The following is a 71,199-nucleotide window of genomic DNA, read 5'->3' as shown; positions in this document are numbered from 1 at the left end:
CTCAGTTCTCACATAAGGATTGTTATGTTTAAGCGAGAGATATCTGGCATTCTAAGCAGATGAAGGCAAGTTTAGCTGGGATCTCAAAAATCACTGTGCTCTTTAGAGAGCTAGGCAACAGAGTCCAATAATATAACTCCGGATTTGCTGAGTGATGGATTAATTTAACCTGCTTAGAATCATGCTGTGTGGATTCCTATGCAGCAAGTACTAAACAATATCAACACACTTTTAGTCCTTATGCTGAATCCTGCTCTAGTTGAAGTTAGTGGAAGCTTGAGGGTGAAGGTGCATCAAGACTCACGTATGTTGGGATTGGGAAGGACAGCAGATGGGCGGTAATTCTCTTCTACCGTGAGCGTGTGACCAAGCTGCAGCTTCTAGCATTCCATTCATTCATAAGGCTGAATGAAGTGCTATACATAGTTCTTTACAAGGTTTGTTGCAGAAGTGACCTGTGACCCCCATGTTCAGCATTTTCTGCAAAAAAAAGAGGAGGGACAGCTGGACTTTCAGTTATGCAGGGCATCAGAGAAGGTTGGATAGGAATGCGTAGAAATGGAAGAGAGGAAATGGAGGAGTTAAGAAAGTCAGAAGTGAATACATGTGGGTAAAAGACGGCCTTAGTTACTTTCTCAATAACATCCTGCCCCTATTCTGCACCTCTCCTGGGTGTTCCTAAGGAACACATAGGTCCTTGGTTTCCCTACCTTCTTAGAATAATGTTCATAAAGCAGGTCTTGAGTTTTTCTTCAGGCACATTAAATTGTTGAAGAGCAAAAGGGGATGTATTACAGGAAATAAGCAGCTGAACATGTTTTCCAATGCCAGAGGGCCTTGGCAGCAGAATCTTAGGGCTATTCTGAGATGTCAGGAGGAGGCAAGTATCTTATTCTGCATTTCTAGCTACTCCAGGAATCCTGCATATAGTTTCCAGATAACCTTCCAGAGCAACTTTCTGCAGAGGGAAAGATGTTTTGGCTCAGTGGGACTCTCTACAGGGAAGACTGAAGGAAAAAGCGTAGTTCAGGCAATCTCAGTGTTCCCACCAAGCAGCAGGGTCTGTTGTGAAACTTGTTATGCCAGGCTCAACACAAGAGATTATGTTTTTAAGACCTGAGTGGAGAATAAGCTGTTGATGACCTTGTACGTCTTTGGCACATGAAGGTCACTGCAAGAAAATGCTTGTGGAGAAGAAAGAAATTGGATGTGGAGATGGAAGAACTAGACATGGAAAGGGATAGTGGAAGGATGTATGAGAATGAAACTTTACCTCAAATGAGTTGATTGCAGTGATTATCTACAGTATATGAACAACTGTGGTGAAACAGAGTTTGGACTGTGTGCTCTGTCCCCATGGGGAGAAGCTGAGAGGGAGAACAATGCAAAACAGATGTTTGTCATTTTGTTTGATGCATATCCTGAAAAGTGTTCAGACAACGCATCCACAGAGCAAAGTCTAGGAACAGGCACTGAACATGATGGGGAAGGGCAGAAGGGCCTTCCTCCCTGTAGGAGATGCAGGTTTCAGGTACAAAATGTGATTAAAACCACTGCAGTGAGGTTCCCTGGAAATCCTTACTGCTTCAGAACTTGCTTTTCTTTACTTCTTTTGTGTTCTTCTCTTTTCAACTGAAGATAAACAAGAGCCTATGAGGACTGCTTCTTCCTCCTCCCTCACAGATGGAAGACTCCAAGGAAAAAATCATCCTGATTATTGGAGGAGTCAGATATGAGACATACAGCAGCATTCTTCAGACCTTCCCAGGGACCAAGCTGTGCAGTCTAACAGAGCCTCATGCCCCAAGAATCTACGACTATGATCCCACCGCCAAAGAGTTCTTTTTTGACAGGAGCGCTGAGATATTCAGCTCTGTGTTGAACTGTTATAGGACCAAACATTTCCACTGCCCCATTGATACCTGTAGATCAGTCTTAGAAGAAGAGCTGATTTTCTGGGAAATAAATGAGACATAGCTAGCACCCTGCTGCTGGCTGAAGCTGAATAACAAAGAGGTGCAGCCAGAGGAATATAACATTTGGGATGAAGATGAACAAACTGATGACCAACGCCTCATAGTCCAGACAAAAAGAAGGGATTTCGGCTGGTGAACCAGGTGGCAGCCAAAGATTTGGTCTATATTTGAAAAAACTTTTTCTTCTTTCAGTGCTAAGGTAATACTATAAGTGCAGATGGACACAGCCTGTGTCCTTTGGGATTACTGGAATGGGTCCATGAAAAATGCTAATGGGTTCATATCTTTGGTAGGTATACTTTGAGTCCTGGATTAAAAAACCCAAAATTTTCTTCTCACTAATAGACACCTTATTTTTCTCTCATTCTCTTGTCCCTGTTCTCTACACAAAATGCATGCCCCATGCCTCTTTAAAATGTCAGGCATGCAGAACAATAAACACAAGTCAGAGTCTTGCAGAGGATGTTTTCTGTGCTGCTGGTATTTCTGGAGCCAACATTTAACACTGAAGAGGCCCTCAGTGTCAATCTGTCCACACTGCTCCAGCTGTTGGAGTATTTCCTTACAAATGGCAATATAAGAATTCAGATGTTTTTTTTATTTGACTCCAATCTTCTCTATTATTTTTCAAATCTGGAAGGAGAAAATGCACTCCCATGTGAGCTGAACAATGTTGATTTGAGAAAGATTAGTCTGGGATTGTATTGTGCCTGTGGAGGTGGTCCTGGGGTTGTGGTAGGGCAGTGAGGTTATATGATACTTGTTTGTTGATTTAATTATATATGTGCCTTTTCTTCCCTCCGAAGTGCTTGGCTTTTGTTTCTCTACTGTTCATCGTTGGAATTGTCATCATATTCTGCGAGGAGACTAAGGCACAATTTGGGTTCTTTACTCCTAGCTTGACCTCTGTTGGTGATTCTGAGGTCTTCCACAATGACCAGGAACCCTATTACCAGCAGACTGCCTGCTTGCTTCATCTGGAGCTAATTTATATCCTCTGGTTTACTTTTGAGTTTTCTGTGCAATTTTGTTTCTGTCCAGACAACAAGTCGTTCTTCCAAAATCCCCTGAACATGGTTGACTTCTTCTCCCTCTTCCCAGTATATATGAAACTCTTTATGGCTAGGCAGATTCACAGAACACCAAGCCTGGGGCTTTGGTTGAGTTTTGTTTGCATTGTCTGTCTCAAACTTCTGAAGATATCCAAGCTGATAGAAATGCCACTGATCCTCAGGGTCTGTGCTACATCCTCAGAGAGATTTGCATCCTGCTGATGATTTTGGCCTTTGAGACCCTCTTCTTTGCCTCTATCTTCTTCTATGGGGAGTTGCTAGGTAGCCATCCTTCCTACACAGGGGAGCTGCACTTCACTGACATTCATGTTTGCTTGTGATGGGCTTTAATCACACTCACTACTGTGGGCTATGGAGATATTATCCCTCTCACCACAGCTGGTCAAGTGACAGCAGCCTTAGCTGCAGTGTTCAGCATGTTAACCATTATCATCCCGATACCCATTTTCCTGGTAAAATGTAAAAGCTATTATGGTGTTGCTGTCTTCAAACAGAAGCTGAAGAGAAGAAAGAAACATTAACATTTCGGAGCCTCTGTTTCCATTTGCTTTTAGCAATAAACCTTCAGCACGGTTTATTTACTTTGGTGGAAGGGGAGTGCAAATAGTTCTTACTGCATTTACTTGCCTTAGCATATTTCAAATAATTGGTGAGCTTGCAGTACTTGATACACAACTGATCAGAACTGTTGAATCTCAAGGGTCTTTCCCATACTGTACCTCATCCCCTGCTTTTTTATGTGCCACGGTTTCTCTCTCCCCCCTAGCTATTCAGAGACAAACTGCATTGCAGCCTAGAATGTGCCCCACGGCACCCAGTTCTATGATCTGAGCTCACAGCATATTGCCTTAGCTGGCAAACAACTCATGATGTTATCTCTGCCCTCCATCGCCTGACAGACCATAATGTCATTTTGCATGCTGGGAAAGACGATCTGTGCACGGTCCTGCTCTGACAGCAGTGAGGAGGCATGGGTTCTGATTGGCTATTTTTAACAATGTTCTGTTTCCTTGTTTTATCTAAACAAGCCAGTACATCTGATTTGCCAGAATCGGATGTACATGTAAAGAAGGCAGCAGGCTGAACTGAATACCTGTGGGCCTAAAAGCCCACGCTTTTGGATAACCTGCCTTGAGGGCTCACAAGTATTGCTGTGGCATCTTGGTAGCAGCAAGGGGAGCCCTCTGACAGCAAAGCTCTTTTGTATCTGCCAAAGTCAATGGGAACCTCTCATTGACCTCAGTGAGATGAAAATTTCATCAGACACTTCCAGTGTATCAACACATTTCTACAGTTCTTGATTTTTATGTAACAGTCACTGAGCTATTAGCCAAAATATCTGTGTATTTTTGCTGTTCAAAAAGAATTACATCATCTACAGTACTCCATATAATTTTAATGTAATTTACTTTCTTAAGGCATAGATATAAACTAGGAATATTTATCTGTTAACTGTATAGGCTTGTTACGTATGTTTAATTTTGAAATAACAAAAGTTTTTAAGGTATAAGAAACCCCCACGTCCCATTGTTTATATGGCAGAGTGATGTGCTAAGATTATTTTTTTTAATAAGTAAAAAAATCTGTATGCAATAACAGTTATGTATTTAAATTTCATCAAGGTTGTTTAATTGCAATTTTGATTAAATTTTGTCCCTATGATTTTTCTGTTCAGGATATAATTTTAAGGCTACTTTATTTGTATTAAAACACGAGGTAACTTCCCTCTGTTCTAATGCAATTACAGTATGTTTTTGTCTAAAGTGAAATTTAAAAATGCTGCAAACACAACACAAAGCACATGAGAAGCTGGAGAGACAATGTCAGTTGATAATATGCTTTTATTTTGAATCAGAATAAAAAGTCAAAAGGTGGATATCTCTTAAGAATCAGGTTGTCAGGATGCAGTGAGGGCCAGCGTTTCCTGGAAGGTCAGTCAGCGACCCAGGATTCAAGCACAAAACCACAATGGCCAGAGCAGGACCCTCATCAGCCAGGCACCAGGTACACGGTGCCAGGTGAAGTGTGCTGAGAAGGGCAGGCCCAGAGATGGCAACCAGACTCAGCCAAGACTCCTCATCATGAGGCAAATTTGTGCTGATGAGGAGTGAATCTGCAGACCCCAGTCAGGATCACATCCACTGACAGTTACCAGGGTCACCCAGTCCAGTGATCACCAGTCAGGTCCAGAGTGAAACAATCACTTTGATAATACCACAATGAGACATTTTAATTGAGTAAACCCACTTGATTGAAATAAAGACAAAACAAGAAAAAACATCTACATGTTTAACGTGCAAATACAGTAATGTATTGATACAGATATAATGTCCAAAGTAAGAAAAATGTAATGAGACATTTTTAGCTTATGAAAATTCTTCCATCTTTATTGTTCAGAAAACTAAAAAATCCATAGAACCATGGAATATCTCAAGTTAGAAGGGACCCATAAAGATCATCGAGTCCAATTCCCTGCTCCTTGCAGGACTACCATATGACACTAAACCATATGACAAAGAGCACTCTTGACTTCTTTCATGGAAGTATCAGTAAAAAGAACACATTCCTGCAAACTAGTCTAGGATTTCCCAGCAAAAAATTCCTTTGTGCATGCTGACCAGTGCTGCCAATTTGAGCTGACCTCTGAAAAAGCATGGAATAAATACAGCTCCCGTCCTTTTTCATGTTCCCAGTGCTCCCCACTGTGGAAGTAGGAGGAGTTGCTTGTCACTTGGAAATGCCAACACAGCTTCACACAGCACAGAAGTGATGGGGAAATGGGGCCTCTGCTTGGCAATACGGCTTTGCCAACCAGGTCAGAGTCCTTCCCCTCTCTAGACCACAGTTCTCTCTCGTGGAGAGAGCTGCAGGTTTCCCAAGCAAGAGGAACACTACAAGGCATTTTGCTTTAGTGAGTGGTAAGGGGAAAGCATTTCTGCCTGCTGCTGTTACCCACTGTGAGAGTAGTTTGTGGAACAGTTCGCTCGTTACTCCAGTGCAGCCCAATGAAAGGAAGGGACTGAGGCTTATCCGTGCTTATGACCTGCTCCTGTGGCCCAGCTGGGGAGCTGGAGATTATAGAATCACAGAATCACAAAATATGCTGAGTTGGAAGGGAACCACAAGGATCATCATCTCCAACTCCTGGCCCTGCACAGGACACCTCAACAATCCCACCATGTGCCTGAGAGCGTTGTCCAAGTGCTCCTGGAGCTCTGGCAGCCTTGGGGCCGTGCCCACTGCCCTGGGGAGCCTGGTCAGTGCCCCACCACCCTCTGGGGGAAGAACCTTTTCCTGAGATCCAACCTAAACTTCCCCTGACTCAGCTCCAGCTGTTTCCTTTAGTCCTATCACTGGTCACGAGAGCGAAGAGATCAATATCTGCCTCTCTGCTGCCCCTCAGGAGGATGTTGAAGATCTGACCTCAGTCTCCTTTTTTCCAGGCTGAACAAACCAAGTGCCCTCAGCCACTCCTCATAATGCTTCCCTTCCAGATCCTTTACTGTCCTTGTGGCCCTCCTGTAGCCTCTGATCGACTTTGAAGCTCTTTTGCAGTGCTTGGGTGGGAGGAGGGAGTCAGGTCTCAGGCCACAGGTGATCTAGGGGTAGATGAGAGCAATATCATGGATATGGATTTTATTGGACCCCCAAACATGATTTTTATCTGTGTGGTTTCCTTAACTAGCCACATCAGGCACTTTGTGCTTAGAACTTACTGTCTTCCTTGATAGCTGCATTCACCCTCAATCCTTTTTTTTTTACCCTCTTCCAAAACTCTGTCATCTTTCATTTAAAAATTATATAATTTAGTACAAATTGTCTTACAGTGGGTTAAGGACCAAGCTGTTTTTGATGCCCAGTATGATAAATAAATTTGAGATCATAAGGTCTCTGTTAGACCCCTACACACCTTGTCACTTCCACATGGGCTTGGTTTCCTAACTAGGTTTCCAAAGAAGTCAGTTTTATGCCTTCCCATGGCAACCAAGCACTTCCAGATGAGTACTGTCCATTCATCAGGAGCAGCAGAGAGGAAGAAAAGCCTTCTGCAGCAAGACAAAATGATCCATCCTGGATATCAGCTTTCTTGCTCAAATGAGATTTTGAGGCATAACTGCACAAAGTGAGGAACTTTGCTGCTACTGCAAGTGGGAGCCTCATCAAGGTAGCCAACTGTGCTGTGTCCCAGACTCTTTTCTTCCGTTCATTTGCCGTTTCATATCCCCACCCCTTTTGCCACAGAGTGGCAGCAAATTAACTGATGCAGTTTGGTCTTGTGACTTCCAACACAGTGGCAGAGCTTGTGATGTGAGCAGGATTTAAACTGAGGTAAAGGACTTCTCACCTTGGCCACTCATCACTGTTGAATAATATTACCTACTCCTTGCTTGTCAGCTAGTGACATCATGAAAGCAGTTAGAAATTCAATACTCCTGTCCCTCTCTTCTGAGTCTGTTTTCTTAACATTGTCTACACTCGATGGGATGAATTTCCAGTTAATTTAACTCTGTAGCATCCCCAAATACTTCAAAGCACGTGCTTGCTGCTGTGCTTCTTGGGATTGTGACAAAACTCTGTGCTCCCTGTGCTTTGAACAAGGTGCAGTTATTTGACCCAACCTGTCCAAAGCTGGAACAAAAAAGACTTCAGGCCCTTGCAAGAAATCTCTTGGTCAAATGTTTCATTATGGGAAGGGCCAAACCTGATCCACTGCTTCTCTTTTCCCCTACAAAGGCTATAAAAGAGATGGATACTGTTCACAGAAGGGGTAGTATGTCAGAATTTTTGTACCCGTGAAATGGATGAGAGGGGCCACTGACACAGCTCAGGACACTTTCAGAGAAATAATCCATATTCTTACCTACCCTGAATACTACTAGCACCATGATTGGTGAAAACTTATTGTGCCAGGGTGGGCAGTGACTTCCCTGAGCCCTCAGGGTGTGAAAAATTTAGTCTGGTGCAGCACACTCACACAATCTTTTGGCCTGCATCTGCACAGCCTATCTGCACGGTCTTTCTGTGGGCAGAGTGACTCAGAAGCAAAGGGAAATTCAGTTTTGGATGGTGAAGTCAGAGCCTGGTGAAGCCCCAGGCTCTGACTCACAGAAGGCAAATGCATTTGACATGTGCAAGAAGTGAATGAAAGTTCACAAATCTGGACTGGAGGACTCAGGACTCAAGAACAAACACTCTCAAGAGATACACTGGCGCTCAGATGGTCATGCTTTTAATCTTTTGCTCATTGAAGTGCAAGTAGTGTCCCTTCCAGATATTTCTTCCTTTTTGTGTTTCTGTGCAATTGTAGCACTGATCTCCTGGATACGTTTAGATTTGAAGTCATTGTGCTTGTCCAGAAAGGTTTTCATTCTGAACCCACAACGTTGCAAAGAAGTGATGGAAGATCCTTGGTGACTGAATGATGGGAGACTGTGTGTGTGTGTGTGAGGGTCTGTCCACTTACTGTGGCTAAGCAGCTTGTAACTACTTTGTTGCTACCACATGTCGAACAAACCTGTTTTCAGCCTCAAGGTTGTGCCTGGAAAAACAGCTGCTTGTGGTGAGGCTAAATCTGTCCTACTTAACTTTCTGAGTATCCTTCTTTCAGCTTACCCCTGCCTGCAGAGGAGCATTGAAGGAAACTGGTGAGGAGTGACTCTCATAATCCTCACAAAGGGCCTTAATTGTAGCCACCCTCCCTCCTGGTTGCCAAATTGCAGAAGTCATTCTCCAGTGAGGCCACCTTTTGTCTCTGTCTAAGAAGGAGACATGGATGATGTAGTGAGGTTGACTCTAATCTACTGCTTGGTTGGGTCTCTTTGAAACAAATTTCTATCCCACCATTTATGTGGGAGCAAAATATGAAGTGAGTATCCTTCTCTCACCCCAGCCTTGCGTGAAGTTGATGCTCTGTGCCTTCTGTGTTAGCAGCGTTAACAATCATATCCATATCTATTCATGTGGTTCTTGGCAGCCACTGTGGTTTCATAGCATATATCAGGATAGTTTTAGGCTATTGCTTTTCGTATATTAAAAGGCTTGTGACAGAGTGAACAATTCTCTTCTTTCACATTGCTGCCTTGGAGTATATTTATTAATAATAATTAGAGTGCACAGGACTTCATCTTTAACTGCTTCCTAAACATGAACTAATTAGTCTGCACACTTTACCAGTGAGTGAACCTTTAGAATTTGTCTTTGGGATTAAAGGGAGGAAAGCCTCAACAGCTCATTCAGCAAAGCATTTGAGATTGTACTTAATTTCAAGCATGTCTGGTAGTGAAGTACATGTTTAAGCGGTCTTAAGATCCCAGCTACCTGCCTGAGGCAAAAGCTTCCTATTTATTCTGGACCAGGATAGACCCATGTTGGAAGATAATAAATGTGTGAGCACTGCTGGGATGGTCTTTTCCTCACTGATTAGCTGCCTCAGGTAATAATATCATTAGTAATAACATTGAAGACATAGCCCCAGTAACTTTAATGCAGTTTGTATCAGCTTGTCACTGACCACAGATAACTATTTGAGTAACTTAGAGTGGTGAAGTCACATCTTCATGGTTCCTGTTCCTTCTGCTAACTGCTGTAAATTGCCCTTTACACTTGCATCGTAGATGCGGGGCGTAAGTGTCTCTGACTGTGTTTTTTATAAAAGGCTTCCCGTCTGTCTGCTCTTGGCTTTATGAACTTGAGACCTGTGATTTCTAAATGTACTGAACAGAGCCATGGTGCTCTAAGGAAGACTTTCTGAATCCCACCAGTTTTGCTTTAGTGAGTGTCTCAGGCTTTATACTTTTCCATTTGGGAGATTTCTCAGCATGGTTTAAAGCTGTCAGTGTTGCTAGTGTTGCATGAATGGAGAGAAATAGATGGTAGAAATAAAATTATTTCATTTGCTACTCTGTCCCTTCCTACCCTGTTCATCTCTAGACTTACAGAACCATAGAATTATGGAATATGCTGGTTGGAAGGGAACCACAAGGATCATCGACTTCAACTCCCAGCCCTGCACAGGACACCCCAACAACCCCACTCTGTGCCTGAGAGTGTTGTCCAAATGCTTCTTGAACTCAGATAGGCCCAAGCCATGACCACTGCCCTGGGGAGCCTCTTCTGTGCCCCACTACCCCCGGGGGAAAGAATCTTTCTCTAATATCCAACCTGAACCTCCCCTGACACAGCTCCAGCCATTCCCTCGTGTCCTGTCACTGGTCACGAAAGTGATGAGATCAGTACCTGCCTCTCTGCTGCCCCTTGGGAGGATGCTGAAGAGCCCAATGAGGTCTCCCTTCAGTCTCCTCTTCTCAGCTGAACAGACCAAGGGCCCTCAGCTGCTCCTCACACGGCTTCCCCTCCAAAACCTTCCCCATCCTCAGGGCATCCTTTGGACACTAATAGCTTCATATCTTTCTTATACTGTGGTGCCCAAAACTACCCCAATGTTGCAGGTGAGGCCGCCCCAGGGCAGAGCAGAGCGGGACAATCCCCTCCCTGGCCCAGCTGGCCATGCTGGGCCTGATGCCCCCAGGACAGGCTTGGCCCTCCTGGCTGCCAGGGCACTGCTGACTCAGGGCCAACTGGCCACCCACCAGGACCCCCAGGGCCCTTTCCTGGCTCTGCTTTCCAGCCTCTCCTTCCCAGTCTGTCCGTACATCCGGGGTTGCCCCATCCCAGGGGCAGAATCTGGCCCTTGTTGAACTTCCCATGGTTGGTGATTCCCAGCCCTCTGATCTGTCCCGGTCTCTCTGCAGGGCCTCCCTGCCCTCAAGGGAGTCAACAGCTCCTCCCAGCTTTGTGTCATCTGCAAACTTGTATGGGTTCAGGGGGGTGCCTTTATCACTCTTGTGGTTGTATTCAGAGGAGCTCATGGCCAACACAGATACACAGCATACACAGAAAATAAGGATTTTAAAGCAGAAAGCCCACTCTTTGCAAATGTATCAACAGTTGCTGAAGGTGTCAGAAAAGACCTTTCTCCTTAAGGATGGCCCAGTGTAAGACACATACCAGGTTCTTTACATGGTTGCAAGACATGAAAATGCTGTTTCATGGAAAACCAGGGAACAGGAAAGCTCAAGGAATAGAAACAGGGCTTCTGTGCATCTCTACCATTTCCTTGCAGCAGAGTAAGTTCACATACAGTCTAGCAAGAGACAGGTTAGAAATTAGCCTGATTGTACACTCTGCTGCTCCAGTCTTTGTTTCTGTATGCTATGCAACATGGACCTTTTTACCCATAAAAAGTCCAATTCTTTCCTGAACAGAGAGAACTACTGTGGTCCCAGTGATATCCTAGATCAGGTATATATATATATATATATATATATATATATATATATATATGTATACAGCAAAGTGTATACTGTGTGAAAAAAAAATCATTAAAATTATTTGCCTTTTCAGTTTCATTGGATACCTTTGGCTTGTGACAGAGTGTAGAAAGGAGATCCCAGCTTATCCTGAGGTATGCTTCTTTTACACATTGTCATTTACAGAGAACTTCTTTAATATTTGCAGTCTTTCTCATCTCAGACTTCCTTCCACATTGGTGTAAATGACCTGTTTCCTCACACATTCTCCTTAAGCTCCAGCAATCCTGATTATCTGCTCTAGAGTTAGCCCCTGCCAGCTACTCCTTAGTGTCCCCCAACTCGGAGCTGCTTGTGTGCACTCTGCTAGTCCAGTGCCATACCAGTGAGCTGGAAGGATATAGTCATGCTGTACCCTTCAAGGAAACATAACCTGTCCTGAAGCCAATTAGTCTGTTTTACCTCATTGGAATCCCTTGTCTTCTGAATACCTCCTTACATCTTCCTCCTTCTTCCCTTTGTATTAGCAAGTTGGAAAGGACACAATATCTAATGTTCATACTGTGCATCCGTGGTCGAAGCAGTGCCTGAAGCCCCGCCCAACCCCAGCACCTTCACTCACCTTTGATTGAAAACTGATGTTTGCCACAGACTGTGGTACAATCTCTGGGCAAAGGTCTCTGGCATCCTTCCTGTGACCCAAACCCTGAAAGCATGACCTCCTCCTCCTTGGAGTCCGTAAGCCCATGACATATATTTTCAGATGTGCCTGTGTGGCAGGAAAGTTCAGAAGCAAAACTTTGCCAGGGAGATCTTTTCTGTGACTCATCTGTGCTAGGGAGGGGAGAGTTTCTTTTTCATGTCTCAGCTGGGAGCGGTTCATCCTCCAGCTCCTCAGCAGTCCAGTTTCTGACGTGTCTGGGCTGCTGCACTGACACAGTATGTGCGGGGCCAGAGAAGGAGGATTGTGCTCTCTATTAGTGCTTTGTGGGGAATAATCTTTTTTTAAAATATGCCTTTCTGTCTCCCCCACTTTCCTTCTTCCTCCTTCAGTGTTGTCACCTTGTAGTATTTTAATCAGAGGAAGCAGATATATCAAGGAAGTCAATGGCAGGGGCGAGGTGGGTGGGGGGGGCAGAGAGGAAGAGGAGGAAAATCACATCACAGCCCAGTCTTGCAGTGTAAACACTGATGATTTCCTGTTATTGTAGCCTAAAATGTACCATGACATCATTTGCGGGCCTCCCAGAATCACCCAGAAAGAGGAAAAGCCAGTATTCCTGGCCCGCCCCCAGCGTGAATCCATGGGATTCAGACCCTATAAGGCAGTGAAGGTCTGCAGGCAGCAAAGATAGTGTTTCGAAAGCTTTCTTGTTCTTGGCAATGTGGAAATTTCACAAACAGGAAAAACTGCTTTTACTTTTCCTAAAGGGGAACCGTTTATGCCTTATGAATATTGATGCCTTGAACCATGATTACTTTAGAGGCAGAGCTGAAATATAAAAAATGTTCTTAGTCGAGGAAAAACACAGGGAAGCCCCTCACCAAAATCACATCAGTTCGTCATTACCAGACATCTACTTTTTTATAATATCCAATTCATTGAAATCACTCTACAAACAAGGCAGTTAAGTCAAAAGCTGTGGATTATATAAACAGTTCAATAAATTAATTTGATAATTTTGAAAGGTGAAGCTAGCCCTCGGTATAGCAGAGTTGCCAGTGAAATGTTCTTCCTCCTTTTCTGAGCATTAAATCAATTCCCGGAAAGTGAAGACCCAAGCTCTTTGGAGCCTGGATACACAAACTATTCTGGAATTTGACCCAACAAGTCAGATTTGTTACAGTTAATCCTGAATCACTGCACTCAGTCTGCACCACTGTAAGGAAGAACTGAATCAGATTCTCAGAGATGAGCTCTCATAACTTTTCTGAGAAGGATAATAATTAGGCTGAATTTCACAGCATATCCTTTAGCTACAGTCTCTTTGGGCAGACTTTCAGATAGAAAGTCTTTGAGATATCTGCAAAATTTGTACTTTTTCCTAAACAAGGTAACAAACTTCATAAATACAGTGCTGTATATGTAATCATTTGGACTCATACCCTCCCTTGCACACCTTCCAACTGCCTGGCAAACATCAGTAATTACAGTGTAACTTTTTGTTATTGAAACATGAGAAATTAGTGTTTTCGTATTATAGGTGAGGAGAATGAGACACTGAGATTAAATGAACCACTACTTTACAGAATAGAATGTATTGTCTTAATCTGAGTTTAAACCAATCCTACACCTCCAAACAGTACCAGAAAATTAGATTCGTTTTACCATAAAATAGACTTGAAAAGTCAGAAGAGAGTCAGCCTAGAGAAGAATACAAACAAGTATAATAAATAAAGCACATTTGGGACTAACATTAAAAAGAAACAGAATGGTCTTGCAGTTTACTGAACAAAAAATAGCAATCATGTTTAAGTTTTGCTGGTTTTACTCTCACTTGGACTTACTGGAATACAAAAGTGGGCTGTTACCCGTGAGCTATTTTTGGATACGAGAACCAAGCCATTCAATTCTTCACCATGCTAAGCTCTTCTCAAAGCTATATATACCAGATGATTATCACTTATTAAGTAATTTGCTCTTCATTCCCAGTGCTGCGGGATGCCACACTGGGAACAGCAGTGAACTTGAATTTATGCACAGCTATGCCAGGGCATCGCATCCAATGAAGTCAACGGCCAGGTTCTACTGACAGCATCAGGACCCTGTGTATTCGTTCATGCCTAGCTGTACAGTGAGCAAGGAACCAGGAGAGCAAAGTGCTCTTGCACTGCTGTTGGGTGTCAAGGCCTTGCATTAACTTCCGTTATTCTGTGTGTCATTTGGGGGCTGAGGTTCTCGGGTGGGCTTGGCAAGGCAGGGCAGGAGAGGAGATCCTTTTTCTAAGCACTGAATTTTCCAGATCTAGAGTGCAGTTATTCTGTCTCAGATTTTTGCTAAATCCTATGAAAACTTGTGGCCTGCACAATGACAGGGGACCCTGCAGCAGGGTGAGACCTGTGGAGGGTGGGTGATCACAGCTCTGGGGTCGAGGGACGGGGAGCTGAGGAGCTCTGTTGGGTTGTGAATGTCATCTAGACGCTGGTTTGTGTGTTTCTAGGATATTGATCCATTGTGCAGAAGGAAGTTTGGGTCACGAGCTGAGTCCCTTTTCATTCCCACAGCACAGGGATGACCTCCCTACATGAGGCTGCTCTTCACTTGGTGCGGGCTGCTCCAGTGCTCTCCAGAATGGGATTTGTCAGGTGATTTTTGACATAGGTACTCTTTGCTGCTAAATATTTCCCATTTTGGATTATGGCACCAATGTGATACCATGTTTTCTGGGTATAACAGAGATAAAAATGGCACGGTACTGTGATGTAGTATGATTGGGATTTGTGAGAATACTTCATTCGTTATGAAAATATGAAGTGGTGCAGAGAGAAGATCGGGTAAAAATGTCAAAACAGAAATGATAGAAGTTTAGGTATGATGAGAAGTTTGGGAGAGGAGCAAAGTGTACTGGATTCCCTCTAGTTTGTACAGGATTATCTCTGCTTATAGCTGAGGTGAATCATCCTGGAAATTTGACTCAATTTATTGAGGAAAGCTAGGGAAAAACAAGTGGAAGAGAACATGGAAGAGCAATCATTCACCAGGGCAGTAAATTCAGATTTAAGACTCTTAAGTATCAGACCAGAAACACGTTGGCCCGGTGATACAAGGAGCCAGTCCAGAGGTGACTCTTTCTTCTGGTTCAAATTTATTAAAAAGACCTTGCTGAACTTGTTTGTTCCAGGAAGACAAATCAAACATCACCTGTCCATGTCCCTACAGATTTATGCCAGATCAAATCTCATTTCTGCTGAATTGTGCTAGCATTAAAGCATGAAGTCAGCAAAACTCAAAATGCCCTAGCTAATCACACACAAATGTCCTGCCTGCTTCAGATGAAAAGTTTACTGATGATAACCCAGAACTGTGTAGAACCAGTATTAATGTTCACAGAAACACAGCTTGTGTGAAAAGAAACCTTCTAAAAGGAAATAAATATTTTATTTGTATTTTGTTGGTCTACTTCCTCTAAATTCTTGAAAATGTAAATTGCCAGAAAATTCAGCTGAAGGGAAAGTGACACACTTCACATCTATGGTTTGGCATGCATTCGGGTAATTTGAACATATATTCTGTCCTCACACTTGGCCTTCTATGTTCCCTGAAGTCAATAGACAAAATTCACATGGCAGGCAGACAGATTTAAAAATAATGCCAGTGCCCAAGCAAATGGTCCATGTGAATTAACCTGAGAGGAACACAGGGACGGTGTTGACTTTTAAGCTTTGTTTTGTTTATTGGTGTTTTGTTTTGGTCTGCTGTGGACATGCAGAGACCCAAGGCAGGGACTGAACACTCACAGTAGGGTGTGGTTGTGGAACTCATAGAGTAGGTTAGTCTGTGTAGGTTTTGGGGCAAGGGAAGGGGATGTCTGCTACATTTTAATGCTAAAAAGCAGGGTATGTGATGTATCATGTGGTATAGGAATCCCTTCAAAATACACCATTTCAATTAATTCAAAATCATCTGCATCTTCATGGAAAGGAGGAAAAAGCCTGAAGAAAACAGAATTTTCTATGATCATTTGTGGTGGATAAAGCAGGTTCCTAATTTTAGTCTGTTTGTAGTAGGTGTCAGCAGCCTCCATGTCCTCAAGTCAGTGTTTTTTTCTGCATCCAAGAGAGAAATGGGCCAAGTCATCCAAGGCCAAGGAATATCTTGGGAGATCAACTGCTCAGCAACCCAGAAAAGTAGGTAGGCACTGGTTTTTTGACATGCTTTTATGTATCTAAGGAACAGGATCTTCTGGCTGGATTTAAAAGGACTAAAAGGTCAGGCTCAAGGCTTTCACACAGGGAATGGAGTTTGTGAGTGGTGAGCATTGCATTGTTTTGACATCTCCTTGTCCTGTTGCACAATATTGATACCAGACACCAGGCTTAGGTGGACTGAGCTTTAACTGTGCAGAAATGTGCAGTTAAAGTAATACCACTTGTATTCTGAAATATGAGGAGCTACTCAAAACTTGTGAGCCAACCCCTCAAAAATCAGTATCAATTTTCATCTGCTTGTCTTGTGCCTTTTATTTGTCTAGAGAAACAGGCCTTATATTGCCTGCTTATTTACTGATAGCAGCAGTGCTGGGGCAGAGGATTTAGCTTCCAGCATCCAAGAGATTGGGCAAAGATCTGGAGTGTGAAATCTCTTCTTGTGGTTCCTGTGAGTCTTTAGCAGTGCTTTTAACAGTATTTTTAATTCTTTCTCACTGTAAGATCCCCGCATGCTCAGTTCCCCAGGGACCAGTGGTTTGACCAATAAGATAAAAAATAAGGCAGATTCCCTATCAATCCCTCAGAATACTCATAATACCAAATGAATCCTGGGAAGCTGAGTAATGCCATAATCTTTTTTCGCCTTTGGCCCTTAGAGTACATTGCAACAGTTAATTAAGACTATCAGCATCCCAGTAATTAAGCATTAACTAGGGAAACTGAGGCAAGACAGAACAACTTGCAGTAATTCCTCTTTAGATTAATGAGCCATTCTTTCAAAGCAATCCATTTTCTCAGAGAGAAGGCATCAACCCAGGGGTGGATTAATGAAATATAGTATGGTGTGGTGATGTACTTCACAATTTTTGCATGTTGTAGTGATGCAATACTCTGTATTTTTTGCTCAGAGATGCCCTGTGTTTAGTAAAAAACTAAGAAAAATAAATGATGCCATCTGTCATGCCCGTGTCTAACTGGGCCAGGTGGTGTGTACTGTGTGCTGCATCATCGTGTTCTGCTGCAGGGAAAGGAAAAGCTGTGTGCAGAGTGTGTGTAGAGTTAGGCTTGTGCAGGGGTGCCCTCTCTCATGGTCATGCAGCCCTGACTGTAGATCACACCACGTAGTGTTAACAGGGTGGGAGGGAATTCCCTTCACTTGTGACTGTATCAGCTGGGTGGGAGAGGTAGCATCAACATTCCCAGAATAGACTCTTGCTCTAGGCAGCTCCTTCACAATGAAGTTCTGAGTTTGAGTCCACTTCACATTCTAGCCCAGAAACAGATGCAGTACTTACCTAGACAACACTGTCATAGGTCAGGGTTTGGTGTTCACCTGGAAAAAACCCTGCCATCTGAGCAAGAGCCAAGAGTAATGTCTTCAGTATAAAATGTTCCTGCATTGGAATAAGAATGGCTGGCAACTGCCTGTATATTTTTAAGGTTTCCAAAAATAGATCTAGGTCTCAGGCAACATGAATGGAGCCAAGGCTGAAATGGAAAGAACTAGTAAAGGGTCGTTTGTCTGAAACAGTTAGTGCTGAGATCATCTTCTACATTATATGCCACTACCTGGAAACATAGGCCAGTTTTCCTTTCCTCCTTTATGACTTTCTGAGCCCTGTTTTTCAGTACAATGGGGAGAACTGACTTAGTGTTGAGACTGAGTGCCACCTCCCTGCTCTGCTTCTGTGCCATAGGAGCTGGAATGCCTGGAGCACCAAGTCGGTCTTGCAGCCCTGGAGAAGCAGAGGAAAGTTAGATTATATTGCAGATGTTCTGTGTGTGTGAGAGAGAAGGTTTTCAGATCTCAATGGCAGGTGAGAGAGAAGGTCCCTATGAGTGGGAACAGGGGCTAACTGGAGGGTTAAACTTCTGGGGAGCTGCACTCTTCTGTTCCACGAGGAATTTGACATCAATCAGTGAAGCCTTAATGCATGGGTGAACCTATGACATTTTGCAGAGGGGAGAAGGAGAATTTTGAAGCCAACTTCGAACTGCAGTTTGTTGCTAAGTGTGCCTGTGTCTTCCAGGAATGGCCCGAGGCTGAAGGTGCTATTCTGGCTGCATTTGAGACAGTCTTCCTTTGAGGTTACTGTTCCCACAGAGGTGCCAGTAAATCTGCATGTGTCCTTGCTCCCTAACTTAGTTTGGCTACCCTGTTCCAGATTAAAATCTATTCTGCTAAAAATGTCCGAACAGGTTCAATAGTCACACAAGCAAGTATGGATCATTTTAACAGGTAAACATGTCTGCATTAACAAGTTGTGTGGTGTAATAAGAGCAGATGTGGAAAACAAAAGAGCTGCTCCTTGGTATTTAACATTCACACTAAATGTGATTCAGAGTGAGATTATTTTGGACTTGCTCTGTTCTGGCCCAATTAACTGAGTGCTTGCCAATAGCCGGAGCGCTATAGGTGCACTCCTGGAAGCACATCTTCTATTTTATCTTCATCCAAAAGGAATTCAGTTTACTAGGTATGAGACTGCACCACAATGGGAAAGTGAATAATCAGATGAATAGGAAATTAAATTAAGTGCAGTGAATAGGAAATTAATTAACTTAAAAACCAAACTCCTGATCTGAACTAAAAAGCTAGTGTAGCTGTGGCTTACTTATATAGTTTGGTGGCTGAGGAGTTGATAGTCTCCAGGAGAGCTAGAGTTAGTGATGATGGGGATGTGTGAATACTTTTCAATCCAGCCCAGTTACAGCCTGAACACCACATAAGTCTGCTGCTGAATACACTACAGCCCAAACTATCAGCCACATCAGAGGCAGGGCTGCCTGAGGGTCAACACACAGCCAGTCCCCTGGCTACTGCTGCCAGAGAGATTGCTGCTTATGATAGGCAATTCTTGAAGGAATAAATCTCTTTTCTCTCTCATATTGGCCCAGCTATGCTGATGTTGAATGCAAAGGAGAAATAGGCTTGGGCTAGGAATATTGAAGTGATGTTTGCTTAGGCCTCCCTGTGCATGTGAGAGGGCAGTAAGCTGCATTCTGCAGGCATGAAGTGGGGTCATGGAGCAGACTGTGCATGTGAGAGCCGTACGTGCTGCTGCCCCAGGGCACTAAATGCTCTGGACCTAAAGACGAAAGAGGGCAGGGAGAACTGTCTGGGAGTAGAAGGGCTGTTCTTTTAACTGAGTTTAGCATGGGCCTAGACTTTGAACTACATCTTTGTGCTAAAAGCTGGTGATGGTATGGCAGCAGCTTATTTGAGGGTTTGTAGAAACTCTTGCGCTGGCTGCAGAAAGCTCAACCACCACCAAATGCTTGCAGGCTCTTTCACCCAAGCACTCACACAGCACAGGGACTGTCCCCTGATGCCCTCGGGTCTGCCAACATGCTCAGGTAGGAGCAACACCAGGTTCTGTTACTCTCTCACTCTGATTTATCTTTGAATCTCAGGGAAGTGAGGAAGTTTTTAGGCCAACATGCTGTCCCATACACCTTCTGGGATGATCAAGATGCACAAGTGGATGTGCTGTAATCCACTGTGAATCCAGTTCACATTCAAACTGTGAACTGAGTTGTTCAAATCCTGCTGTGGAGTGGTACAGGTGTATTTCTACTTCTGTGGAGTGAATGGGTCAGATATGTGGTGACCTTGAGTTTCCAGCTGCTCTTGACACCTATGCAAGATGAGCACATGGACTTTCCAAGGAGAGGGGCATATTTTAGACTGTTACTGTGCCTGATGACACAAAGTACTAAGATGTGGAGAGTGAGACTCCGTAATCATCTGCATCTGCTCTGCAAATTTGCAGTTGGTGGGGTTTGGATCAGACTGTTGTGCAGTTTTTCTCTTTTTATGTATCACAGACCCTGGACAAGAAAAACAGTTGATGTCCTATCATCTGCCTCTCTGGTTCTTGCTGTTAGCAGTGCTCTGAAGTACTTGAGCTACGAAACCTGAAAAGACTTTAAAAATAAACTCTTTGCATTGACAGGTCCAAATAAATAACCAGGAAACAAGTCTCTTAAATTAAGAATTTAGGTAATTATAGAAATATTTATTTATAAACAGTTAACATAAAGTACAGAATTTCCACTGTTGGCTGAAGCCTTAAGATGACAATTTTGTCAGCCCCCTCTAAGATAGCCAATCTTATTTATATTACTTTTATAGCTAGTCAAAAGGAATATAAAATCATCTAGTCACCCACTGACACAGCTTGTAGGACCAAGCAGAGCTATCTTCTAGTCTCTGTTTCTAATCTACACGACAGTACTGCTTCCATCATCTCCTGTCATGATTGGACTTAGTTTGCAGCTGGAGATTCCTGCTGTGATAGCTCATTGCAGGTATTGATGATCCACGTGCCTTTGGGAGTGGTTTTATTTTAAATAGTGAAACTGTATTGACCCAAAAATCCCTCTCAGAACTGGTTTCTCCCTGGTTCTTGTTCAGTAACACTCAGTTTGATCCTTCTATGGCCTTTTTCACTATCTTGGACTGATTTTATATACAATTACTCCTGATTATTACATGTTGAAGCCTTCAGAAAATCCCAGTGTAAGTGAATGCATTCCGAATAGACTCCTATGCAGTGGTCATCTGTACTGGAGCCATCTGGAGCCTGGTACTCAGCCCTGGAGGTTGGACACTGAAATTCCCTGGCAGGCATGGAAGGAAATGCCTGGTGGCCTTCATTACAGTCTCCAAGTTCCCAATCTCTGAGTCAGAAAGGCAGTGGCCCTACATGGTCATCACATCAGTACTATCATCTTGGCTCCACACAAGCCATCTGAGAAGGAGGCAGAGCAGGAGAGATGGGGAAGAGAGGAGAAAACTCCATGAGAGCCTGTTTCCTTGGAGCATCAAAAGTATGAAGATCTTTCCTGAAGACTCCATGCCGTCTCCCTTTCTGCAGCAAAGCCTATTAGTGCTGCAGATAAAACTCTTCCTGGTCTGAGCCCTATTGAACAGAAAAATTGCTAGACTTTATATTACAAAGTTTGGATTGTTCTGTAAAGAAAGTGAGGTGAATGAAGAGCAGTGACAGGTTTTGTTAGAATTTGAAGATTTAATTGTTTTTTTGGTCATGGTTTGTTTATAGTGAAGCTTTGCTGGTCAAGACAGCTCTGGAGGGAGTCCCACAGGCTTTGTGGACTGCCTGTTGAGGAACACACTTAGTGCAGGTAGCTCAGTGTGCAGGCTGAGGATTAAGCTCTGGGGCAGGAGAACCTGGACTGGCACCGACATTTTGCACAACAAAGGGCACAGGGACCTGTGGCCCAGCCAGGTGAGAGAGACCTGCCACTCAGAGACACAGCAGGAGCTGAGGACTAAGCAGGAAGACCCCAGGCTATCTGAGAACAGACCGAGAAGGTATAAAAGCCCAGGGAGTCCTTTGGTCAGGGTCCCTCCTTGGGAGCACCCACACAGAGCTATTACTCTGTTGTTGCAGGATGATAAAATTACTTAAAGGAACCAGAGTCCTAAGACTCTGCTATGGGAAACCTGGGGTTGAGCTGGTAAGGAAAACTTGTCTTACTGAGAGTGAGGTGTGTAGGGAATCAAATGGAGCCCCTATCAAGTCACTGGAGCTGCGAAGAGGCTTTGGTCCCAACAGTTACAATCTCTGGTGGTGGGAGTGTGACTGCCAGAGTGGGTCCTGAACGGTCAGAAAGGAAAGTTTACTTAACATGCCTTGGGGGTAAAATGCAGTGGGTAATGTAGTAATTTACCTCTAGCTCCCAGCTTCCAGTATGTTTTTAGCTGACCCTGACTACTGTAAATGCTTAATGGCCTATGAGAAATACATATGAGTAAACATGTTTCCTTTTGGATACACATCACATGACCAAAGCTATCACAATAAATACCAGTGGAGCTAATTTTCAAATTAGAAACATTTTTCTAAAACTGAAAGGCCTATCTGAAGAAGAGACAATTCTAGCAAATGGCTTGTTCTTACATTTTTTTTGTATGGTCATTGCATACGTTGCACACCTTTTGTCTGGTTTGAAACTCTCTTCTTTAGTCTCTCCCTGCACAAGCACAGCATATCCGCAGACATACAGGGAGAGATGAGTGCTGTGGGCTGTACAGCGGGTCATTGTGTCTAATCCTCCCTTGCAGGGGCGTCATTGCCAGTGGTGGATTTATGTGATGGAGGGAATGAGGAACTAGGAACTAGAGCATCTGGCAGACTCAAATCCCTGGGTTTTCCAAGCAGTTCCAGCTATTTCTGCCAGGGTGAATGGACAAGCCAGAAGCCGGGATGTTACAATGTAATGAGATCCATTCTGTGAGGTGGAAAGGGGATCAGATAAATGGGGTCGCACATCCAGTGGCCCATCAGCTTCTGCCCTGTCACTGCAGCTACATGGGAATGGAATTATTTCCAGCCTTTTCAAACCCTGCCTTCCTGGATGTGGTATACTCTTCACTTCCTTTACCTCTCTCATCCTTCCAGCTTGACAATCACTGCAAAAAATTACCACGATGCTCAAGACAAAAAGGTGTTAAAGAGGCAAGGGTGAATGGAAAGAGTGATTTTGTTTGTTTGGGTAAGAAGATGCCTTTTACTTCTAAATACAATCAAACAGTAAAATGATCTAAGATTGTCATTGAAGGCATCTCACTGTGAACCTAAAGGCATTAAGTCTGAGCAGAAGGAAAGCAGTAAGAGCAGGAGGAAGAAGTTTAGCTGCTATTCAAACAGGAGCTCAGAACCTGACTAGTTAATTTTAAATAGACTCAATCCAGGACTACTGTGTGGTGAAGGTGTAGTTCTCGTACTATGGTAACAATTTCGTTTTGTGCCTCCCTTTACTTACGTGAATTAAACTAAATTTCAGCCCTCTGAAATATACCTCTAGTAAGAATTTGGCCTCTATCCTCTGTCAAAGCTATGCAAAGGGGAGCTCATGTTACTCAGCATCAGTCAAAAAAAACTATATGCTGACAAAATAGCCCCTTTTTTAAGTGCTCATGTTAAATAATTCTGATATGTCAGACCAAATAATTTACCTGCTTTTTCTGCTTAAAAGAAGGTACTACAGAAGGTTGGATGTAAATGAAACCAAGGCCAGAAATCCTCAGTGAAATACCAGACCTCCTCCCAGGAGAATGCTTAATGTCATCAGGTCTAATCTAATAATGAAACACTTTAATATTATTTGGGATCTGAGCAGTCTGGAAATAACAGCATTTTTGAGGCCCTGGGTAATGTTACTCATTTCTCCAGCCTCCTGCAAGAAGGATCTTTAGTCAGCTGATACTTTTACCCCTTGGAATCTCATTCTGAAGTCAGGAGGAGAGATAACCCCTGCCTGTGGCTCTCAAGGAATCCACTGAGGTGGTTGTTCTCACACATGGCCAGGCAGGGAGGGCTCAGCAAAGGGCTGCTGGATGACACCACCCCTCCTCAGCAGCTGGCAAAGCAGAGGTCTGGGGGAGGTGAGGTCTTGGTGCAGGACTTCCACAGCAGGAATTCCTCGTTGTACTGTGGCTGGAGCACCATGTGGTTCTTGTTTCAGATGTCTTGTCCTCCACCTCAGTCGTGAAGGGAAAGGGGAAGGGGAAAGGAAGAAGCAGAAGAAGAGAAGCACAGAGACTCATGTCTCTTACAGGGAACCCTTGTCTTTCGAAGTGGCATGAATGGTATTTTGTTTGGCTATTGCTATGAATGTTAGGGAAGACAGACAAGAGAAGTGTCGGGGGTGAGAAAGAAGTGTCTGTTATGCTGTAGCATTTGCTTTGCTTTGTCTTGCCCCTTGAGACTGTTCGAGACTCTTTGGCAGAGGGTTTATGACTTTCTGCACACATGGCCAATGCCTGGAACACTCTGAGTGAGAATACAGTTGCTTTGGATCTGATTGTTTCACTGGCACAAGGCTTCTTGTCAGTAGCACTATGAAGAAGACATTAGGTCCCTGGATACTAAATTGTGGCACTTTAAATTTGACAAGGAAATAGCTAGACTTCTATCATCTAAAGTCTTATCATCTTTATGAAAAAGAATAATGAAATTCTCCAAACAGTTACCTCAGTCTTATGAAGGAACATTGGAATAGAAGTCCCAACAGAAGCAGAATCAGGCTCTCCCCATCATATATGTTGTTAGCATGGAAGAAGTCTCCACAGAGTCACTTGAATTCAGTGAGAAAGCTCACACATAACATTCCTGGATCCAATCCTGGCAAAAAATCACAAGCAAGTGATTTTATTATTCTAGACGTCTTCTGTCAGTATCTGTTTCTGCAGGAAACAAAGGGAGCCCTTTCTCGGAGCAGTCTTGTTGGACCTAGTGTAAGAAAGTCTCAACACAAAAATGAGCCAGAAAAGGAAGAAAACTTTGTAACACAGGCTCTTGGGCACCTGTGACTTTCTGTGCAGGAAAGTTATATTGGTTTACATCAATCCAATTATACTGATTTTTTTTTCTATGTAGGCATAGCATAGAGATTCTAGTTTAAGTGAAACCTGTATATTCAGCTGAAGCAAAGAAAGCTCATGGACCCTGTTTCCTTCTCCTGCCAGGTGGGCATAGGAATAGTTTTATTACTCTCTATAGTATTACTCTTGATTTACTTCAGGTTGAGGCAAGGCCTTGTGTCTTGCAAATTTCATTTTTCTTTTTTATAGGCTGAGAACTGTTCTGGATTTTCTCTTTCTCATGCAATGCTGCACAGTGAGGAAACATTACAATGAAAAGCAAACCAACACATTTTATAAGCTTAAAATTTATTTGTGTTATATTACATAAACATTCACAACGGTATTAATCCTTGGGGAAAAAAGAGAATCTTCTTTTCTGAAGACCCTGAGGATTTAAATATGGGTATTTACAAGGCACTTTGAGATCTTTTGAATGAACAGCAATTTTTAAAGACGTACAAAGTGTTGTTATGAATCTGATGTCAATTCCCAACATATCTCAGTTTAATAATAATCCCAGCAGAATACTGTAATCAAAATAAAGAAAACAGTTTACTCAGCAGGAGTCTGTGCTGAGTTGCTTAGTAGAGCTTGGCTTGCTTTCTTCCTATTTTATATCTCAATTTATATCTTAAATTAACACAATCTCATTTATTCAGGATGCTGGGGGGAAAAAAAAAGTAGGTATGAAGCACAGCTAGCCTACATAGGCTTTCCATCAACCAAGATGGCTTATAGATTAAAAATGTTTAGCAGATTTGATGAGAAGACACAAAGTCAAGAAAAAAATAATAAGGTATGTTTCTACTTTCCTTTAAAATTAAGACATTTAATTTAATGCAAAGATTTCATTTCCTTCTTCCGGGCACAAGCTGATACCTTTAAAAAGAAAGACTTTTTCCTGAGAGAAAACAAGACTTGGTTCGCTGTTTGACAGTTGTGTTCAGAGTCCCAAATGAGATGAGATGGCATCTTTAAATCCTCGTGAAAATACTGGACCTTGATTTCCTCCATCAGTGGTTGCAAAACATGGATGGCAGGGGCAACTTTGGCGGGTGGCCTGCTGCTAGTCCTCCAACTATTCTCATCCCTGAATTTGATTCCTCATTCACACTGTGTGGTTATGGTGGTGGCCTTGAAGACCAGAGGTGGCTTGCTTGCCGAGCTTCAGGGAGCCAGAGTCCCTTGGGCTTTTGAAGCACCTGGAGCTGGAAGTGTGTTCTTTACTCAAAGGGACAGCTGTGAAAACCTCTACAGAACAGGAGCTGACCGGCTGCACCAAGGGCCGAGGAGCCCCGGTTCAGCAGCGCCCGAGCTGCATCCACACGAGGCACAGAAGTGTGCAGGTCAGCGCTGCAGTCTTTGAACAGCGCAATCACCGATAAAACAGCATTATTTTCTTAAATAGCGCTTTTATCAAGGACCAGAAGACCCAGTGACACTGATCCCCGCATAAACCTCAGCGGCCGGGGCTCTCTCGACACTGGCTCAGGGGCGCTGGAAGCCCTCGGCGCTCGCCCCGCCGGGCTCCGCCGCAGCCCCCGCGGCCGCGCCCCTCCCGGGCCGCCTGGCAGGGCCCGGCCGGGGCGGGGCGGGGGCGGCCGGGGCGGGGCCGGGCGGGCGGCGGAGAGGCGCGGCTCGGAGTCCCGTTAGAAGCAGCGCGGAGCCCGTGCGGATCCCCACCGGCGCAGGAGGAGCGACCGCCGTGTCCAGGCCGCCGGGAAGATGCCGAAAACGGTGGGTGCTGCGGGCGCGGGGCGGCGCGCAGGCCCCGCGGTGGGGCCCAGACGGGCGCGGCCCGGGAGCTCCTCCCGCCTGGGCTCGGCTGAGCCCAGGGCGGTGGCGGCCGCCCCGGAGGAAGGAGCGAGGAGCAGGAGGGAGTCCCGCGGAGCGCAGCCGCCCGCTCGCCCCTCCATCTTGTGCTCCCCTCGCCGGCCGCTCCCCGCCCGGGGGGCCGGGCCGGGGCCCCGCCTGTGCCGCGGGCTCTCGGCGCGGCGGGGCCGCCCCTCCGCCCCAAAATGTCCGTCGGAGCGCAGCGGGGCCGCCGCCCGCCCGCGTGTGCGCCCCGGCCGGGGGGGCGGCGGGGCGAGGCTTCCGAGAGCCCGGGGGGAGCTATGGCCGCCTGGCGTGCTCCGCGGGGAGAACTTGGGGTTTTCACAACTTGTAATTAGTCAGTTTGAGTTGCCAGGGAGCCGTGTCCCAGCTTGACTCGAGGTATTTCTTGGCTGGAGAGATTTTGATACTTCAGAAAGTCCAGTCAAGTCTGTACTTGACTCTCCTCGCAGCAGGAGTTCGGTGACTAATGAGGAGCATGGGGTTTTTCCACTTAATTTTTCCTGGTTGGAGTAAAAATTGGTCCCAACCCTTCATTGATAAAACAGGAAGGAGCAGGCTGGAAGTCTCTGGATGTTTCCTCACTGGAGTGATCTGAAGTGGCCTAAAAATATCAAATGTTTAAGCTAAGTCTGTGGCTTATGTAAAAGAGAGAAAATAAGATCCTAAACAAAACACCACCCCTATGCAAATGGCAGTTGAAATGGAATCCACCCTGATTTTCTTTCCTTTTTTTTTTATTAATAATTTTATTACTTTAAAATTGATATTAAATGCCTGTTTGACTGACTTTACTTTTCCCGACGTCTTAAGTGTCATCTCTCTGAGACAATAGCTGGATGATGATGGTTATTTAAACATCAACATCTTAAAGGATATCAAACTCAAGCTACTTCAAGGTTTAGACAGTATTTTCTGAAACTTTAGGAAGGCCTTTCTTCAAACATCAGCAATGATTTGTGAAGATTTACTTACTAAAAACCCTAAAATACAGGCAATAAGTTCAATAAGATTAACAGAAGGAGCACAGGTTAGGGGACTTCTATGTAAAATGCAGTTGAGACCTTTTAGTCAGAGAGTTTACAGCCACGAAGAGTGACTTCTTTCAGAGTGAATCGGCCAAGAAGTCCTGAACGAGTTGCTGAGAGGCGCGGGAGGTGGAGTTCCCAGCAGCAGGCTGACTGAACGCTGGCTGGGAGGTGCTCACTGTAGCCGCTGCTTCTGCAGACACACCCAAGGCCGGGTTCACCACCTCGGTCTGCTGCTTTCTGGTTTTGACAGAGTACTTCTGCTTTCGGAGCTTTTAAAAACTGGAGCAGATAGAGAAATGCAAGTGCTTTGCTGTAATGCTGTGTGTTGCACACCACGGATTCCTCAGAAGGCGGCTCTGGTGTTTCTGCCTGTTGAACTGCAGGCCTCCTGCTATGTCAGCCTTCGTTTCCTGCCCCATCTGTCCTGGTTGCAGACCCAACTGAAATAATATTTAAAAATTATTTTTTTATCTCTGATTTGCAGGAACAGGATATGCTGGCATAACTGTGTAATTTCTTCACGTGCAATAAACACGACTACTAGTGTGCTAGCTTAAGATTTGCTAATAGCTGCTTAATTAACAAAACAGTAAAAAATGCAAATTACTTTCTCAATCAAGGAAAAAAATCAAGGTCAAATGTGGATGAACCTGGGTAGTTAGATATAGTTATATGTAGGCTACATCACAAAAATAAATCCATTGTGAAGAAGACAGATGGAGGAAATGTTCCAGGGAACAGTTCTGGCTGGGCAGGAAAAACATTTGTGTCTGAACTGCTTGGTAGCTCTTATCATTCATCTCACCAGGCTTGCAGAAACATGCTGCTGCATGGCTTGAGCAGGAAAAGCTGTTGAGTTCTGAGTCCCAACTCCTCTTCAAGCTAGGCTAAATGTTAGCACATCTAGCTAGAGATTTCCATTTCATTATGAAAGGTTTGCTGTGATTGGCACTATGCTGTGTAGCACTCTTAATAAGAATCCAAGATTAACTCTGGTAACCCTTGAACTAGTGCACGTGATTTGCTGTTGTGACTTGTAATGTCTGCATGACGAGGGAGTTTGGTTACTGGAGGCCTGTGTAGAAAGTCCGTCATGGATCAATCTGCTGATCCTGCTATGCTCTTAACAGGAAAGCTTCACTTTTTTATCTAGAGGGATCTTAAGCAGCCAACTCTGGTCTAAATTTTTTGTGTTCTGAAAAGTTTGCAAGGTGTTAACAGTTAAAGCAGGCACCAAAGAGGACATATAATTGCTCCCCCATGCTTTATATTGCAAAGGGTGGAAGTAGTTGAATGCTAAAACATGTCTTTCAAGCCGTTTTCAAGCTCTGAAAAGTTTCTGCCCCAGTTGGGAGCTGTCTGTTTATTTGCCATGAGTAGGCTCTGATCTTACCCTGACTAGTGCTCTGGTCTCTCACTGAGTCACTTCAGGCTGGTCAGTGCTGGAAGTCACATTGTCCCAAATCCTGATAGAAGTGAATCAGCTCTCATGTTGGTGGCTAGTCTAAGCCCCATGGTTAATCGCTTGAACTTTAGTATTACAAAAAGCAACTTAGTTGTCAGAGTGGGAGGGAAAGTGACCTTTTTTTTTTTTTTTGTACCAGTCATGCCTATTTAGTGGGCTGATACTTTATTTTTAGCTATTAGAAAAAGCAGGGCTTCTGTATCAGGATTCATTGATTATTTTGCCTGTGCATGTACTTACTTTGTGGCTGTATGAATGGATAGGCCACTGAACTTGAAACGTGAGCATCCATCATGTGTAAGGTGCGCATTCAACTGTCCTGTCACTAGGACTTGAGCAGTTCTGTTTTAGGTAATATAACCTTTACTTATTGTAGAGAAATGGTTTTAATCAAAGCTAATCTTGTGAATACAGAAAACTTCAAACTAAGGTATGATGAAGTTTGGACTGTTGCCTTTTCCCTTAATGCTTTCTAAAACTCAGTAGCAGTAGTTATTAGGCCCTTCAGGGACCCTGTCTGTAATTCGAATTGTTGGTCTTAACCCCCAGTTGGACTCTAAAGGTCTCTGAAGCTCAACTCCCTTTGTTCCTTAGAACTGCAAAGTTCTGGTTAGAAGAAAGGTAACTCAGACTGAGGTAGATATCAAGAGAACCCTCTGGATAATTTGTTGTGTGTAGCTACTTGCTACCAAATGCCGCTATAAGACGGTAACTATGGGCAGACTGCTACGCTTGTTTGGGTGATCTTTTTTCTTGTGGAATTTACCAGAGGTCTTGAAGGCAAAAGGTGGATGGTGATGAAAACTGTGACTTTAATGGATGGGCACTTCTCTCATGGGGCCCTGGCTTTGGATCTTGTGTTACGAAGGAGCTCTAGAAGCATTCTAGATCCCTCCTGTCTTGTCTCAGGATTGATCCTTTGGTGTTATATTGCCTCCTTTCCCTCAGTATAACTTGAGAAGCTCGGCAACACTGTTTACAGTTAGACAGGCTTTGATTTGACATGTGTGCTAGCTTGTTAGGCAAACTCAATCCACTGTATGCTTCTTCTAACACTTATCAGATATATGACTTGCTGTAAAGAGATGTGTATGAGTGCTTTCAAAGACCTTGCTTTATACGGAAGTCTGTGTTTCCCCCCACTGGTGAATGTCAGATGCCTTTGTACTTCAGAAGCAACAATAGCTAAAAGATGCTGAGTGTACAGTGGAACCAGGTAAACTACTGAACTGGTGTGCAATGAATTGTCTGTAGCTTTACTCCTAACATGGAATTTTTCAAAATAGGAAAGGCCTTTACACCCTAGTTTGTAGTGTATCCATCAGCTTGGTTCCTAAATTTTGCAAGAATAGAAAGATTTTGCCTCATGTCAGATGAAGCAATTAAGCCTGACAGTGAGCAAAAGCTTCTGTTTGGTACTTTTAAACCTTCTATGTTAAAGTTATACAGGGATTTTAAGGTATACCGTTGATGATAAATTAGCATTCACTTTATTTTTACATACTGGTAAAATCTTCCTTCCCCTTTTTATGGCAAGCCCTGCACCCAACTGGCAATGTTGTGCCAAAAACATCAGTTAGAGTGGTTTTACACTGTAGTGAGCAAGAACTGCTCCAAGTGCCTGATCTGAATTGGTAGTCATGATCCAGTTCATAAAACTTCAGTGTGACAGTGTTAGGTCTAAGAGTGCTTTTCATATCGGAGTTCTTGAAGATTAAACATGTTAGCTGACTCCTTTATTTATTTTTTGACCTCTTAGTCTGTTGCTGGAGACAGTTGAATGAGAAGCTGGTTGGTGAGGTGCACCCAATAAAAGGGGCCCAAAAGAGAGCTTTAGGTCTGCTGCTTCTGTTGTAAGAATGCTATAGGGAACAGAGTGCCTCCTATCAGGGGTTCATCATCACTTGCTTCTTGCAAATATCCTGTCACCATAACTTTTACAGGCAATATCTCTTTTGAACCTTCAAGGAGTTGCAGCCCTTTCCTTGGGTGATTCTACCTTGTCTGATTAATCACCCCTGAAGGTTAATTACAATTCTTACTTTTCTCATGAGGATCGTTTATAAGGTGTCTTAATATGGACTCTTTTTTGACAGGAAATGGCATCACTGTCTCTAGAGGAAACTTGTTTCAGTTATTTTATGTATAATGTCCAGTCAGAAATGAAATCCTGCTGCAAAGAGCTCAGTGAGTCCCTAGGTGGCTGCTTGAAAGACAGCTGATGAACTGAAACTGAGGGATTCCAATCTCTTCTGTTTGTGATACTTGGTGTACCGGGGATGGGGGGTGCCGGGACCCTCCTGGCTGCTGGGTTGGGCATATCCTTGCTGATCAATGGCCACTCCCCAGAGAAGCCCCTCTGGAAGAGGTAGCTCTGGCTCTCTTCCAGGGTATGAAGGAAGCTGACTAAAAGCTTCCTCTAGCTACGTCATCTCCTGGACTCTTTCCTGGCTTCGTGCAGCTCAAACAACCTTATTTGGCTGGCTTCTTTTTTTTTTCTTCCTTCCCCCCCCCCCCCTTCTGTGCAGCAAGAGGGCCTCCCTGAATTTGCACAATAAAGCTGTTATCTGTGCTTAATCACTGTTCTAAGGAGTACGACGGGGTCTGCTTGAAAAGAGTTCCAAGATCTCAACTCCTCAGATTGCTGGTGTTCCCCTATCCCTGTGTCCTGTTTGTCTGTCTGCTAAATGGTTGTACGAAAAATCAACTCCGGTGAGGAGTCTTTGCTGCTGCAGACACACTGTTGGAAAAGAGAAAGTCTCTCTCTCTCTGCCCAGGAATAATCCAGGGCAATTTACTGATGTAAATTAGGAGCAATAGTAAGCTGCTAGTTAATTGCTTGCCTTTCCTTAGGGGTCTTTGAGAACAGCAGGAATTTGCATAGTGCACTGCATCAAAAGAGTTTATTTTTATCCCACATGAAACTTCCAAAGTAGGCTGAAGTCTCTGGATTGGTGGAACATTACTATTTTGGGCACATCTCTTTGTAACACTCCTGTGGTTGTTTCTAGATGGAGCATTCAAGTGTTTTGGAAGTTGTGGGCATAAACCCCACCTTTCTTACTCCAATAGCTAATATGGACTCTTGCAGTCATGTTTAAAGCAAGTATTTGGCAGGGAGCTAGGAAGAGACATTCACTGGCAGACTTGGTTGTTATAGGATCAGCTGCAACTGTTGGGAGGTTTAGAACCTGAAATTGCAGAGGTTTGGGGCTTTATGTTGACGAGAGACAATTGTGTCTGCAGCAGCTGTGACTATCAGTAGGTAAGTGATCTAGTACTGCTTCCTTCCTGTGCAGCCATGAAAGGATATCTTCACTTCTATGAATGTGTGATCCTCCAGTGCAGTACTGGGGCAGTCAAAAACTCCTTGCCTTTGTACAGCAGCTTGTTGAACTTGTATTCAATGGGGAGAAAACTCTCTTTGAAGATGTTTTTAAAGGCATGACTCCTATGAAATGCTTTTTCCTAGTTTTCTAACATCTCTGGAGTTGTATTAGTTGTTCTGAGAAACCTGTGCAAAAATACAAACTGTGGATGAAGGAATGATGATCAGTTCTCATACCATTGCCAGGCTAAGGAATAGGAGTGCTTGGCCATGCTACGCCTCTCTCCCTTTGGCTGTTTTGGTTGAATAGCTACAGACAAGGGCACAGGGGTGTCCCTAAAGGAGGAATGAATGAAAAAGCTCCAAATGTGGTCCACTCTGTAGAGAAACATACAGTTAGTCAAGAATGAGAAGATGGATTTGTGGGGAAGAGACAGACTCCTTTCTCTGCCAGCTGTGATTCTGTGTAGAGAAAAATGAAATCTCAGAAGAGTTCAGAAAGAATAACTGATGCAATGAATCCATTCCATGATGAATACTGATCATGGTATTCAGGGTCCAGACCGAGCTGTACTCTAGTTCTGTTTCTAGTTCTGTTGGTCAACTTGTTTGTTTCTTAGAGGAAGGCTACTCAGGAGACAGGACTTCACTGTACTGGAGTGTGAATACTGTAAAAACTTTCTTATTGTACTTGTGTTTTTTGGTTTTGATTTTTTTTTTTTTTTTTTTTTTGTGGTGTGGGATTGTTACATTGATGTCAGAGAATCTTGCATGCAGCATATTGGAGAACTGTTATTCTGCCCTTGTGTGCCTCCCTATGTTCTTGAGGTAGAATCATAGAATCACTTAGGTTGGAAAAGACCTTTAGGTTTGAGTCCAACTGTAAACTGATGACTTTCTGCAGCCACGAACCGTTCTTGTCTGTCTGTATATCGCTGATTTATACTCCTGCTTTGTAAGTCCTTGTCAGAGTCTTTTTTCTCTCTAGATTGGGAGACCCCATTATGGTGGGGAAGTGACAAAGTACAGGAAAAACCTGCCATGGCAATCTGATCAATCACTTAGTCACAGCATTTAATGAATGTACTTGCTTTTATTTAACATAGGTTAATAAAACATAGTCTGGGCTAAATCCTTGCCATATATTTTAAACTGTATTAAACTTGAGTCTCCGGTATTAATTCTGTGCTTAGTTACAGCGTAAAAACTGAACTACCGGAGAAATAATTAGCATGAAGTGTCAGGGTGCTTGACATCACATCTCTGATCCTGCAGAGGTGTGGTTTTTTGTTCATAATATCTCTAAGAATATAAATATGGCATAGATTTTATTTTTTTTTATTCGCTCTTCCAGGGTAGCATGCTCAGAGGGTGAGAACATTTATTTCATTAATACACTAAATGTCTTTTCAGGGAGTTTGCTGGATGGACAGGAGGGTTCTGGTTGTGTGGGTTTTTTCTCTGTTAAAATCCAGAACTTGATATCTTCCTGACAGTTACAATCCGCAGGACTTGCAGAATGGCAGCAAATGGTTCTGAAGGCACACTGTAAGAGGTAAGGCAGTTCCACTGCTGACAAATTCAAGCAGTACCAGGTTGCCCAATAAAAATTGGTGATACAAAACCCACACGATGCTTTGTGGTCCAATACATCCTCTTATATAAAACAGTCCTATTAGTCCTCTTATTAGTATGACAGCTCTCTGGCAACCTGGGCGTTCCAGTTAGAAGTGATAGAGAAGGAGAGATTTGTACATATGTATTAAAAGTAAGGGTTTACCTACAGATCATTAAGCAGACACTTTAATGAGTGTTTGACCTGTTCATATGCAAGTTAGCAAGAGGAATATGGCATAGTAATCTTTATATGGACGTTTATAGTAAATATGCTTAATATTTATTTCAATTTTGTGGAGATGTTCTAAATTTAACTTAAATGAGAATCAAACTTTCATCCTTCTCTTCCCCTCGTTTTAGAAAAGAATCTTCATCTCCCATGAGATGAGTGGATGTAGTTTCAGATATGCTTACTTACTTACTTTCTTGGTGAGTTTCTTCTTCCTTTTAAGAAGTAGATAGGTCTGTCTGTCATAGCCTCTACTTAGAATAGAATTGTTCAGTTGGAAGGGCCCTACAGTGATCATCTTGTCCAGCTGCCTGACCACTTCAGGGCTGACAAAAAGCTGAATCGTGTTAAGGGCACTGTCCAAATGCCTCTTAAACTGGCAAGCTTGAGACATAGACCCGCTCTCCAGGAAGCCTGTTCCAGGGTTTGACCACCTCATATCCTTTCTAAACCTGCCCTGATGCAGCTTTGAATTATTCCCATGCATCCTGTCCCTGGATCCAAGGGAGAAAGATCAGCCCTTCTGTCTCCATGTCCCATCCTCAAGAAGCTGCAGAGAGCAGTGAGGTTACCCCTCAGCCTTCTTTTCTTCAGACTAGAGAAACCCAGAGTCCTCAGCTGCTCCTCAAAGGACTTGCCTTCCATCCCTTCTCCAGCTTTGCAACTATCCTCTGGACATGTTCAGGCACCTCAGTATCATGGTGGACCCAGCACTGCACACAGTATTCCAGGTTAGGTTGCACCAGTGCTGAATACAGCGGGACAGTGCCCTCTTTTGACTGGCTGTGTTTGCTGGTTTTGATGCCCCTCAGGATGTGTTTTCCCCTCTTGTCCTCAAGGGCACACTGCTGGCTCCTGTTGAGCCTGCTGCTGACCAGCACTCCCATATCCCTTTCTGCAGGGCTGCTCTCCAGCCACTCCTCTCCCATTTTGGACATGTGCCTGGTATTACTCAGCTCCAAGTGCAGAATTTGGCATTTGTTCTTTTTAAATTTCATGCCACTGATCTATCACACTCTCATCTAGCTAGACCTCTCTGCTAGGCCTCTTGTCCCTTGAGAGTCAACAGCACTCCCAGTTTTGTATTGTCAGTACATTTGCTAATGGTGCATTGAACTCCTGCATCTAGATCATCCCTAAAAATGCTGAACAGCACTGACCCTGTTATGGAGCCCTGAGGGACACCACTGGTGACTGCTTGTTAGCCAACCCCAGCCCCATTCCCTGCAGCCCTTTGAGCCTGCTGCCACTGGTTCTTTATCCAGTTCTTTTACAAACGTGGGTAGAGCCCTTCCCAAATCTTCGTTCGCGAAGCCTGGCCATGAACACCTTGAACCTCCTATCTTGCAATTGGACAACTTGTCCAGAAGGATGCTGTGAGGGACAGTATCAAAAGCTTTACTAAAATACCAAAAAAACTACATCCACCACCTTTCCTTCATCCATTCAGTGGCTGACCTTATTGTAGAAGGATGTCAAATTAGGACTTTTCCTTCATGAGCCCATGTTGGCTATGCCTGATGATTGCATTGTCCTTTAAAGAAAGGCCTTTAATGTCCTTTAAATGCCTTTCAGTAGTGCCCAGTTACTTGCTTAATCTGCTTAGTATCTGACCACTAAAATAGACCTGCAAGAATCAAGAAAGCAAAATTGCCTGGAAAGCTGGATGGGTTGAAAGAAACTTGCTAGTATTGTAGCTGAGACAATAGAATACTCAGTGTCTAAGCAGTAACAATGTGCAAAATTGTGACATGTTTGTTTTGGTGTATGTGGTTTTGTGTGTGTTTTGTTTTTAAAACCACTAGAGTTGTCCTTTAGGGATGGCACTAGATTATATTACTCATTATATTCATATGTTCCTCTAAGTTTTGACAGCATTCATTAATGGAGACACTGTACAGTGTGAATAAGAAGGGTGTTGCCTTTCTAGATTATTGTTTGTAACTACCAAATGTTACATCCAAATGTTGAGAAACATCTGTGCTCTGTGAGATGAGATTGAAAGCTTAAGCATCAATAACTATTATGCCAACATATAGTTATTTCATTTGACCCTACATGTATCTATATGTTAAGGAAACTTAAAACCACTTTTGAAAAAGTGACTGAAGAACTTAATTTGTTTTATTGGATAGATAATGAAAACTTCAGCTGAGATATATTGAATCCAGTGTCTGGCTGTATTCAGTGTTCTGTGGCTACAGTTATCCTCAGGGAAAAATCAGGATCTGAGCTTACCTCAAGCTGAGAAATCTAGATTTTTCAATTTCTGAAAATGTGCCGTGTGAGTGAGCAACTGGATTTTTGTTGCAGTATCTGTATTTTTAATTGAGGGGGACTCAACATGTGAACTTGTTTGCCGTGGTGAAATATAGAAAGCAAAGACCAGTAAAATGGTTATGTTCTAGCAATATCCACAATCTCCTAGAGAAACAGAAGCTGCTGTATGAAGTGTTATACATGACTGCTCATTTTGTGAGCTGTCTCAAACTCATAAGGTTACTAGTAACTTGAATAATGGGGTCAGAAAAGGCTAGCATTACTTAAAATATCAGAAATCTCCAAGTCTGTGGTTGGGACTGTGGAAGGCTTGGAGAATGTTCTTTTTCAACATCATAGAATGCTTTATCGCTAAACCAAGAAAATATTTGGATAAGCAATGTGTCTTAGTCCTCCAGCCTGCAGCTCTGTTGTGCTGACTTTGTTACAGAAGCTGGACTGTAACTTGTTCTTTCCTGGAACATTGATGTGACATGCTTTCCTTGTTGCTATAATAATGTTAGTCCTTTGCTCCAAAAAGCAATCAAGGAGCCCGTTACCTGAAGTTGGTATTTAAAGAAGCCAAGTGTTGACATAATATTTTTTGTTTTGCTTAAAACAGTAAACCGAAGCTGGAACTGATGGTATTCTGACCCGGCCATGACAAACTGTGAAGCAGCAAGCTCCTGAACACTCAGAATTTTCTTACTCTTCTTTTCTTTTAATGACTTGCTGCTGTGAGTGTTTTGGGCTATGTGAAGTCTATAGCCACCAATGTTTTCTGTGCTGTATACCTGGGATGCTGAGTTCACAGCCGTACATGTGGAAGCTCGTTAAATCTCAAAAACCCCAAGTTAGGTTTTTTCTTTTATCTTGCTCTGTGGTTTGTTGCTAACATCTCAAGTTGAAGGGCAACTTCAAGCTGCAATACAATGTATTGTGCTCAGCCTGAATTCCCCTTTGCACATCCAGGAGTATAGGGTAGAGATGTCTTTTGAATGAGGATACATGTCAGCATCTTCAGCTGTAAGAATATATCACTGTAGTGTTGTCTTGGATCTGTTGAAAGACAGAGCAAATAGAAGGACTGAGTAAGTTCCAAATTGATAAAAGATCAGTCCCATCAACTGAAAATGAGGTGTCCTGGACAGTGCTTGCTTCGGTATCATACACAGGAAATACAACGCTATCTTAGTGTTTGTTCCCATAAATGCTAGATAATCAAGTAGAAATCTGACAGAAGGCTGCCCTGCTCCTTTGCTGCTTCAAGTTCTGACAAATTTAATACTTAAGCTTTGCTTGCTCTGTACCTTATTCACATCAGTGCAAAGTCTCTTCTGCCACTAAGTATCTTGGTCAGAGGCTAAACTTTGCATGTGTCTTTCATACTGCAAAAAAATGATAGTGTCTTTTTTTTCTCTACAGAACCTGTTGGACTGTGTGTTGCATTGCTCTGTCCTTTCAAGTTTTTCCTTGTCTCTTTACAAATTGCTATGTGCAAATTGCTTCGGACTCAGAAAAGTTTGGCATGGAGGACTTTACCGAGAAATGCTTTTACGATATTTAATGGCAGCTTTGATTTGGCAGTGTTTGGAGGTATTTGAAAGTAATCGGGATCTGAGAAGATTCAGACGGTCTTATAAACCAAGTGATTTCATTGGTCTACCATTCCCTTAGAGAAAGATGGGTTATCAGATGCATTAATGTGGGACTATCCTTTTCCACAGCAAGCCTGAGCAAGAGTTGTTAGCAACTTTTCCTGTTCCCAGTGTCCTGGAAACGTGCAGTTAGTGGTGAGGTATCTGCATGCAGGAACGTTGAAGGAGCCTCAGTCTTTGATCAAAGTTAAATTCATGCTTGCAAACCCTATGCTGCTGTACCTTAGCATGTGGAAAAAAATGAAAACCTAACAAAAAGCAACCCTACACAGCAGGTCCGGGTAAGAGCTAAGCTGTCAAGTTGAATTGTGAATGCTCTCGGCAGAAGGTTGCTTTTCAGACTCCCTGCCTCTGCTTAGTCTAGTGAGTTTGCTTTTGTAAGTTATATGTGTGTATGTTGACTTAGCCAGATGCTGAGTCTATCTCCTATTTCTCTTCCTGCTACCCAGTTGTGTTTCTCAGTTTTGACCTGCAGCCTTAGGAAGACCACTAGCAGTTTGGCTTATCTGCCTATTTGGCTACATAAAGATAGTCCCTAAGATCTCTGTAGAGGAAGATAAAGGATCTAAATACTGAAACTGCAAATCATGTAAGGAATTGCTCTTGCCCACTCGATATAAAGCATCAGTTTCTGCCACATGCATTTTGAATGTTGCAGGGCTGCTCCCCAACAACTTCTGCAGTCTTTTAGAATTATTTAAAAATTAAGCCTGGAGATAACCCTAGAAGTCATGTGGTCCAACCTCACACTCAGAACAACACCAGTTTCTAAGTGGGTCATTTTCTAAGTTAGATTGGATGTTAGATGTTCAGGGTCATGTTTTTGTTACAGTGGGACAATAGTTCTTAACAAAGATAACTTGGAAAGTATTGGAACTTAGGAAGTATTGTGTAGATGCCTGAAAGTTCTGAACTTCATCTTCTGGATTGCACGGAGAAAGTAAAAGAGCAAGTCAAGTATAATGATTAAAAATTATCAAAAGCAAACCTTTTTTTGAGGAACTCTTATTATATCCCAGTTACTTTTGGGAACAACTATCTTACTTGTTGTGTTTACTGGTACAGTTGATCTGTGCAGGACATCTAGTTATGTTCAGGTAGTATTCTAAAACACTTTCCCATGTGAAGCTAGAGTAGGCCAGAAGATAGTGTTAGACTCTGAAGTCCTGAGGCAGTATGTTACTAGAGCATTTGATAGTTGCTTCCTAGCTTATAGCACTGTTTCAGAACATGCAATCCCATAGCAAACTGGGAATAGCTTACCTCTGTAGTAGTCTCTGGAACTCTAAGGCTTTATTCTGTTTTTTAAAATGTGACTCTGTCTCTCTGTAAAATAGTAGAACTATTGTATCTCTCTGTAAAAAAGCTACAGCCTTTAAGTCCACCAGATACAAATTATGTTCAGGTAGCTGTAACTTTTTGAAATAGACTTTGTGAGAACACCTTGAGAGATTAAAAAATAATGGGTTTGGAGGGGATAAAGCAGGTATGTCTGGGAGTGAGGAGTAAAAAGTGGTTCAATAGCTTGGTCCGTCTTGTCCAGTTGTACCCAGAAAGCCATCTTGCCCTTCCCTCTTTCTGTAGCCAGTACCAGTGCCCCTGTGTAAATGTAGCAAACAGGACCAATGAAATGGTTCTGCTGGAGAAAATAATGGATGAGTTATTCCCACCCTGATTCGTTCTTTGTTTCTGCTTGTGGTGTGATTGTGGAGTATGAACATGAGAAGTGATTGGGAGGGTGCAGGCTGTTCAGGTGGTGGGTACACACCCTACCTGTGCTGGCACTGCTCTCTGCAGCTCCCCTGCAGCTCTGGGCCTTTCAGGAGCCTTTGGGGACACGGGGTGCTGTGTATCGTAGTGCTGTAGCTACTCTCATCTATATTGGGAAAGCCCAAATACTTGAACTAGATGGAATTGAAAATAACAAAGGGTACTTCAGTAATCACCAGCTGGTGTTTTATAAACTATGGACAGTCCCAACAGAACTATTTAAAACCTAAAATAAGTTGGTGGTGAAGGAAGCAAGTGTGGGTAGGGAAACTGAATATTAAAAAGAAGTGGAGGAAAAAAAAGAAAATAAATCCTGCATTTTAGGGAAATGTTAGCTAAATAGATAGGAAAATGCAGCCAGCCTAAATGAGACCCTGTACTGAAAGGAAGTTGTGGGATTTGTCTAGCATGCTGGAAATGATAAAACTGAAAATCACAGGATGATGAAACAGCTTTACTTCACCCTTGACTACGCCTGCAGTTAAATTTGGAGGGATGGCTCATAGTCTGAGCAGTCAGATCCCACAGTAAGACTGTGTTCTAGCTCCTAGAAGTCTGGCTATTGTTCAGACTTTCAGTGAGGGCTGTGAGCTGGCCAAGAACTTGATGTGCCACACCCAGGCCATGCTCGGGGTGTCTGGAACAGGCAGCTCTGTGTTCAGCTCTGTGTTCTTTACCAGAGCTAAACTGTTAGGAGTGTCTTGGTTGAAGGACAGAGAGAAGCATGTGAAACAGATAAGCATGCTCTGACTTTTTATCCAAACGTGAGTCCTTTAGAAGGAAGAGCTTGGTCACAGCAGCTATCATGCTTTCTTCCCTGGAGAAAATGTCTTTAATGATAAGAAGAGTGTCAAAGCATAGTTATCTTATTTGCCCTCAATTTCAAGTTACCTCTAAACCAGTTCTTAACTGCAGCTGAATTTAAGACCTGTATGTAGGGACTGAGTATTTCGTCTATTAGCTCAGGAATCTCAAGTACTTACTGTACATGTGATGCCTCTGTGCAGCTCACACTTGTCTTGTTAGCATCCTGTCTCAATCTTGTTTTGAGCCCCTTCCAGCAAAGTAGCTGCTTGTGATTTTGGCAGACATCCACTGGATGCTAGGTTTTGGAAGCTCCTTGGCTATATGGATATTTCCATATCCTTGGAAATATGTCCTGGCTACCTGTCTTGACTGCCCCTCTAACTGGGGCTTTGCAACTGTTAAACAGTACTGGGAAATCCCCTTGGGGTGAGAATGGGGAGGGAGGGAAGAACTTGACTAAGGCAAGGTTACAGATGGGGGAAAGTTGCCTTCTAAGAGTCTTCTCAGAAAATCTGAATTGCTTTTGGTGGTGATGGTGACTGCAGCGACTGTTTTGCTGGTCAAGTTACTTCAGCCCCCACCAGGATCATAACAGCGTTGTGTGGTGTACAGTGGAAGGGGGGGCAGCACAAAATATGTGTTTGTAAACTGTGAGTAGGATTGCCTAGGAGGGGCACGTAATAGCTGTGAGAAATGTTACCATACCACTGCCGGCAGTCGAACACATCCACTGCCCTTTGAACTGCTCTTAGGTTGAAGAGCTTTAGCACGGGATGTGGTTAAGCTGACATGTGAAGTACAGCTGCCAACCCTACTATTAGTGTGCAGAGGCCATAGGAGGTGTATACTGTTTTTTCAGAGAAAAGCACCTTCTAAGGGGCACAAAAAATGGTGTTTACAAAACAAACAACTCCCAAAACAAAACCTAGAGGTACACAGATTGTAGAAGTTGAATGATGGCACATGCATATGGCTAGATTTTTCTTCAGGTTATGCCTCCTCATCCAGATGTTGTGGAAAAGGGGTCCGTTTTTTTTTTCCCTGTGATATTTTAATTTCCTTCTGGATTTTGACTAGTAAAGGATGTTCTCTGTAAGTCACTCAAACAACAGGTACAAAAATAGTTATTCCAGGGGTTTCTTCAAAGTAGCTCTGAAGAAACAGAAAATGGCAATGTTAATGAGTTGGAGCAGCTACAGGAAAGCAAAGGGAGGTACGTGAAGAATCTATTTCTGAAAAAGGAAATGGCAAAAATAGAGGAATTGATCCATTGCACAAGGTTGGGAATAAGTTATGTAATAAGTCACATACAAGTATCTGAACTTGACTAAATGTGGGGATCCACCCTTGGCTGCTTCTCCTGACTTAGTACTCTCGCTTTGCAACTCCTTTTCTCAAACTGAAACTTGTTTACCCTCTGGAGAGGGTGGCAGGCTGCTAGCAGCCACGGAGTTCAAACACCATTGGTAGGATGTGACTGGTTGAGAAGAGAGGAAATACATTCTAATAGCTTTAACTTGGAAACATGTCATTAATGATTCTGGAAGCCATGCTGTGTAGGGGGTAGGGGAATTCCCTGCTTTTTTTTTTTTTTTTGATAATTGTTTTGAATTAATAAGTTTGTAGTAATCTTCTTATAAAGTAGAACTATTATTCCTGAAAAGGTGGCCTGCCCAGATCAGATCACTGATTAAACTGGTAAATGATACCTCCAGAGTTCTAAAAGGCAGAGTTCTCCAGCCCTGTGAAGCAGTATTGGCACAGCCCTGGCTTTGCCTGGCTCTGTGCTTGTGTGTTCTGAGTGCTTGCTGCTACTAACCAAATGAAGTGTCTCTGGAGCTTTGATACACTGATTATGAGGGAGCTGCAAAGCTGGGGCAGGGTGATTGAAGGCATCTAAAGTAAGGCAGCTGCAAAGGACAGACCCTTTGCATGAGGAATAAGCTTTTTTGAAGCTTTCTGAGCTCGGTGAATGTGGTTTGAAGGAGACCTCATTTTTTAGCGAGACTGACCTTGAGGGTAATAAATCTGATTCTCCACCACTTAAGAGAAAAAAAAGAAACCCTATATAAGAGTGTCTGAAGTAGGTTCCCTGATATGAGTAACTGATCTCTGGACTGATGGACGTGTCCTGCAAGGATCATCTCCTCAGACTCCATTTGGTGACCCTCTACTCAGGCCCTTCTGAATACCAGGATATTGATCACTTGCAAAGGAGGACTTGGACTTAAACACAAAGGTAGCAGTGGCTTCTCACACATGGTCTTGAGAACCAGAAAAGCAATAAAATACTGCTGTGGTGCTCTGCTGTGTAGGCATTACCTTTTCACTGGCAGCAAGTGCCTTCAAGGAAACTGATTTTTTATTTTTTTTTTTTTAATTTGGGAATATTCCTGATTACCACTTACTGTATGGAAGAATTTTATTTTCCTTATTGCTGCAGGATGAGCAGTACAAATGAACACAGCAGGCTATATTTGAGATTAACAACCAAACAAATGTGCTCTGGGGCTCTGATGATGCTACAGTATGACAGGGTTTATATTAGCATAAATCACTTGGTTTCCTTTTTTGAAACTGATTGCTTTAGCGTTATGTTTTGCATCAGATTTTTGATCACCTCAGCCAGTGTATTCTTATTAACCCTTTTCAAGAACAGGAGTTGGGTCTTTCAACCACTGGATGCAATGCAATGCCTGCTATAAACCCTGCCAGAAAACTCTTAAGAGAAAATGCAGTTGGAGTGAACACAGAATTGGCTTATTTTGAAACTGCTTTGTTAGGTAAAGCAGAAATTCTCTGCTCTTCCAAGCTCCACTTGGGGCATCATATCTTTTTAATGGCCAATATGCTGTAGCTAGGTTTCCTCCCTGCCCCATGTTAGTAAATTGGTGCTGTGAAAGTGAGCTTTGCTGGAAGCTGTGGGCAAAGTGCTCTGTGTGCTGGTGTCTCTGCTGCAGTGAGATGTTGAATGCTACCTATGTCACATGGTCCATCGGCCTGGGAGTTGCTGCCTCCACCCTTTCTCTGTCTAGTTTCTGCAAAGCAGACTCCTCAAAGCTGTGAACTTTCTAGGTCTTGCTGGCTGCTCTGACTTGCTTCCTCCGGCTGTCCTCAGCAGCGTGGTTCCTGAAACTGTGTGGGTATTGTGGTTTGCTGTCCACATGAGCCATCTTGCCTTATGGGGACTAAGAGCAGTTGCTGGTGGTGGGGACACAGGCCTAGTGTGACTTTGCTCAGGTGTGGCTCCAGAGCAGCTTTTGAATCCAAGCTGGCTTGCTGCCATGCTCCTTCACAGGGAAGGAATAAGACTGTGTGAGCATAAATCTAGTTAGATTTATCCTAAATCCTTCCCTGACCAGGCTTGCAGGTGCTCACACAAGAGCAGAGCTGTGAAGCTGAGCAGCAGCAACTGCCCCTTCCCTGCTGCAGACCAGCCTATGCTGCCACAGCAGTGCATGGCCAGCACCTTCCATGGCTTTGGGCTGCACCAGAGCCAGTGGAACTGCCTGTCCTGGGGTGGCAGCCAGTGGTGCCTTTTCCCATCTTTTCTTCAGGTTACCATTCAACCAACTTGCTGGTATATGATTATCATGCTGCAGTTCTAGTGATTCACTTTATTAAAATAATTTTTACTTCAAATGCTTCTCTCTTACAGCAATCTTGAGGGTATCTAGTAAAATGTTTTCAGATAATGATCTTTGCTTGTGTCCATTTTTAGTCTTAACATTAGATGATTAGGATATGTATGTGCAAAGTAGCTCAGTTTTTCAGTAACATCAACTGTTACGGAAAATAGAGGTCTTCAGGCTCTGCACTAAAATCATTAGAGATGCTTTAAAGGGTAAGGTCCCGCTACAGGCTTTACTTAGGTATACCAAAACAAAGCCACACACTATATAGGATGTAAGTCCTACTTCTGGCTCGCAGGTACTGAGTGTATTAAAGGTGGGCAAGCTTTCTCCTTTGGTGGTGGCTTAGTTCAAATTGTCATAGTGGGATGGGATGGGACACCTTCTGTGGATTTATTTCCTGCCCTGCTCTCCAGTCAAATGAGAAGTACCTTGTCCCCCATGGAGCAGGATGGGGACAGTGGAGAGAGCTGGGAAGCTCCCAGGAGCTGCTGGGACGGTTAACCTCTCTCTGGGGGCTGCAGTGTGGTGTCACTGCTGCTGTTCTGTTCCCTGATGAGCTTAGAGGTATGAAAAGGCCCTTTAAGACTGCTGGAAGGGGGCTTGGTTAATTAAGTGTAATCCCTTGAGAAATTGCAAGCACTTTCACATGACCTGATTCCAGCCTCCTCCTGACACAGAGGACCCAGGGTTGTTTCGGCAGGGTGCTTGCGCTCAGGAAGGAGCCAGATGTCTGTGAGTATGGTGTGCTGGAGGTGTGGGGCATCACCTCCACTGCCCCTCCGAGGCAGTGCAAAGCACAGTGCACTGGTGCACCCTGCTGTGCTCGCAGCGGGGCCTGTGTTGGCTGACCAGCATGGTGGGAAGGGAAGTACAGCGCTGGGGAGCAGGCCAGAATTTATTTGCTTGTTCTGAGGAACAGGAGGACAATTCCTGTTAAACTTACTATATTGTTGTTAATCTTGATGAAAGCCGCAACTGGGGATGTTTTTAGATTATTAAGGTGCCTTATGAGATCTTGAGTTCATGGAACTGCAGCTGGATTTAATGTGTTTCTCTGGCTATACGTCTTGGAACTGAAGCATGGTATTTGTCTAGTGTCTTTACATGCAGTATCTGCTGGGTATGCTGGTGCCCCATAGCACAGAGGCTATAAAGGTTGGTCTGGAATTTCTTTTTGATTGAACTTGCTTCTGTTCTGTAACAGTCAAATTTGCAATAAAATATGAGTTTTCCCTATGCCACTTTCTCCAGAAACAATTCACTTGGTGGTTTGAACCTGGGAAGCAGGAATATCTGAAGGTTGAAGCATATAGCCCAGCAGGGTATCACAGTTTCCTTGCATTCAGGAAATGCAGGGAGGAAATGAAACTTTAGCTCAGGGTCAGGGTTTTGGACAGGTTGATATTCTGCTGTGCTGACTCTACTTATTATTCTGACATGAATTTCCTAGTGGTCTATTCCTGTCTTAACTTATGACAAACAGAATTGTCTGTTCTATCGCTCACACTGCTCAGTGTGCTGCTGAATTAGTACAAGCAACACATCCGTTACCGAGCAGGATGGTGTCAGTCTTTCCTGTTTGTCCTGCCCTATGCAGCTACACATTTTCATCTTAGGAAGTTGTAGCACGTTATTAGTAGGGCTCACTCAGAAACCTGTCAGATACCTGACAATAACTGCTACTGGTAAAACTTATTTGGAATCTCAGTGTGGCAGAAAGTGAGACTTCAAGGTATATGGGCAATATTAAAATATCTGAAAAAATGCTACAAATAGGTGCTTGGTACCACTGTCTATTAAATCTCTCTCTTGTAGAGAGTGCTGAACATGATGGGAGGAGGGTGGTGGTGGTGGCCTATAGCTTCTGGAAGCTAAATTTTGGAGTAGGAGTATAGTATACTTGGGGATAAGTGCTGCCACCGTAGGCCTTGTGATCTAATCACTGGTGAGCAACGTCTTTTTCTCTCACAGGTCTCAGCGGTGTGCACTTTACCTGTCTGGAGTGACAGAACTTAATTTGTATATACTCAACAGTCCAAGTCAAATGTCTTAATTGAGGAGCATTTTGTTCTGTTTGCAACCCAAATTATAAGCATGCGGATGGTTATGCCAGCCCTCAAATGTAGGAAAACCTCATTAGATGGTTTAGAAATACAAAATACAGAAGCTTAATGCTAATGAATCTTGAGGCTTTTCTTAGAATAAGCAGTGGTGATAAACTAGATAGATGGTTTAAAAGTGCTTTGGCAGGATAACTCTCAAGGAACAAAGCAAAGAAGTCTGAATTCTGATGGGACTGGATCATGTTGGCTTTGTTTTGCTATAGCATTTTTATTGCTGTGGGTAACACTTGTGTTGGTCAGTACTTGGCTGTGAATGCGACGGTAAAGTGGTTTTACTTAAACTGAGACTTTAAACGAATGAGAAGGATGAAGGTAAACATGCAGTGCCTGCCACATACTTGTCTGGTAGAGATTATAGTGGTCTGTAGATCTCTTTTTGTAGCTTGTCTGCACCACAGGCAGAGCGCATTAAGATCAGTGCCTCCCACCACCTGAAATGGTAGAAACCTGACTTTAAGCTGGCGGTTGTGAACTGGAAAAGCAAAACCACCCCTTGCTTGGTAGCATATGGGGGAAAAAAATTCCTTGTGTGCTGTTTTCACACCAAGCCTTAACAAGGCTCAGTTTTATAGCAAACTAACTTCTTAGCCAAGAATTAAATTACTACACAGCTCGTGGTTAAAATGTCCCTGTGACAGCCCAGGATGTGCTCTCCCCAGCTCATTCTGCTGACAGCTCACAGCAGTGTGCTCTTGAACACGTTAAAACTCTGTTCATCTCGGGGAAGCAGCACTGCCGGGGTGTGGTCCTCCTAAGCACGAGCCTGTTTCCTGTGGTATGTCAGCTTCTGCTGTCTTAGATCAGACTGAAGTTGCAAGTACAGACCCGTTCAAAACTTGGCTGCTCCTAAACCTTAGGTTGGTACTCAGCTGGAGCACTGGGGGCTTCCATTGGGGATGTAGAAGTGTATCTCTTCCTATTGAATGTACTGATTGAAGGAGATACTGTGTCAGATAGCTCAAGAGCATTTAAGTTAGTAACAGTGAAGGAATTTTGTTGGTTCCAATGTGGGACCTTTTCAATGTGCTTAGAGAAATGGGAGTCTTATAAGTATGCTGCATGAATTATGGGGATAGTTACTGAAGTAGCTTTATTTTAAATTTTAAGGTGTGATTTGCTCTAAATAGCTCAAAGAGCTGTTTGGGCACAGGTTGCAAAGAGCTGCCACGAAAGTTTCAGTTCTGTTTTTTAGTGCTTCCTTTGTGCTCAGGTATTCGGCCCTTAATCACCTGTGCAGATGATACCAGAGGAGTGTAGCTACTGTGCTTTATCCATAAACAATGGAGCAAAAATACCAGCTACCACGAAAGTAAAATAGTATGTTACTGTTTTAGGTGAACAGGAAATACTTTAAATGAACAAAAAGCAATGTGTTACTTAATGGCTCATTTAATGTAAACCCTCTTACACTTGGATGTGGCTTATGGACAGCTTTGCTCTTACTGGTGGGTGCTGGGTGAATCAGGATTAGAGGCCAGCACTCTTTGTGGTGGAAGAGACTGCTTCTAAGTGTAAGTAGCAAAGCTATTTTGGGGAATGTTCAGCCCTTCTAAGAAGTGACTGGATTCTTGTTTCACCAAAGCGCTGTAAAATTAGCCCATTGTCAAAGTGTAGGATTTAAGGAGAATAATTTTGGGGAGGTGTATACCTAGAGAACTTATGGCAATTACGTGCTATTGAAAGTTGCTAATTTTAAATAAAGCTTCATTCTTATGAGCTTAGGTCATTTGTTCTTTAATTGCTACTTCTCTGGGATGCTTTTCCTTATTTTGACTTCATTGTGTCAGAAGGTTTAGAGGGCTTTAAAGCCAACTTATTCCTGATCTGCTTGTTCATGATATCTTTGTTTCCAGTAACATCCAAACAACATTGTTTGTGCATGCAACACCTAGAACTGCAATTTATGTTGACTTCAGCTTTGCTGTGCTAAGCCTATCTTATGGAATTTTTAGCTAGACTTCAAACAAGAAAACTTTTAGTTTAATCTTGAGAGGATATCAAGTACAAAATAGTGGTGTGCCTAGACTGAAAGAGCCTTTTTGGGAAACCTCAAATATATTCTGATGTGTAGTTAGTGGTCTCTTTCAGCTCCTACCTAGAGGTAACTAGCAGAACGCTTCCCAATAAGTTGGGGGAAAAAACCCTGGCTGTAGCTCTGTTGCAGTTTGCTGCTGCTTTCTTAGTAAAGAAGATGTGAAATCTGTCCCTATGCTTGGTAGAAATATAGGGATCAGAGTCAACTATGATCATGTTGGTATTGTGTGTTTCCTTGAATATTTTTCTTATTCTTGGTTTTTTGGTCTCTAGTGTCATGTGGTCAGCTTACAGACTAAATGTGACTTTGAGTTGTTCTTAAAACTGTTCACAGCATAATTCCCTCCACCGCTCACCAGTGGAAGGCCGGTGGAGCGTGCTAAGAGGATTGATCACAATGAAGAGCAAAGAAATTAGGATTTATTGATCTGAGGTAAACAGTTGTTGGCCTTGCATTAAGAGTTAAGAACTGTTAATGCAAGGCCTGTGTGCTGTGGTTTGGTGCACCATGAGTATCTCATCTGTACAGCTTCAAGCCTTGAAACTTTGGGAAAATATTTTAAATCAAACTGTTTTAATATCTACAGTTTGTGTTCATAAATTGTGAAATATCTTCACCTTTTTCAGTTGATGAGCAGGCACATAAAATTGTGTTCTCAGGCAGCTTGGTCTACTCGCAGACCTCAATTTGCCTGGCCTAAAGTTAAGGCATCTGCCGTCAGGCAGGAGTGTTCCTGTCTAGCCCAAAGAGTCTAAATCATGTTTTCCAGTAATTATCAGTTTTGAATGGATTTGGCAATGTTTTACACTAGCATTTCAGGTGAAATGCCTCTGCTGTTTAACTTGCTTCATGAGAAGTGAAAGATGTGTGTATGTCTTCCTGCTTCTGTGGGATGAAGCTGCAAACTCCCTTGCTGCAGTCCCTTGCCACACTTTCATTTCACATGTGAAAATGTGTTGGTGAAACATTCTGTCAAAATAGTGCATCGTATAATGTTTCTTCTGGAAGACCATTCATGATCTTGCATCAGAGGCTAATATTGTAATGAAATCTTGGCTGCAGTATTAAATGAGATATACTGTTAAATGACACCTAAACTGATCCTGCCATATACCTCCCTGAAAGAATTGGAAAGCAGTAGGCAGTTCTACTGCTATGTGAAGTATTTACACATACTAGTGCTTATGTTAGTTCAATATGCAGCCTTTTTGTCTTAGCATGTGAGGGCATCCTTGCATCCTGTCTGCTTTATACCCACTGCCCTTGGGGTACGCCAGGGATTGTGCCTTGTAATTTCTCCGAATACAGCACTCTTTCAGTCTCCATGGGTTAGTATTGACTAGTCTTCTGTAGCAGGCTGAGTTGTTAATGCTTCTGGGGACTTCCTTGACATTCATCCTTCAAATGGAAGGGTTGGATGTTTACTTGTGTGTACCAAGTTTTAGAATATCTCTGCTTTTGTGAAAAATCAGAAAGACTTCAGAAGCTCTAAATAGCTCTCGTGTGTGTCAGCACGTGTGGATATTTGTCGGGACAGAGAGGATAAACACACTGCAAAACAGGAAAGTTATATTCTATAGGAAAGCTGGCAGCACCATGCTGGTAGAAGAGAAGACTGTGATTGCTGGCAGTGAAGTTCCTAGAGGCTTGAGAGCTGGTTGCTGGCCTTAGGCAGATGTTGGGTTTCATTACTGGGTAGCATCACTTAGAGCATGTGTTGTAGTGATGCATTTCTCTGTCTTCCAGATCAGTGTGCGTGTTACCACCATGGATGCTGAGCTGGAGTTTGCCATCCAGCCCAACACTACAGGGAAGCAACTCTTCGATCAGGTAAGCAATGAGGCTGCAGAAGATATAAAGTTGATATAGACACAGTAATTCAATTGAAGCAACAGCAAACAGTTTCTAAAGGACTTCAAAGATTGTGTCACTATATAGAATAACTTCAAGAGAACTCAGCATAGTAAGAAATGACACTTTTTCCCCAAAACTGCTATATTTTTTTATCTCCAAGAACATGTTAGGAGCTATTCTTACTTCTAGTGAACTGAATTGGTGCCATGGTTCACAATAATAGTAGCTGGAAAGCAGCATATATCTGCAGTCTTAATTAGTAAGAAAAGTCTTATGGAGGACCTAGTAAGCTATTTTTATTTGACTTACTTGCAAGTGTTGTGTAACTGATTCCAGAAAATAGTTGGTCTCTAGAACAGGAGAGGGTTAGCTGGATTTCAAATGCTGCTGCAACTCTTAAGTGCAGGTAAAGTGATATTCTGTACTCCATCAGGCCCTGGGGAATCTTAAGCGTGGTGATGTACTTTATTGTGATGGGCTGTCTGCATAGGGTGCTTCAGCCTTCCCCTGCATTCCCTGCCTAGGCAAATTTCCTCCTGCTTTGGCCAAAAAGAAGCAGAGAGGCATGTGCAGCCCAAAACTGGAGCAGCAGAACAGAGACATTATCAGTTGCAGTGGGTGAAGCTTTGACAGGCTCCACTGTGTTTCTCTGCTGTACTTCTAAAGGTTGTGAATTTGCTCCTTGGAGAAAAATCTGAACAGTAAGTTCATAGCTTAAAGAAACGTAAAATGAATCTCGGACTACTGACAAGATGAGGGAACTGCCAGACCAGATATGTTAGATGTGGGTGTGGTTCAGTAGTGCTAAGTGTTCTGCAGCCTGCTCTACACAGAACCTATCATAAGGAAGAGAGAAGATTAAGGACTGATCCACCCGTAGAAGTCAGTTATTTCATTTAGGGCCAGCAAACATAATTTAAATTTACTTTTTTTTTTTTTTTTTTTTTTTAGATCTTTAACCACAAACTACTACTTTCTCTTGTACTCAGCTGGATGATTCAACACTATTGCTCTTTGTAGCCTAGCCCTGAAATGGAGGGAATGGAGTTAAGATCCTAGGCTTTACTAAAAGAGCATCCTTTCATAATGGGAAAAGTAGAAGGACTTTCAAGAAAGTTCTGAATTGCAGTGTGACTCTCAGCTATCTGTGTGTAGTATGTAGTAGCTCCTGCATATTTTAGCCCTGTGTGGTCTCAAATTGGATAAGTTTTGATTGCTAGAAGTGAGAGCTGAGTTCTGTCCAAAATTCGTGTGTGTGACATGGAATTCTGCCCCAGTTAGTTCATGAGCGTGTTTGCCAGTGAAGCTGAGGTGACATACCCCCCAAGTTCATAAAAAACCTTTTTTTTTAAGGGGGTGTTCTTCATGTGGATGCTTCCCATGATTATTTTTCAGTATCTGGCTTCTGATATATCCAAGCAAAGCACGAGGTGCTAAGAAACGATACTACTGAAGTCAGTAACATTTTTAATCTACACATGTTTTCAGTCAGTTCTATGTCATCTGTGGCTCCTGCTGCAAACTGACATTTTGGTGGCAGACTTGGGCTTCATCAGCTTCTCTCTGAGAAGCATCCAATCATGTTTCCAGTAGGGCAGCTCTTCATGTCTTAATAATTGATTTCACTCCTTTGTGTCATGCTCTCAGACAGCTGCCCATTCTCCTCCTTGCAGTGTGTTTCACGCAGCACCTGTCTAAACAGAAGTTTTGCTTTGCTTTTTCCATAGTAAACACTTTGCCTAGGGAGAAAACGAATGATGTTGCAGAACTGAATTTTTAAGTTGCTAGTATAAGTGAGGCAGTGTTTACTTCAGTTAAATTGGATTGTAGGTGGAATTGGAAGAGGAAATACAGTGGGGAAAAAAAGCGTTTGAAGCTAGTTTTAAATATTTGCTATTTCTAAAAGGTCTCTTTGATACCATCTCTTTATATTGTCCATGTATTATATTCGCTGGAATGAGAACTAAACTGTTTTCTACTGCCTATAACAGGTTTCCCTGTGGACATAGTGGTGTTTGTTCCTGATAAAGCTGATACTGAAACGAATGTCCTAGAGCTTCACTAGTGGCAGATATCCAGGCTTTGACTAAATGATTAGTCACAACAGCAGTAGAGGGTGGTAATGTGGTACTACCATAGTGGTGGTAGGAAGACTAGCCCTCTGCCAGGGCTTGAACTGTGTGAGCAGTAAGGTAGGGAGTTCGCAGTAGATGTGGGGATGTCCAAAGTCTTCCATCTCTAGCATGAATTAGGAGTTTTGAGGGCTACTGCTATGTGAGTGGTCCAGGAACCTAATCCCACAGCCTCTGTTGCTGCCCTGCAATCTAATCATTGGTCTCTTAAGAGAAATAATTGCAAATGAGGTAACCATTCAGCTCCTGGCACAATGGAACACATTTCATCTGGTCTCTGAATGCAGATGCACAACAGACTGTCATCTGTCTTATCCCCCCCCCGATGGAAAATTCAAAGCTTTTCTTTTGCAAAAGAGACTTTACACATAAAGGAAAATAAGTACTTGTTGTACATTGACCTGCTCAGACAGATTGATCTTTGCATAAAAAACTAACTGAATACCAAACCAGAACGTGAGAGCCTCTGGTGAGCTGACAGTAAATACTAAACTTGCTACCTTTAGGATAGGGATAAAGCTTTGAATATATTGTTAGCTATCATATATCCAGTATGTTTCATATGGCTGAGCTGTCTGTGTGTATTGGTTCCTGTGAAGGGACAGTCCAGTGCCAGGGACAGTCCCTGCTGATACTGTGAACAGGGACTAAACAGTGAGAGCTCTCTGCTCATCTGTTCCCTCTGCCTCAGTTTCTATCCTTGGGTGATCTGGGATCCCATGATGAGGTATGTAAGAACAAAGTTATGTCTGTTTGTTTTCTAGCTCCCTTAGGCTATGTCATGCTCCTGGATTTGATAATCTAGTATTTTCTCCATGATGCTGGTTCTGAAAAAGGAGCTGCTTTCATCAATGGTCTTTTGAGGGAAGGGAGAGTTCCTGTTCAAAGCAGCCTAATGGTTGCAGCACACTGAGCCTCTGGTGTGAACCCTGACTTTTGATTCTTTTACAGAAAAAATGTAAGATATCCAGCATGTTTTTGCCCTGGGGTGCCCTTTCACTTTGAGCTGTCTGTTCTGAGTTAAGTAAGAAAGAAGTTGCTAAGCATTACCAAGCTTTCTAGCTGCACAGCTACCCTGGTATAATCCACTGACTCTGTTCAGTAACATTTAGCCAGTATTTGTTTCTACCTTTTGTGTATAAAGGTAGATGAGTATATTCATTATGCCATAATTCTGACCCATTATGACATAATTCTGATCCACTCCGAATAGGATTCAGAAGACTTTTGGAAAGTTTGTAGCTAGCTGTTAGCTCAATGAGGAGGAACAGTTTGAGTTTAAAGTTCTGTAGTAATAATAGGTGAATGGGCTTGAGGTAGAAATGTTCTTGTCTTCCTCTTTCCCACTTGACTCAATTCCAAAGTGAATTTTTGTAGTGATAGAACAATTCAGATGCTTCCCTGCTTTGTAGGAAGTAGTTTCTGCCCAAGAGTGGCTGGCTGTAGCAATACCACTGAGCTGATATACATACTGTGCAGTAACATCATGATTTATACTAGAGCTCTTCCTATTTCCTAGGCTTGTAACTGTACAGCTTTAGCTCAAATACCTTAGGCTTGTGTGCATGGACAAAACCTGGATTAACTGAGATGGGAGGTTTGTACTGTCTGTCTTTTACAGCTTTGCTTATGTACCTCTTAACACCAGCTGCTGAACTCCAGTGCTTACCGACTCACTAGCAAGAACAGTAACTTTGCTCCCATTCCTCAGCTGCCAGTGATGGACTAAAAGAAGAGCTCAAGCATGGGGTATGCCTCATTACTTCCCAGGTACCTTGAAATACTGCTTTCCTGGGGATGTAGAGCACAGGCACTGCAACAGTGATAGCTACTTGTTTTCCTCCTTTGACCCTCTTCTGTATCGGACTGAAGTGCAGCTAGTCTGGAGACTAGCCTGTAAACTAAAGCAGTGCTTTGTGTTGTATGTGTCCTACACATGAGAGATTAACCTCTTCTCTGGTGGAACTTCTTAGTTACTTACTGCTGTGGATGGCTTCGAAGTTGTGTTCCTCCACTCTTTTTCCTCTTAAACATCCTTTTTATGGAGTAAATTGCTTCTAGCTTGAATCACTGAGATTTTGGCGTGTTGTGGGGTGGGGAGGTTGGGGGCTTACCTGTACCTTGGGCAAGGAGAGATGTGACTAATTTGCTTGCCCAAGTGTTGCACATCTGGCTGGCACACCTTCATGGAAATGCCCTGGCTTAGTGGCTGCTGCAGCTGACAGACTACTCAGCAGACACAGAGTAGTGCACACTAGTCACAGAATCCTCAGTTGCTTTGACTTCTGCGGTATGAAAACACACTGCCTGCTTCCCCCATGTGCTGCATGAGGCAGCTTCTCAAATGCTTTGTTTGGGGTCACTTCTGACCTTGAAGCCTGTTGGTGCCTTGTTCTTTCATTCCCTTCAGAACCCCTTGTTCCTTCCAGGCTCTGGTGGAGGACTTTTGTCTGTCTGCTGTGCTAGGTCTGTTGGGTGGTGAATGTAGTCAGTGGATGGGAATCTCTACCTATTTGATAGGCCCTACATCAGGATCTTCTTAATGAGTTGTGGTTACTCAGCTGTTCAGTCAGTACTTCCTTCCCCAACCTTAGATGAACTCTGTTTCTCCAGCTTCAGAACAGATGTGCTTCTCAGTGATGTGCTTAGAGCTCTCTGAGTCTGTAGCTGACCATGTAAACTTCAGTCCTTCCAGTGGTAGCTGTTGGACATAGCAAAGTGTATGAGATGTTGGCTTCAGCATGCTACTCCAGAACAAGCCTCTAGAGTAACCAGTGGCATCCAGTCTCCTTTATGGTGATCTTTGTCCAATTAAGAGCCATGAAGCCAAGTCACCGGTTAAGGAAAATGTGCTGTGAGAAAAACTTTAACATCTGTCACTTCAAACCTTAAAAGCGTGTGGTTAATCTTCCTAAGAGGCTTTTCATCATTTTTTGAGTTTCTGGGGTCAAAACTGAGCTTGTAATAGAAAAGCATGCTCAGGTATGGGTTAAAATTGTGACAGTAAGCATCTCTCTGCACACTTCAAACCTGGTCACTGATGCTGTATTTTATGTTCTGCATCAAGTCTTATATGTAGTGGAGTGGAGGGGGGGTTGTGGTGTGGGGTTTTTTTTTTTGTTTGTGTTTTTTTTTTTCTTTTTTTTTTTGTTTTTGATTTGTAAGGATCTTTCAGATTTCACAAAGAGCCAGATCCCTTAAGATTCTGAGTTCATATGCCCTGGCCTGGCTTGCCTTGCATTGCTTTTCTGACTGCATGGCCATTGAGGTAGTTGTGCAGCTAGAAACCTTGGTAATGCTTAGCAGTTTCCTTGCTTAACTCATCTGCTGCAGTGAGTTTAGTGGTTTTGTAGACTACCAATTTGTCAGACTCTACTTTGATGGCTGCTAAAGCTTACAGCACGGGCTGACTAAATCCCCCTCGACCTTTGGTTAACTCCAGCTGAGTTGAGCTGTATTTGGAATAAAGGTGGTTGGTATGTCATGGCCTGCAAACTAAGCTTTGTGGGGTGGGAGATTGTAGAGAAGCCTTTAACCTTGGAAAGGTCCTACCTGGTTGTGTTTAAACACATAGGAAATGTGTTCATCTTGCTCCAGTAGATGAAAGTGCTGAACAAAAAACTCACGAAGGGAGTTTCATGGTAGAAAGCACCAAGTCTTGGGACAGTGGCCAGTTCCTCCAGCAAACCCCAGAACTCTTGTTCCTGTAATGAAGGCTTGTGGTGAGTGGTATGAAAATGTGTCTCAAATTTCACAGGAACATGTGGAAACACTGACTTTCAGAAAAGCGGTAGTCCAACCAAAAACGGACTGCTTGTTGCTAAGGAGATCAATGGCAAACTGTAGTAAGTTCAAAAACTCAAAGATCCTGTTGGTTAGCACTCTGGCATTTTAGCACTTTGAAAGAGAAAGTCAGAAGTACACTTGTAAACTGAATGGAAAGGGGACAGTTAAATATTTGTGTCTGTAGATGAAGCCTATCTTGCATGTTACGTTCAGGTACCTGGAAGACCATGTTTGAAGTTGGTTTTGACTAGGGCATGTGAAACTGCAGGTGTGGCACCAGTTCAGGGCTCCTCCAGCAATAAGGTTTGCTGGCAGTTTTCTCTGAGAAGTACTTGGCATGTCTGTCATAGAAAGGGAGAGAGACCTACCTCATCTTGAACTAGGACAGCATTCAAGACACCTGTGCTGTGGTATAGCCTGAGGTGATTTGACCTCTGGTGCAGGAACTTGGTCTGAGTGGAATGTCTTCTCCCCTGCTTCTGTGCTTTGGTCTTACCCATGTGTGGATAGTACTTTCATGCAGGATCCACATTTGTTTGCCAGTGTGGTGGTGTCTTTCCTGGGCTGAGAATGACAGCAATCATTATCATGGTAAAATCTACATTTAAGAGGCTGTGTATGGCTCCATCTTCTGCTATGGAGCAGCACTCAATGGCAAGAACATAGTTTGGGGGTGGTGAGTGAGTGCTGAGGGGAAGGACAGGAGTTGTCATGCAGACCTGGAAAACATGGAGTAAGGACAGTGAGAGAAAAGGTTACCTGAAATACCTTGTGTTTCTTCTGTGAACGTAAGTAAAAAAAAACCCTACTAATGTGCTCTTAGACTGTCTGAAGAAGGTGAAGTGAGTCACCAGAAATGCACCTTTTTTCCCTATGGCAGTATTGCTTAGTGAGTAGAATTTTAAGCTAAAGGTACTACTTGATGAAGACTTTTATTGTAGATGGTCAAGGTACTGTGGGACAGCTGGATTTTGAGACTGCGTGCATCATCATCATCATCATCATGCATGCAATCTGTTGCTAATTGTAGGCCAAGCCTTATACTGCAGGCTAAATAAGACCCAGGGACTGACTTAATGGTCCCCCTGGTATGAAGGAAAGATGTTGCTCTCCAGATGAGAGTGTAGACTTTAGGTATTTAAGTATTGTGGTCTGTGTTAAACAGTACTCTCTATTCTCCCATCCTGTGTGCCAGCTCTTCTTCAGCCTCAGCCACTGCCAGTAGCTGAATGCTGTACACCCCCAGACACAATTATGCTGCTAACTGCCAGCCAGACTCGTTGCTGCTGTAGAAAGCTGTTTCTTCATGTTTTCGCTCTTGCTAAATGGAACTAAATAGCCTGCTAAAGCTGAGGAGGGAGGAGGACTATGCTCCCTGCCTTGGTTCAGTGGCAGCTTGGGAGTGCGATGTTGTGTGCTGTGCTGTCTCCCCTCTTCTCTACCCAGCTCATTGTTGTCTCTGCTATTGCTGTGCAGGCTTCTGCTGTGGAATAAAAGTCCTTTTGTGTGGGGCTGCAGTGTGGTGCCTTTCAGCTCCTTGCTGGCAATCCAGCCTGTTGAATTCCCAGGCTTAAGCTGCTGGCGAGTGGAAGGGAGGAAAGCAGACATATGCAGTGGAGCGAGGAACTTCCATCTCATTCATATTAATGCTGCCAAGAACAGAGCTGTCCTTGGGCTCTAGGACAGCCTTTCTTCCCCTCCTTGTACCACCTGCTTTCAATGTACACAGCAAATTCTGATTCTTCTCCAAAAGCCTCCTTAGCTGTGTGCATCCTGCTGTACGATATGCGCAAGTGAAGGTTTATATGCCCCACAGTCCCTTGGGTCTGCAGGGGCTCTAGCCCAGCTCTCAAGTTCATGTTCAAGCAAGGACAGGCTGAAAAATTTCAGGGACCCCAGTGGGATGATGTACATAGACTACAAGACCTCGTGTAGGTTTTGTTTCTGTGTGTGCTACTAATGGTATGCCTCTGCTGAAAACTGCACATGGTTTTCGGGCCTGAAGGGAACAAAGGCCCTAATACTGCTTTTGGAAGGCCAGAAGAAATGTCTGATCCAAGCTCTAAACAATCTAACTAGTGATGTGTTTGCGGGGAACCTACGTCCTTGATGTTGTATCTTGCCAAAGCTAGAGATCACGTCAGAAGGGAACAGAGTGCATCCTTAGGATTCAAGGAGGAAGTAATTTAAAAGGAAGTAGGCATTTAGGGAGAATCACAAAACATGGGTTAGGGCAATACAAAATTATATCAACTGACCTGGCAGCTGGTTTTCACAGGGCAAGGCTCATTCCCTGCCTGTAGTTGTTAGCCCTTTTGAAAGCGGGAAGCTCTGAGCAAGCCTGAGTTGGATGGTGTGTAAAAACAGCTGACAGTGTCATACTTTAGGAACCATGCTGACCTAAAGACAGTTGTCTTCTCCCTTCTCCTCCCTTATCCAGTAATGGAGGTGACGAGTAAGTGTCTGGTTTGCTGGTTTGTGAACAACCCCTGGGTCTTCTGGAGGGATGTGGGGGAACTTCATTGTGTAGACATGCTGCACCCTGCGGCACATCCCAGGCTTGCCAAGGCACAGAGGGTGGCCTTATGCCAGCGAACAGGCTTTGCAGAGAAACTTCCCTCTCCTTTTTACTGACAGTGGCACTGTACTGCAGTTGTCTTGCCCCACCACGAGGCCCTTGTCTCTTGTTACAGTCTGTAAAGCCTTCTTAACTCTTACTTACATAGCACAGCTGGTGTGCTAAGGAAGTAACTACAGAGAGAGCTTACACAGCAGTGTAGTTAATGTCTGTTGTGGCTCTTAGTCCCAGCACGAGGGGTAGCGTATCAATTTACCCACTGCAGTTCCTCTTAGTGGTGCCTCTCAGTAAAGAGCTGCATGAGGGGCCTGTCCACAACTATCGGTAGAGTAGAATACAAATGTTAGAGTAGCACAGCCTACCAGGGCGATTCATGACTTGCCCAGGAATAGTACGTTTGCGTGATAAGTGAGGGGCGTACCTGAAAATGGAGCTGTGCTCCTGATTCCTGACAATTATTCAACCTGTCAGAGCTATTGCATTGTTTTTTGGCTATATATGTTGGTTTGCAAATAGCTGAAGAAAATAATGCCTGAGCTCTTGTTTATAAATAGCAGCAAGCCTTAAAGAGCTGAGGGAGAGGGCAGAATATGATTCACTTGAGACCCCTCAGATGCCCAGTCACCTCTATGTACACTGCAGCAGGGGAGGCAGAAGGCCAGGGCACTGGCTGTCTTTGTCTGAACTTACCTCTAACACGTCCTCAGCCATTGATGAGATCAGTCTGACTGGGGCTCTTGCTAATTGTCTTTTTCCCAGGTTGTCAAGACAATTGGTCTGCGAGAGGTCTGGTTTTTTGGACTTCAATATCAAGACACCAAGGGCTTCTCAACATGGCTGAAATTGAACAAAAAGGTATGTTTGCTGCAAGCTTTCACTTTTCCTTGTTCATGTCTCTGGGAGTGCAGAGGCAAATTTAATCTCTGTGCTTCTGTCAGGGTTCTGTTCTTGCCTATCCGTGCACCTGAAGTACTGTGAGATTAGTGAGTTGGTGTTGTGGTGTCCACATACCCCCTCCTCAAGGTGTATGGAGTCACGGTGCCTGACCTGGTCTTCCTGCATATGTAGTTCTGTTTGTTATCTGGCCAGATCTGTTATCCTTTCTGGTGACATGTGGATGTGGTGCTCATTGTGAGCATCTTAGTTGGAGAGAAACCTGGAAAGTAACTTACCTAGCACTGATCACAACTACTGGCCTGTCGTAATTCCTGTGGGGAGAAGTGATAAGGTTTTTAGCAGTAATTGAAAATCCTTACTTTTCTGCCCACTCACTACTTCATTGGAAAGGAGAAATTTTTTTCTAGTGCATGCTTGTGTTCTTGTTTGTAAACCTGCTCCCCTTCACTTGGTATACAGGCTATAAAATCTGCTAACTCTGTTCCAGGTAACAGCACAGGATGTACGCAAAGAAAGCCCCTTGCTTTTCAAATTCCGTGCTAAGTTCTACCCAGAAGATGTGGCAGAGGAGCTGATTCAGGACATCACACAGCGCCTTTTCTTCCTCCAAGTGAAGGAGGCAATTCTGAATGATGACATTTATTGTCCTCCAGAAACAGCCGTTCTTCTGGCTTCTTATGCCGTCCAGTCCAAATATGGAGACTTCAACAAAGAGGTGCACAAGTCCGGCTACCTTGCTAGTGACAAACTGCTCCCACAGAGGTAAGTGAACCTGAATAATCTTAGACCTTTTCTGTCTTAAAGGGTTTGGTTTTGTTTTGTTTTTTTTGAAGTGTAGGAGGTGTTTTGATTGATTTGCTAAAATATAGCCTGGTGCCTTTTTGAGGATTTAGATTAGTATATATTTAATTAGGAGCTTTAATCTTAAACATCCTGTTGCTACTCTGAAAATCTAACCAGAGGTAGTGAGAGAAACTCCAAAACAAAAAAATATGCTACAAGGAGAAGCACAACTGAATAAAACTTACCATTTGTCAGAAGTCTTAATATTGACCATTGTGTCTCTATCTAGCCCTGTAATAAAACTGTATTTGCTGGAATATCTTTGGGGGGAACTGGGATGGAGTATTTAATGAAGCATTATTATAGAGTGATGTGACTGTGTGCATATATAAATGCAGTGCTTGGTCTTCAAAGTCCTATATACTCTTTCCAGGGTTTTGGAGCAGCACAAGCTTAACAAGGACCAGTGGGAGGAGAGGATCCAGGTGTGGCATGAGGAACATCGAGGAATGATTAGGTAACTGATGCAGTATGAAACTGCTGTATTGAATGTAGTGTGAAATACGTTAGTGTGTAATGTATGAATGCATACAAAAATCTGTGGCTTGCTTCAGGCTGAGTTAGCATTCTTCAGGTTATTTTGCTCAGAATAACTAAGTTCATGTGCTTCTGCCCTTGCTGGTCTGCATCAACTGGCTGTTCTTAGTAAAGAAGTAAAGCTTGCAGAGTTTGTAATTATTTACTAGGGTGATGCTTAGAACCTTTGCCAGCTAGTTGCTTCTCTGTCCATATAGGAAGATAGCACCTTCTTACTCTAATGACTTATAGACTCTGATATAAGAATATCTGCTTTCTTTTTACATTCTGCAGAGAAGATGCTGTCTTGGAGTACTTGAAAATTGCACAGGATCTGGAAATGTATGGTGTGAACTACTTCAGCATTAAGAACAAGAAGGGCTCTGAACTCTGGCTAGGTGTAGATGCTCTTGGACTAAACATTTATGAGCAGAATGATAGGTAATAAACTCCCTCTCTTCATCATTGCATTCAGCTCCTTTCTAATATAAAGGCATTCAAAATTAATTTCTTCTGGAATTCAAGTCTTTAAGTAAACTCCACAATTTCTGTATCATTCTTGGCTGTGCTTTTGACATTGACAGAATAATCCATAAAATATGCTTCTTTGGACCAACAAATACAAGAAATTGGCAAATCTTATCAAGCTAGTTTTACTTGTATTTCTAGTCTTCTTGCCATAGATGCATTCTCCAGTTCTGTTTTCCATTTAAAAACCCAAAAAAGCAGGATTGAAAAACTGCTTCTTATATTTGTAGTTTGTCTGCATGACTAATTTTGTTTGCTGATTTCAGTTACATAAGAGCACTGAAATATGAGGGCAGATTTGGTAGAATTTTGAGGTTTATATTTTAAGTCGAGAATTTTGAATGACTTCAGGCTCACTTATTTCTTTTTACTTCCCATTTCTGCAGGCTAACACCAAAAATTGGCTTCCCTTGGAGTGAGATCCGAAATATCTCATTCAATGACAAGAAATTTGTTATCAAACCTATTGACAAGAAAGCACCAGTAAGAAGCAACATTCAAATTAAACTTTCAGCATCTTGGCTTAATGATCTCTATTTTGGTTTTCATCAATAGTGTCAATGCTGATGTAAGCAGGGAAATCTGTTCAGGGCAGTATGCACAAAATGGGTATAGTGACAGTAATGTGATAGTTGTGACTTGTTTCTGGCTAGGAGGGTGGACATTTATTCAGTATAAGCTTAAACTGTTAAAAGTCAGTGGTAGGGAGAACCTCTTTGCTTAGGGTTTCTGATTCTTCTAGGGCTGTTCAGATTCTCTGATAATACAGTTAGGGATCTGAGGCACCTCTCTTAATGGTGAATGCTTCTGTTGCAGCCTGTTGGCTTTGGTAGTATGTGGGATGGTCTTTTGCAGGTTTGCACTTACTTGAAGCAGAAGCTTTAGGTCATTTTGTAGGGTATGGTGAGTTTCTTTTCCTTGCAAATTTATATTGAATGTAAATGCTTTCATCTTGAAGGCCTAATAATTTCCTGTGCTAGCCAGTACCTTCTGCTCTCCATGGTATTCTTGTTGCATTGCTGATTGGAAGCATTTCCCTGATGCCATTGCTCCTTTTTAACAGAATGAAGTTATTCATCCATGGGTCATAACATTTAATACCTTTTCTGGCATAAGACAAGATGTTATACTTGATGTGGCTGGTCAGGCATTGAATAACTAAGTTGGCAGAGAGGTGGGAGAAGCTGCAGTCTCAGTGTGCCTGGTGACCCAGCCCTGCTGGTGTTTGTAGTGGAATGGTGACACTGTCGCTGTGTGCTTGGCACTAGGGGTGTGTCACGGTGAAACCCAGCACGCTGGAATGACACATTGGGTGCTTCTGCCCTGTGTGCGTTTGTCAGTTTGAAATCCCTTCCTGAAAGAAAAGTGTCTAACTGGCACCACCAGTTCTACAATTAGACATTAAGACAATTCTGCAATTAGACAATTATTCTTAGCAATTAGACATTAAGAAAAGCTGGCTAGCAATTCTAGAAAGCTTGGGATTTTGGAGCATATTGCATCCACAGAGGATTCTTAGGCTGAAAGAACGGGTCTAATGCTGCCTTTTTCTTGTCCCAAGGACTTTGTATTCTATGCCCCTCGGTTACGGATTAACAAACGAATCTTGGCCCTTTGCATGGGGAACCATGAGCTCTACATGCGCAGACGTAAACCAGACACCATTGAGGTGCAGCAGATGAAAGCACAGGCTCGGGAAGAGAAACATCAGAAACAGATGGAGAGGTTGGTAGAGTTCTGAGTAACCTGGACTTGATCAATCACTGCACAAGTAGCATCCTGTGCTAGATAAATGGCTGGCAATGCCTTAATCTGCTTGAACCAAAAATAGAACAGATTGATTTCTGCTTCAGTAGATCTAATGAGTTGAAGGTAATGGCACTCATCACAAATGTGACTCATCATTACTTTCTTGGAGTTAAAGATTTGTCTGTCCATTTGATGGGACTAATACATATTTTGATATATGGAGATTTCCTTTGTAACATTGCTGTTATGAACTTGCTGTTGAGATGAATGCCAACAGAGCTTTATATTTTTGCACAAACTCATCATCTGAGTACTGTAATGCACATCTCTTGTGTGCTCATGGCTTTACTAGGAAGTGCTCCAATCTGGGTGATAGTTTGAAATTACATTGTGACTTCCTCCCAATAGAGCCCTGCTGGAGAATGAGAAGAAGAAGAGGGAGTTGGCAGAAAAGGAGAAGGAGAAGATTGAACGTGAGAAGGAGGAGCTAATGGAGAGACTCAAGCAAATTGAGGAGCAAACCAAGAAAGCTCAGCAAGGTAATGGGAAATCTTCCAGTATTTCCTTAGATGCATAGTCTGAGTAAGAAGGGTTCAAATAGTAAAGCTATGAGCATCTCTGAGCCGTGTGTCTCTCCAGTATTGTGTGCTAACTGGTGTTAGGGCCCTGGTTTAGCCTCCTGAAGCTGAAGGTAAGCCCTCTGTATGCAGTTGCTGAGAAAGGATTTGCATTAAAGAAATAGATGGCAGCCAAGATGGCTCTCTCTGGTAGAGGGACTACCTTGCTGTTGTTCCTGTGCAGGCTGGAAGCTTTATCCCAGGATATCTGTAGAGGAAGGAGTCAAAAAGTGTAGCAGGGATCACGCCAGACAATACTGTGGTGATTGCTGTCTAATTGCTTGGCCAGAGTTACTGTGGTGTTGCCCAAGTGAAATGTTTTTCCACCCGTAAGAATGTAATTTTGGGATGAGTGCTTCCACACAAATCAATTGGGGTTGGAACAGGCCTGGTTCTTAGTCTTCCAGCTCCAGTTGCAATGTGAAAGAGAGGAAAGGGGGCAGTTGCTCGCATCTCTCCTTTACCTGTTCCTCTGAAGGAAAACTCTTGTCCAGCAGGTAGGCATGAGGGCGTTTTCCTCTTCTCCTGCCATCCTTTACTTGATCTGTCTTGCAATGTGCTCCCCTGTTCTTTCAGAACTGGAAGAACAGACCCGCAGAGCTATGGAGCTGGAACAGGAGAGAAAACGAGCTCTGGAGGAAGCAGAGAAACTGGCTAAAGAACGCAGAGAAGCAGAAGAGGCAAAGGAGGCCCTATTGAAAGCATCCCATGATCAACAAAAGACCCAGGAACAGCTGGTAAGTCAGCGAGCTAAAAATCCAGCAGGGAAAGGAGTGAAAGGGGAGGCGTCCAAGCTCTTGACGCAAACCAGGCCATGAATATAGTGAGGAAGCACTGTATTCATAGGTTCTTTAATTTTTAGCCTCAAGCAAAAGGTCATATGTGTAAATACAAGTGTATTTGTACAGTAGATTTGTAGTGCCTTTTGCCCCTTTTTTTATGTGATGGTATGAGTGTAGAGCTTTCCCTGGTCTGGATTCAAAAAATTGTCTTCTGCAACTCTGCTTGGAGGAGAAGGAAAAAACCCAACCCAACAACCAAGAAAACCCCAACCCACAATGAAATGCAAAAGTTTTTTGGCTTCCTTTCCTCTTGCATCATGGAGATATTGGTGGAATTGAAGTTAACAGGAAGGCTTTCTTCTTATTGGAAAAATGTTAGGTATAGTGGTTTGATTCAGGACTTGGACGAAATGCTTCATTTAGCAAGTACTTTGGGTTTTGTTCTCACTAAAAGCCTTTCTTCTGCAGGCTGCTGAGATGGCAGAACTCACAGCTAGGATCACACAGCTAGAGCTGGCCAGGCAGAAGAAAGAGAGTGAGGCCCAGGAGTGGCAGCAGAAGGTAAAGCAGAATCTGAGCAAATGGGAGTACTTTATGTGGAATTGCTCTTCATTCTGGGTCGTGATCTAAACTACTACACTAGATTCCAGACTACACTGAGCATTTGCATACTTGAGGCTGTTGTAAATCCCAGCTTTGGTTTTCTTGGTGGAATGGGTGACTTACTCTAACTCTATATAGCCATATTATGACTAATTAGACCTGTAACTCATTTTCTATTTATTGTAACCATTCTTTGAATCTCTGAAGTGTTACCCAGCGAAACTTTTGCAAATGATGATGGCTGAGTAGCTTTGGAACATACGCCTTCTGAGGTGCGAGGTTTCCTGTAACAACACTGAGTGATGCTTCTGTGAAAAATCTCAGGCACTCAGGAGTATAGTGACTGACTCACTGTGGCATGCCCTACTACAGGCACAGATGGTGCAGGAGGACCTAGAGAAGACCAAAGAGGAGTTGAAGACTGCCATGAGCACCCCTCATGTCACTGAACCCATGCACTCTGAGAATGAGCACGATGATGAGCAGGATGAGAACGCAGCAGAGGCCAGCGCTGAGTTGCGGTCAGAGGCCACCATCAAGGACCGCAGTGAGGAGGAGCGCACCACTGAAGCAGAGAAGAACGAGCGGGTCCAGAAACACTTGAAGGTAAAAAGTTGGCAGCAGAAAGTATGTGTGTCTGGGTGCTGCTTCTTTTTTTTTTCTCACCACTAATTGCAGCTGGGAGGTATTACTGTTACTTAAAAAATGAAAGGAGAAGTGGGGAAGAGAGGATTGTGATCTTGCCAGGATAGCTGCGTAACTACTGAGTAGAGAGGCAGATCCTGTCTCCTGGCACTTGACTGCCATTTCACTGGAACTAGTGAAGTATTTTTGAAGCAGTGCCAACAGCAGCATCTGTCAGGCATAGTGTGCTTTGTGTGAGTATTGCCAGCCATCTGACAGCTGTTTATAGCCTTGGCTGCAATGAATCAAAGAACTCGGTCTGGTTCCTTTCAAGAAGCTGTCTCTAGCTCTTGTGTGGGTTGCATCACAAAACCCTGGGAGTAGGCCCCTAGAGCTCAGCATGGAGAGAGCAGTACTGCACCATCTTCTTGTAAGGAACTCCAGTGTTCTGGTGTTGAATTCCAAGCATTTTGTTTGCTGCCTAACTTGCATCACGCTTTGCTTGGTCTGCATCGTGCTGTGGTGGTTACACAGACACTTTATCTTCTACAGCAAATTTCTTTTCTGGTAGAAAGCTAGTAATTTCTCAGATTCTGCAAGATGTTCCTGTTGTCTTTAGGGATCTCTCCACTTGACTGTTCTTCTAAAGTACCTACATTGTAGACAATCTTTCTTACTGTGCTCAGACAAAGATAAGTAGGGTGACATTACCTGATGTTTTCTACCTTCAAATGTTAGGGAGAAATATTAACAGCTTGCACAAAATAACAGAACTGTTCAGGTTAGAGAGGCCTTCAAACGACCATCTAGTCCCACTTCCTTGCTCGAGCCAAGTCAGCTAGAGCAGGTTGCCCAGAACTGAATACATGTGGCTTGTCTGTTTCCCGTCTCTGTTGGTACTGAATCTTTAGGGGGATCAGACGAAAGCTGCTTGTCCAGCTTTGAGTCTCTGGCTTGTGTAACCTGTCGCTATCTGTTTCCCCTTCTCCTAAGGCTCTCTCCTCGGAGCTGGCAAATGCTCGGGATGAAACCAAGAAGACGGCAAATGACATGATCCATGCTGAGAACATGCGTCTGGGCCGAGACAAGTACAAGACCCTCCGTCAGATTCGTCAGGGTAACACCAAGCAGCGCATTGATGAGTTCGAGTCCATGTAAACTCTCCCCTGCACCTGCTGCCCTGCACTCTCTTCTCCTCTCTTTCCCATCCTCTCCCATCATTCGCTCATAATTGTGCTATGCTGGAACCACTACAGAAGAGTGACCATGGTCTTACTTATCAAGTTTTGGGCAAATGCTAGAGTTAAGCAACAGAAGAAAGAATAGTATTTACATCTTCCTGGGGTGGCTTGGGAAAGCAAACATGTATTGGAGCTAATCTGAAATTGTTTGGCTTGGGGTAGTCTCACTGTGTTGGGTTTGGTGTTGCTCACTGAGGTGGCTGTGTTGCTGTCGTCTCCCCTGGTGGGGGGAGGCCAGCAGATACTTGTGCTGCATTACGTACAGTCAAGAGCTGATAGTCTGACACTGCCTTCTTACTAACCTGCACAAGCTTCAGGATTAATCTTAGTAGCCAGGATCTGAATTTCTGACTTAATGCAGGGTCTGAATCATGTAGTTGAGAAGGGGAGACTGGAGGTTAGGAAGAATGGTTGTAGGTAAAATATGGACTTTCTTTCTAAAAGACCAAAGCTTTTGTCCTACAAATATAAGCAGACCAAACAGATTCTGTGGTGTTCCTGCTGGTATTATCTTTTGTTGCTTAATGATGGAATTTTGAATTTCCTAATTATGAGGAGGCCTTTGGAATATTTCCACTGATGCAGTGTGGTTTGGAGCCTCAAATTCGCTGCTTTTTGTCTCTGGTAAATGGCTTTGTTCACCATCATTTGTCTGACTTGAATGTAACCAGTGAGGCAGAGATAGCTGAAGTACATAACCTTCCTTTTTGGTTTTGCCAATGAAAACCTGAAGTGGGAGGTAGAAATGTAAAAGACTAAAAATTCCTGTAGCGGTATTTTCCCTTGCTGAACCAATACTTTTCTAGTTATGTGAACATGATTTCAGGGTTTTCCATAAGAGGCCTTTTTAGCACATAGTCATTGGTGCCTTATGACTGTGTATAGATCTACTGTAGCTCAGATGTCTTTAGTTTAAACTAGATGCAGTCATAAAAAGTGATCAGCAGCTGGGGACCAAAAACTACTCTCTTTTGTGGGTCATGTACAGGACTGCATCTGTCTTCCTGGCTTCAAGCAGCGTTTGAGGGGAGAGGATCCTGAGACACTTGCCGAATTGCTGCCTTAATCCTCACTAGCATTCTGCCAGATCTGTGGCTCAAGTGCTTCTCCTTCCCCAGAAGGATGCTTTGCCCTTTTGTAGCTTTGAGAACAGAGGGCTCTGTCTCTTAGAAATGGGGCACAAGTGGTTGTGAGACTGGTCCTGAGAGCCACTTGTGCCAGTTATTATCATAACTATCATGTCTGTCATCCAAGCTGTCCATCCTGTAGCTACCCAGAATCCTCCCTATTATTTATGGGGAGGAAATAGCCAGGTGTGCTCAGGGCTGAATTGGATTTTTGCCTTGATCCTTGCTAAAAGCAACTGTTAACCTTCAGGAGAGGCCTCTAAAAATGGATTCCACCTAAAGCGAAGTCCTCCTTTGCTTTGCCTTGCTTGGATTAGCCTGTCCCTATAGGAAGTCACCAGGTTAGCCTGTGATTTATTTTCTTGCCTAGCATGATCCCAAATGTTGTGACTTGCTCAGTTTTGTGGATTCTCCCTTTTTATGATGTCACTGCTAGTGGTGACAGAAGGGAAACATCTGAAAGCTGAAACATTTTCAGCTCCCTGCTGTATGGGAAAGGGTAAAGGGGGACTGTGCCAAAAAAAGAAATGTTCGTGATAGTGTTAACAAACTGCAGTATTTACCCAGGAATTCCTTGGGTTGCTGGAAACAACCTCACCAGTGCTGTATTTTATTTTTTGGAAGCAATGCAAGTCTGTGTGGAGATCCATACAAACACCAACTAACCTCTATTGGAAGCAACACGCTAAGCTATGCTCCTAAACATCCAGATGTGTCATGTGGGAGCTCCCTGCTCTCCCCTGGACACAGCATGCTTTTGGGAGGGCACATGGCATGGCAAGCTTTTTGTTGGCCAAGAACACATCCCTCAGTACTTTGAAAGTCCCAAATGAACAATTGCAGTTAAATTGTCAGACCTGATTGGTGTATTTCTGTTCTGAAGGTGATTGGCACTCACGCTGCGTGAGTCTCATTACTGGGGAACGGACAATTTTTACACTTCTGTTTTGGTGCTTAAAAGCTGGTTCTCAGCACTTCTGCTCTGTCCACGGTGACTATTGATGCATTTTGGGGGAGAAAAGCCTTTATTACATTTTAACAATTTCCTAACAAGCTGATGTATGGTGCCTGGAATATGTGTTCAAATAATAAACCAGTAAACCTTTTCTGCTTTGATGGGTCACACAACACTGCTGAGCTCATGTATTATGATGTTGGCATGACTTCTGTTAATAGGGTTTTTTAAACGTTCTAATTCCACACTGTCCAATATAGGAATAGAACGGCTTGTGCCAGTGACTCCACCTAACTCTTTGTAGTTGTTTCAGCCCTGCCTTCTTCTTAACCAGTATTATATTCCAGTGGTATCTAATGATATTTGATTTTAATACTTCTAGCTATGCACAATTAGAAAATATTAGTCAAGGGATGGAGGATATGTTTATGGTCCTCCTTCCCGTGGAAATGTATACTGTATTGTAAAGAAATAATATTTTGCAAGAAAACTAATGTAAGAAGCTTTCAGTATTACAGTGAGATTTGTAGACACATTTTTTATTTGTTAGAATACAGTGAATAGTTCTTCCTCTCCATGTTCCAGTTTAATTGGATATCTACTCCTTTTGGGGGTGGGGGGAGGGAAGTACTTTATCAAATGTTTGCCTGGCTTGTTTTTTCTTGTTTTATTTTTTGTTGCTGTAAATTATGTTGGAAGTTTTTGACCAATTTATTTCTGGATTATAATAAAACATCAATTCCTTAAGGTTGTGGAGTAATTCATGAGTCTGTGTGCTTATCTGCAGAGAGAACCTTGATATTAAGGCATTTTTTTCCTGTTTGGAGGAGTTGTTAAAATCTATACCTTGTTCTTCCTGAAGTGCCAATAAAGTTCAGAGAAATTCAGCAGATTGTGTCTGGCTGGTTACTGAAGGCTTGTTTTGAGCCTAGTGCTGTGTCTCCCAGCTGAGCAGGTCTACCCTGTGGTGCTCAGAGATCAGCCTGGTAGCTCCCTCACAAATAAGGAGCTTTTACGTGTACCCTGAAAAGCAACTGCTTGAATAACAGCTCTTTCACCCCCCAGTCCCTCCAAGCAGTCTGACTGGAGCCAGTACTGGAGTTCACATTTCTTTGTGGAGACACTGAGTATAAGTGTTCAACGTCCAAATGGATGGGTTGGATGGAGGGGGAAGAGCTGCTGTTGGTGAGTGCCCGCTGTGCCAAATGTGCATCCACCACCAGGTCAGTGTGGAGGGGGTGGCTGGGCCTTGGTGCTGCTGCTTGCTCCAACACTGCGAGGTCTGTCCTGCCATCACCCCGGACTGGGCGTTTCAGCACACTTTGCTTTGCAGCTGCCTTGCCATGGCTGTCCCTCCCTGTGTTCCCACTGTCTCGGGGCGGGCTCTCACAATGGCAGAGCAAGGCTGCTGCCACCGTTCTGCTGATGACCTGTGTGGGCTTTATTTGCAGCTGCTTTCTTCGTGATTGTGAAGAGCACCTTTGCAGAACCTCTGCCTCACGGTTGCTGTACTGCAGGATAAGGTGGAGATTTCATTGGAACGTGTTAATGCTCACAGATCTGGTGCTGGCGAAGAAACCTGAACTTGTCTATAAACAAAACATGAAGTGTAGAGCAATAGAGGCTTCTGTGATCCCCACCGGGCGTGGCTTGGATCCAATTTTGATAGGTGAGGGGGTTTTTTTGTTCCTTCCAGGATTCAGAAAACCTGAACACTGGAGGAATTGTGTGTCTTCTTCAATGCTGCTGCAGCCTTCAGGTGAGGGTTGCACTAGTCTGTAAAGGTTAATCTCACAAATGGGGTTAATGCTGTTTCTCTTGCCCTTGCTTCTCAATGGACAGTACCTTAGAGAACTTAAGAGGCTTAGTAATTCTCCCTTTAGGTATATCTGTATTCAGTTTGTCTTTGAAGAAATGGAAGTGCAAAGCATTAAAGGCTGAAGGCTGCTTCTCTA

The 71,199-nt window shown here is 43.3% G+C and overlaps 2 protein-coding genes across 3 annotated transcripts in view; both read left to right on the top strand.

Annotated features, from left to right (window-relative positions):
• LOC116793952 (potassium voltage-gated channel protein egl-36-like) overlaps window positions 1–4,925 on the top strand; it is a 7,832-nt gene extending 2,907 nt beyond the window's left edge. The window contains exon 3 of the mRNA XM_032702211.1: window positions 1,684–4,925. Within this exon, the coding sequence (XP_032558102.1) occupies window positions 1,684–1,977 (294 nt within the window). The 3' untranslated portion in view covers window positions 1,978–4,925. The remainder of the gene's footprint in view (window positions 1–1,683) is intronic.
• A 21,290-nt stretch (window positions 4,926–26,215) lies between these two features.
• Window positions 26,216–70,131, top strand: MSN (moesin). 2 transcript variants are annotated; one of them, XM_032701914.1, is made up of 13 exons: window positions 26,216–26,359; window positions 50,159–50,242; window positions 59,522–59,617; window positions 60,147–60,421; window positions 60,876–60,959; window positions 61,313–61,459; window positions 61,933–62,029; window positions 63,108–63,271; window positions 63,704–63,834; window positions 64,489–64,649; window positions 65,163–65,255; window positions 65,670–65,903; window positions 66,915–70,131. In XM_032701914.1, exons 1-13 carry the CDS (start codon window positions 26,348–26,350, stop codon window positions 67,077–67,079), a joined length of 1,743 nt encoding a protein of 580 aa, XP_032557805.1. In that variant the 5' UTR covers window positions 26,216–26,347; the 3' UTR covers window positions 67,080–70,131. The 2 variants fall into 2 exon arrangements, with proteins under 2 accessions (XP_032557805.1, XP_032557806.1); XM_032701915.1 differs by lacking the exon at window positions 26,216–26,359 and adding an exon at window positions 48,827–48,844 and having other exon boundaries at window positions 66,915–67,079.
• The last annotated feature ends 1,068 nt before the right edge of the window (window positions 70,132–71,199 follow it).

Source organism: Chiroxiphia lanceolata, chromosome 14, assembly GCF_009829145.1.
Source record: "Chiroxiphia lanceolata isolate bChiLan1 chromosome 14, bChiLan1.pri, whole genome shotgun sequence".
Classification (NCBI taxonomy): Eukaryota; Metazoa; Chordata; class Aves; order Passeriformes; family Pipridae; genus Chiroxiphia; species Chiroxiphia lanceolata.
The sequence above is the reverse complement of the archived record's forward strand: the minus strand, read 5'-3'. Positions and strand labels throughout refer to the sequence as shown.

Bases quoted from the DNA above. Each gene is read 5' to 3' on its own strand.
- MSN (XM_032701914.1), top strand. The intron at 60,960-61,312 runs GTAACTGATGCA...TACATTCTGCAG, and splicing joins GAACATCGAGGAATGATTAG to AGAAGATGCTGTCTTGGAGT. The intron at 65,256-65,669 runs GTAAAGCAGAAT...GCCCTACTACAG, and splicing joins CCCAGGAGTGGCAGCAGAAG to GCACAGATGGTGCAGGAGGA.